The sequence below is a fragment of the Corythoichthys intestinalis genome, chromosome 22, assembly GCF_030265065.1.
Source record: "Corythoichthys intestinalis isolate RoL2023-P3 chromosome 22, ASM3026506v1, whole genome shotgun sequence".
Lineage (NCBI taxonomy): Eukaryota > Metazoa > Chordata > Actinopteri > Syngnathiformes > Syngnathidae > Corythoichthys > Corythoichthys intestinalis.
Window position 1 is genome coordinate 12138854 of NC_080416.1, and position 71530 is coordinate 12210383.

The 71530-nt window shown below is 39.0% G+C and overlaps 5 protein-coding genes and 1 long non-coding RNA gene across 9 annotated transcripts; 2 read left to right on the top strand and 4 right to left on the bottom strand.

The window, feature by feature from the left end:
• Positions 1-3460: 3460 nt before the first annotated feature.
• wipf3 (WAS/WASL interacting protein family member 3) lies at positions 3461-20492 on the top strand. Of its 4 annotated transcripts, none has more exons than XM_057828074.1 (8): positions 3461-3705; positions 4320-4397; positions 8982-9105; positions 12369-12530; positions 12749-13417; positions 13485-13622; positions 18324-18425; positions 18504-20492. In XM_057828074.1, the coding sequence occupies exons 2-8, from the start codon at positions 4323-4325 to the stop codon at positions 18542-18544; spliced, it is 1311 nt and encodes a 436-aa protein (XP_057684057.1). In that variant the 5' UTR covers positions 3461-3705; positions 4320-4322; the 3' UTR covers positions 18545-20492. The 4 variants fall into 4 exon arrangements, with proteins under 4 accessions (XP_057684057.1, XP_057684058.1, XP_057684059.1 ...); XM_057828076.1 differs by lacking the exons at positions 3461-3705; positions 4320-4397 and adding exons at positions 8508-8641; positions 8726-8833 and having other exon boundaries at positions 8982-9142; XM_057828075.1 differs by lacking the exon at positions 3461-3705 and having other exon boundaries at positions 8982-9142.
• A 1066-nt stretch (positions 20493-21558) lies between these two features.
• LOC130910654 (peptidyl-prolyl cis-trans isomerase FKBP14-like) lies at positions 21559-25559 on the bottom strand. The gene is made up of 4 exons (XM_057828130.1): positions 25281-25559; positions 25053-25213; positions 21880-22007; positions 21559-21811 (listed from the first exon to the last, which is right to left on the bottom strand). The coding sequence occupies exons 1-4, from the start codon at positions 25472-25474 to the stop codon at positions 21653-21655; spliced, it is 642 nt and encodes a 213-aa protein (XP_057684113.1). The 5' UTR covers positions 25475-25559; the 3' UTR covers positions 21559-21652.
• A 2055-nt stretch (positions 25560-27614) lies between these two features.
• Positions 27615-42279, bottom strand: wu:fc38h03 (acetylcholinesterase collagenic tail peptide). The gene is made up of 17 exons (XM_057827217.1): positions 42062-42279; positions 41693-41808; positions 41414-41625; positions 41298-41342; positions 41208-41234; positions 40719-40790; positions 38959-39021; positions 37501-37527; positions 37379-37423; positions 37262-37297; positions 37114-37194; positions 36940-37036; positions 35472-35611; positions 35264-35383; positions 29472-29601; positions 29087-29189; positions 27615-29016 (listed from the first exon to the last, which is right to left on the bottom strand). The coding sequence occupies exons 2-17, from the start codon at positions 41787-41789 to the stop codon at positions 28947-28949; spliced, it is 1365 nt and encodes a 454-aa protein (XP_057683200.1). The 5' UTR covers positions 41790-41808; positions 42062-42279; the 3' UTR covers positions 27615-28946.
• Positions 28750-41540, top strand: LOC130910189 (uncharacterized). Its single transcript, XR_009061830.1, has 5 exons — positions 28750-28865; positions 28951-29057; positions 34758-34819; positions 37134-37212; positions 41425-41540. It is a non-coding gene; the product is annotated as an uncharacterized LOC130910189 (long non-coding RNA).
• A 2327-nt stretch (positions 42280-44606) lies between the features above and the next one.
• LOC130910347 (cytochrome c iso-1/iso-2-like) lies at positions 44607-46245 on the bottom strand. Its single transcript, XM_057827555.1, has 3 exons — positions 46127-46245; positions 45721-45896; positions 44607-45462 (listed from the first exon to the last, which is right to left on the bottom strand). Exons 2-3 carry the CDS (start codon positions 45887-45889, stop codon positions 45311-45313), a joined length of 321 nt encoding a protein of 106 aa, XP_057683538.1. The 5' UTR covers positions 45890-45896; positions 46127-46245; the 3' UTR covers positions 44607-45310.
• A 3308-nt stretch (positions 46246-49553) lies between these two features.
• Positions 49554-50340, bottom strand: npvf (neuropeptide VF precursor; the record flags this gene model as incomplete). Its single annotated transcript, XM_057827556.1, has 2 exons — positions 50132-50340; positions 49554-49751 (listed from the first exon to the last, which is right to left on the bottom strand). Coding segments are annotated over exons 1-2 (360 nt in total), but the record flags the coding sequence as incomplete, so codon positions are not given.
• Positions 50341-71530: the final 21190 nt, after the last annotated feature.

Here is a 71530-nt window from a genome sequence, read left to right on the forward strand (position 1 = left end):
GGCTGTCGTTAGGCAACACAGACTTTCAACTCCCTCCACAGATTTTCTATGGGCTTGAGATCTGGAGACAGGCTAGGCCACTCCAGGACCTTAAAATGGTTCTTACGAAGCCACTCCTTTGTTGCCCTGGCTGTGTGTTTGGGATCATTGTCATGCTGAAAGACCCAGCCTTGTCTCATCTTCAATGCCCTTGCTGATGGAAGGATATTTTCACTCAAAATCTCTCAATACATGGCCCCATTCATTCTTTCCTTTACACAGATCAGTCCTCCTGGTCCACTTGCAGAAAAATAGCCCCAAAACATGATGTTTCCACCCCAATGCTTCACAGTGGGTATGGTGCAATTCAGTATTCTTTTTCCTCCAAACACGAGAACCTGTGTTTCTACCAAAAAGTTCAATTTTGGTTTCATCCGACCATAACACATTCTCCCAGTTCTCTTCTGGATCATCCAAATGCTCTCTAGCGAACCGCAGACGGGCCTGGACGTTTACTTTCTTCAGCAGGGGGACACGTCTGGCATTGCAGGATTTGAGTCCCTGGCAGCGCATTGTGTTACTGATAGTAGCCTCTGTTACTGTGGTCCCAGCTCTCTGGAGGTCATTCACTAGGTCCCCCTGTATGGTTCTGGGATTTTTGCTGCCCATTCTTGTTATCATTTTGACGCCACGGGGTGAGGAGGGAGTTGAAAGTCCGTGTTGCCCAATGACTGCCCCAAAACATCACTGCTCTAGAGGAGATCTGCATGGAGGAATGGGCCAAAATACCAGCAACAGTGTGTGAAAAGCTTGTGAAGAGTTACAGAAAACGTTTGGCCTCCGTTATTGCCAACAAAGGGTACATAACAAAGTATTGAGATGAACTATTGGTATTGACCAAATACGTATTTTTCACCGTGATTTGCAAATAAATTAGGGCTGTCAAAAGATTAAAAATTTTAATCGAGTTAATCACAGCTTAAAAATTAATTAATCGTAATTAATCGCAATTCAAACCATCTATAAAATATGCCATATTTTTCTGTAAATTATTGTTGGAATGGAAAGATAAGACAAGACGGATATATACATTCAACATACTGTACATACAGTAAGTACTGTATTTGTTTATTATAACAATAAATCAACAAGACGGCATAACATTATTAACATTCTGTTAAAGCGATCCATGGATAGAAAGACTTGTAGTTCTAGAAATTTTATATTATAACCCCTCTTAATGTTTTCGTTTTGATAAAGTCAATCAAAAAATAAACTAGTCGCTCGCCATTGTTGAATTCAATAATAATTATGGTGCTGAAGCGTAAAATCCATAAAATAAGTCGCACCCAAGCGCCAGCAGAGGGCGGAAAAACACCAAAAAACACAAGTAACAAGTGGAAATTACACTTTGCTGTCTTTTTAATCTGTTTGAGCAGGGCACGAGCGTTAAATGCGTCAAATATTTTAACGTGATTAATTTAAAAAATTAATTAACGCCCGTTAACGTGATAATTTGACAGCCCTAAAATATGTTCTTTAAAAATCAAGCAATGTGATTTTCTGTTTTTTTTTCCACATTCTGTCTCTCATGGTTGAGGTTTACCCATGTTGACAATTACAGGCCTCTCTAATATTTTGAAGTGGGAGAACTTGCACAATTGGCGGTTGACTAAATACTTATTTGCCCCACTGTATATGTTCCGCACGAATTGGGCGTAACTTAATGCTTAACTACACGGCGAAGACGTAAACAGTGAGAGAGCGGCGTCCAGTTGTTGTGTGCAGCTAACATGGCCGAATGTGTCTGAGGAGAACTTTTCTACATGTCCGTCCATGATCAAACGTAAGTAAATATTCCTTTATTTCAAGACAGTTTATAGGGTTTACTTAATGACCGCTGTTTTCGCGGCCGATTTCTGATGGGGTGCAAAATTTGATAGAACACCTGTTAACACTGGCGGGCGCGCTATATTCAATGGATGACTATCTTGGCGAAAATTTTAGCTGTCCTAAGCAGCCTGATTTAGAATTCCCCTCAAGAATGATGGGAAACAAAAAAACGCTCATTGTAATCTTATTATTATAAATATTCTTGTAAATTAATTTTATTGCTGACACTGTGTTTATGGATCATCAACATGTTGTGCCCCCCCTGCCCCAAAAGTTAAACTCCGCCTATGATCAGCTGAAGTAGTTGAAGATATTGGTTGTTCTTTGATTGCACCAGGTTATATGTTACAATATTACCAATAAATTCATATTATTTTAAAAATTGAGTTTTGTTTTTGTTTTATTGCACGCTATATACAGTACAACGTTGTAAGTAGGGTTGTTCCGATCATGTTTTTTTGCTCCTGATCCGATCCCGATACTTTTAGTTTGAGTATCTTCCGATCCCGATATTTCCCCATCCGATTGCTTTTTTTTTTGCTCCCGATTCAATTCCAATCATTCCCGATAATTTTTCCCGATCATATACATTTTGGCAATGCATTAAGAAAAAAATGAATAAAACTCGGACGAATATATTCATTCAACATACAGTACATAAGTACTGTATTTGTTTATTATGACAATAAATCCTCAAGATGGCATTTACATTATTTACATTCTTTCTGTGAGAGGGATCCACGGATAGAAAGATTCGTAATTCTTAAAGGATAAATATAACTTTGTATATTGTGACTAAATATTGCCATCTAGTGTATTTGTTGAACTTTCAGTAAATGATACTGTAGCCATTTAACTGTTCTGCCCAAATGCATGATGAGAAGTGCAACCATGACTGTGCGTAGTGGCACCAATTGATATATCTTCTCTGCTTGGGGAAGTAACATAGGGTGTTAAGGAAAAGATCAACCATTACCGTTCTTCCTCACATTGCTTCCCACGATATTTCTAATTGTTGAGAGAGGGATTTTAAGGCTTTAGCCAATTAAAAAGACGCTCCAAAGACTGCCAAAATTCTCTCTACTCCTTTTACGCTGCCTGTTAACTCTATATATAGATAAAACGGCGCCATTATAGATCGAACGCGACAATGCGTGAGTGGGTCGTGCAGCGCATGCGTTAATTGCATTAAATATTTTAACGTGATTAATTTAAAAGAAATTAATTACCGCCGTTTATGCGATAAATTTGATAGCCCTACTTTCAGCCAAAACTAAAGACTCTGGATGAATTTAAGACATTTAGTCTGTAACGTTAAATACAAGAAGAAAATTATTTAATTTAAAAAATATATATATATATTAAAAAAAGGCATGTCCGATATGTTTTTGCCGATTCCGATACTTTGAAAATGACGTGATGCTGATCGATCGGGACATCTTTAGTTGTAAGATTAGTCACCAATTTGTAAGGGCATACGTCACTATTTGTAAAATTGCCAACGGCCTCGGGTTGACAGGTATGCTAATATTCCCCCTCCCATCTTTCTTCCCAGTTGTGTAGCGTCCTGTCCTGCCCCCTTGTGCAATGTGTGCTATCGCACTGCTAGACTTCTGTCCAGCACGCACAGAGTAGCAAAACTCCTCAACTACCGCAGTCAGCAATCAATAGTCCACTGTTCAAGTGCACGGGGCAGCACCGTGAACAGAAAGAGGAAAAAAACTCTTTTTGCAACTTTTTTGAAGGTCATTTTGCTCCATGACGACAGCCTGTTTGGTTGAACATCAACTTGTGAGATCAGTTTGTTCAAACTGAAGACTGATTTTTTTGAAGGTAAGCCTGAATTCATTGTTTTTAACATACAATACATGTTTTCTGTGCCGTTGACAGTGATAGACATCTGATCCATTTGGATTGGGAGGGATGGCAGCGAATAATTCGCTGCCATCCCTCCCAATCCAAATGGATCAGACGTCTATAAGCGTCAATGGCATCGAGAAAAACTACTTATATGTAGTTAGACAACTCGGCCGGTTTAAAGGCGCATGCTAGCTGACACTTTTAGGACGATTATAAATAGTAACGGAGGGAACAGGACTAAATCGGGGTGCAGTATTTGTGCGAAAGTATTAGGACACGTTGACAGTGTGAGGATCTGACTCCAAATATTACAATTGTGTGACATTTAGCAGGTTTAGGATAGCACAAAACTGTGAATGCCTTTAAGGCACTGAAAGATGGGAGTCTATTACCTCTCACACAACACAGCATTGTTCCACTCCCCGAGTCCCTCTTGGGGCATTGTGGGAAGACAGAGTGAGGACGGCAAAGTTTCTGTTTCCTGTTTTGACCTGAAAGAGCTTCCTGTGCGGAGAATGGGGAGAGAGGTCAACATAAGTGTTTGGTGTGCACGGTAGCCGCTTCTGACTTTGTCTTCTTTAACCAAGGATATGCCGGTGCCCCCGCCACCCCCTCCCTTGGCGCCACCGCCACCTCCGCCGCCCCCCAGCACTGGACCTCCACTGGTAAGAAAATATCTCAACTTTTTCTGAAGGTAACTTAGTCATTCTCTTTTGGTTTAACACCTGCAGGTTGTTTGCATTATTGATAGAGGCCTCGTGTTATGTTTCCTGTACTGGTGCTCAGCATCCACATTTGTAAATGAGTAGTGAGGATCTGTAATAATTCAATGGAAGTAATATCTAACAATGTGAAAATACTGGATGTTTACTGCTATTTACAGGGGTATGAAAAAGTATCTGAACCTTTTGGAATTTGTCACATTTCTGCATAAAACCACCATCAAATATGAGTTGATCTTTGTCAAAATCACACAGATGTAAAAACTGTCTGCTTTAACGAAAACCACCCAAACATTTATAGGTTTTCATATTTTAATGACGATAGCATGAAAACAATGACAGAAGAGGGGAAATAAGTACAGTTGTGGTCAAAAGTTTACATACACTTGTGAAGAACATAATGTCATGGCTCTCTTGAGTTTCCAGTTATTTCTACAACTCTGATTTTTCTCCGATAGAGTGATTGGAACAGATACTTCTTTGTCACAAAAAACATTCATGAAGTTTGGTTCTTTTATGACTTTATTATGGGTGAACAGAAAAAAGTGATCAAATCTGCTGGGTCAAAAATATACATACAGCAGCACTAATATTTGGTAACATGTCCCTTGGCCATTTTCACTTCAATTAGGCGCTTTTGGTAGCCATCCACAAGGTTCTGGTTGAATCTTTGACCACTCCTCTTGACAGAATTGGTGCAGTTCAGTTAAATTTGATGGCTTTCTGACATGGACTTATTCCTTCAGCATTGTCCACAAGTTCTCAATGGGGTTTAAGTCAGGACTTTGGGAAGGCCTTTCGAAAACCTTAATTCTAGCCTGATTTAGCCATTCCATTCCCACTTTTGATGTGTGTTTGGGGTCATTGTCCTGTTGGAACACCCAACTGCGCCCAAGACCCAATCTTCGGGCTGATGACGTTAGGTTATCTTGAAGAATTTGAAGGTAATCCTCCTTCTTCATGATCCCATTTACTCTCTGTAAAGCACCAGTTCCAATGGCAGCAAAACAGCCCCACAGCATAATACTACCACCACCGTGCTTGACGATAGGCATGGTGTACTTGGGGTTAAAGGCCTTACCTTTTCTCCTCCAAACATATTGCTGGGCATTGTGGCCAAACAGCTCGATTTTTGTTTCGTCTGACCACAGAACTTTCCTCCAGAAGGTCTTATCTTTGTCCATGTGATCAGCAGCAAACTTCAGTCGAGCCTTAAGGTGCCGCTTTTGGAGCAAGGGCTTCCTTCTTGCACGGCAGCCTCTCAGTCCATGGAGATGCAAAACACGCTTGACTGTGGACACTGACACCTGTGTTCCAGCAGCTTCTAATTCTTGGCAGATCTGCTTTTTGGTGATTCTCGGTTGAATCTTCACCCTCCTGACCAATTTTCTCTCAGCAGCAGGTGATGGCTTGCGTTTTCTTCCTGATTGTGGCAGTGACAAAACAGTGCAATGCACTTTATACTTACAAACAATTGTTTGCACTGTTGCTCTTGGGACCTGCAGCTGCTTTGAAATGGCTCCAAGTGACTTTCCTGACTGGTTCAACTCAATGATTCGCTTTTTCAGATCCATGTATGTATATTTTTGACCCAGCAGATTTGATCACTTTTTCTGTTAACCCATGATAAAGTCATGAAAGAACCAAACTTCATGAATGTTTTTTGTGACAAAGAAGTATCTGTTCCAATCACTCTATCGGAGAAAAATCAGAGTTGTAGAAATAACTGGAAACTCAAGAGAGCATTAAACATTAAACAACATTCAACATTAAAAACAGCAAATATGGCAGAACGTCGGCTTTAATTTACTGTTTTTATAATATTTTTAATGTAAATATGTTGAATGTTTCCATTTTTGTGCCTTTTCGAACAAAAGAACATACCATTGCTTGGAGTGGGCGGGCAATCCGGGCATATTGTCTTCCGGGCTGAAGAGGTCAAAGTGCATCATTCGCTGACGCCTTGTAAATCTGCACTGCCCCCTAGGGCCTGGCATGAATACTACATCGTTTTCATGCGTAATTGCAACATTGTTCGAATGGAGATGAAACCATATAAATGCAAACATGACATTTTTCGTCTTCTCGGAGAGTCGCCATGTAAACGGCCCCTTAAAGAGTAATTGAAACCAATTTATACCAAACAATTCAGGTGTGTGCCCAATCACTGATGAGTGGTTTAAAGCTGCCCTGCCCACTATAAAACAAACACCTGGTAAGAATTGTCTTGATGAGAAGCATTGTCTGATGTGCATCATGGCTCGGTCAAAACAGCTGTCTGAAGACCTGCGATCAAGGATTGTTGATTTGTATAAAGTTGGGGAAGAATAAAAAAACATTTCTAAAAGTCGGGATGTTCATCAATCGACAGTCAGAGAAGTTGTCTACAAATGGAGAGAGTTTGGCACTGTTGCTTCTCTCCCAAGGAGTGGCTGCTGTTGGGAATCATTCATACCTTAAAATATTACGCAATAATTACCTGACTCCGTTTTAGTGTTATATAAGTTTTACCTTATCACCAAACACTCTTCCAACAATTACGCGTATTCGTTCTGAAAAGAAAGGCGTCAGGAAGCCGGCATTTTCACACACGAGTGGATTTATTCCTAACACGGAAATCTAATACAGCATTTTGGGGCACAGGTCCCTCTCAGGACAGTCTCGTACTCCCCTGTGTCTATCAGGAGAAGCACACACCCTGTGTTGCCCAAGAATGATTCAAACTACACAATATGCAAATACATGTTCCTAGCGACTATTGATTGGCTATGTGATACCTGCAGTTATTCTTAGCTTGCTCTGATTGGTTTAAATTCCCCTGCAGGATGGCGGGGTCTTCTCTCTTTATCTCCGGGGGTCCCTCTCAGTGGGGGTCAGCCGAGTTGTTTTCCCGCCTTTTTTGAGAAAAAAGGAGCGGCCGCCTTTTGAGACAAAAGGGAGCATCTGCCCCCCCTTACTGTGATTGACTGTGGGCTTATTCTACAAGTCTTGTAATTGTGCCTTCACACACATCTGTTATTTCCTGGAACTTGTATAAATACCTCTGCCATTACATTTGACTGTTGATTAAAGTTATGCATGGTAAAACACTGTTTTCTCTTGTTATGAAATTATTTTACCTTCACTGCCCACCAAAGATGATGTCAAGAGTTCAGCACAGAATAATCAGAGAGGTAAAAAACAACCCTAGAGTGTCTGCTAAAGACCTACAGAAATCACTGGCACAGTCCAATATCTCTGTGCACACATCAACTATATAGTAAATGGTGTGTAAAACTATGGCCAAGAATGGTGTTCATGGGAGGACTCCACGGAGGAAGCAACTGCTGTTTAAAAAATAATTTTTGCTCGTTTAATGTTCGCAAAAAGGCACTTGGACTCTCCACAGAAGTTTTGGCAAAATATTTTGTGGACTGACGAAACCAAAGTTGAATTGTATGGGAGTAACACAAAACGTCATGTGTGGAGGAAAAATGGAACTGCTGATCAACATTAACACCTCATCCCAATTCTGAAGCATGGTGGAAGGAGCATCATGATTTGGAGCTGTTTTGCTGCCTCAGGGCCTTGACAACGTGCATCATTAATGGAAGAATGAAAGTTTATAGGGATGTTTTGCAGGAAAACCTGAGTTGAAGATAAAAAAAGATAATGGATGCTGCAACAAGACAATGATCAAAAACACAGACGTAAATCAACTTCAGAATGGTTTCAGAAGAACAAAATACACATTCTGGAGTGGCCAAGTCAAAGTCCAGACTTGACCCCATTGAGATGCTGAGGCATGACCTAAAGATAGCGATTCATGCCAGACGTAATGTGATGGTTCACTTACTTATTTTTCCCCTTTCTGTCATTGTTTGCATACTATCCTCATTAAAACATGAAAACCTATAAATGTTTGGGTGGTGTTACAGTCTCTCATATTCTCATTTATTTTACTTGCACTTGCACCTTTCCGCCATCTGGTGGTGATTTGTGAATAGGAAGTTAATTAGAGAATAACTGTTCACTCGATGCTTTTTGGATGACGCAATCATTAAGCGAGGGAGAAGAAAAGGCGAGCAAGCGGTCGGACGGTAGCTAACTCCGTGCTGCTTTTTTGTTGTTGTTCAAACTCCTAAAAAGACTGCATTAAGAAGTTTGGAGAAGAACTTTTTAGCTCCTTGTGGATGTGAGCCCACGAGGTTTGTGCACTTTCTTTATTTAATTTGCAATTATCTCTGTATAGTTTCTTAATTGTATTTTTCATTGTGTATGTGTTTGACCAGTTCTCACGGGTTGCCAAGGCTTTTCAAGAGTTGTCAAGAGCGAATTAAACCCTGTTTTTTAATCAAACTTCGTGTCGTGCTCGTTGCAACATCCGGAGGGGGCTTCAGGTGGTTTTAGTAAACGCAGACACAGTTTTTTCATCTCTGTGATTTTGACAAAGATCAGACCACATTTGATGGTGATTTTATGCATAAATGTGAGAAATTCAAAAAGGATCAGATACTTTTTCATACCAATGTATTCCATGTTTTGCAGTTTGCAGTCGAGTCTCCTAAAAGTGGAGGAGGTGGAAGGAGTGCTCTGCTAGCCGAAATCCACAAGGGAGCCAAACTCAAAAAAGTCACACAAGTCAATGATCGGAGCGCTCCTGTTGTCGACAGTAAGAATAATAACCTCACACCTGATACAAGGTGGAGGTAATGTATTCGGTTCTGTATGTTTGTCCATAGACTTTACTATCAGTTGACGGGGCTCGGGACCGATCCGTAAGGGGCCTATTTTATAAAAGCCAAAATTCAAATATTTTCAAAACTAAAGCCACTAGCGACCTTAAACAGGCACCTACCTCCCTTAGGCATATATAAGTCTCCGTGAGCAGCGGCAACAAAAAATTCCAAGTCGTTCCATAATAAAATCCTGATTCATTATTTTTTTATATAAGTAGAACAAAACTTGGCTACAAAATTCTCAGATTTTAAGCCTGATCAAAAAAATCACTAAATGTAGAGATAATCACCTATATTTTTAGGATCAATAGCAATATTTAATATATCATATATTTTTTTGCCAGAAATGTGTACAGATAGAAAATCCAGCATGGCGGCCGTCACGAAACAAAGAGCTTTTTAAGTTGAAAATTCTTGGAAATAAATGCCTAAATCGTGGAATATCTACAGATATGAACGTAGACACTCTAGATTATTGACTAAAAGCTAAAAACACAACAGGCAGTTATCATTCATTTTACGTAAATATTTCAAGCAAAAGTTACGGTATTGTGTAATCCAGTATGGCGGCCGTCACGAAACAAAAAGCTTTTTAAGTTGAAAATTCTTGTAAATGAATGCTTAAATTAACAGAATTTGTACAGATATGAACGTAAAACAGTCTAGATTCTTGGTTAAAAGCAAAAAATGAGCAGTTATCATTCATTTTACGTAAATAACGGTCAGAAAGAGATACATATACCACATGTTTCTATTTTCCCCCTAAAGTATAATAAAAAAAGAGGGTATATTAATAAATGTTTTTAAGCACTTCAAACGTCATAATTATTATAAGTTTTAAACATGTAACTGTCCCACCGAATTAACAAGAATAAAGTAGTAAAGATGCTTGGCTTTATTAAATGCTTCATTGAGCGAGTCCACTCAGTCCACTCCACTGCTGACTTACACACAATGAGTTGCCACAGCAACTGTTTAACCCTTTAACACCGAACGTGTCGGTAGCGACGTGTTTGCGCATCTCGTCTTTGAAGCTTCGTCACGCTGTAATTACATCACCCACGTGCTGCTGGTTGGTCTCGTTTGAAAGCGCGGAAGTTGATGTCCTCACCAGTTTTTATTTGAAGTCAATCGGCCAAGAAAAACGGGAGATAATGTCATTTGAGTTTTATAGTTTTATTGCACTCATAAATATGCATTAAAACGCTGCATGGACCATGTATCCATCTCCATATTTCCATCATTTCTTGTCCTTTTTCAAAACCGAAAGCAGCACAAAAGACTACTTATCCCAAGAGTCGTTGTGATGTCAGGAAGGACGAACCGAATGTGATCATTTTTAATAAATTTCTGAGCGAGGCGCCAACTATTGAAAGGGAGGCATACGAAGCAAGCAGCGGCCGGTGTTGTGCCGAAAAATGCACAACACAGGTTGGTTTGAGCCAGCGACTTTCAAACGTGCAGAATGAATCTAAAACTACATTTAGCACAAGCTAATGCATTACTTCATTATCTCAAGGAAGAAGATGAGTCGTATTTGTCGTTGTTTTCCTCTGATGAATCGGCGTCTCGGCGAGTAGAAGTGACAGTGGAGCGCAAACGGCGAAAGAGTAGGCTGTGTGACGCTCTGTGTGATGCAGCTCCGTGACCTGTTCAAGAAGAAGCTTTATTGAGGGCGCAAAAAAAAAAAAAAACTTTATTGGGTCGCATGCCTGAAAATTTTGAATTGAACTACTTGTTAATATTTTTTCAAATACTTTTTTTTCAATGTTATATATATTTTTTCTTCACTATAATCTTTTCAATTTTAATGTAGATGTGTGTTCGAGAAGCTTGATTGCATGTACGTATATACTTTTGATAAGTTGATGGGTACAACACCTAACTTCACAAAGAGATATCTTCCAAACCCTTTTTGTGTTAGATGATATATATACATTTTTTTCTCACTATTTTGCACACTATATAACCTGTTTTGACCATAGCATGTGTAAAGGCCAAAAACGCCTATTACCCTACCTGCTGTTTGTGTTGAATTGTCAAACATAAAACTATTCAATCTTATTTTTTTCTATTGAATGTTTATCCTAACAAGTTTAATAAATATGATCAAGCTTCAAAACGGTTGGTCGAGCATGTTTGGCTGTCAATGGGACGTCAACATTACAAATTTTGAAAAAAGATTTTGGGATTTTTTTGTCTTTTTTGGTCCAAAATGTGGATTATAATTGGTCAGTGAAGAAAACAACAGTTTAGACATGAAGTTCAAGGTGTCCTGAAAAAAGGGACCCAATTTGGCCATTGTAAACAATTTTTTCTTTGAAATATAAAGGAAACATCAAATCCATGCAAATTCGGCCAAAATAGGCTTAGGTGTTAAAGGGTTAACAAGTTAAACCGTGATTGATGCATGCGGCGGTTTGATCTTGCCAGAGGAGCGAACTTCAAACATTAAACGTCTGTCAACATTGTCAACTTTATAAAGCAACTCCAGTGCACGGCCTGACGAACAAATAGCAGGGAGAGGGAGGTAAGGAGGGAGGGAGAGTGAGTTTTTGTTTTTTTTTTTAATTGGGGGGAAAAAAAAAAAAACAGGATGGACTGAGGGCGCAAAGTAGTGGAGGACCACTGTAATCTAATTGTAAAATGAATTTTGTTACATGTTTTGATGCTTTTTTATGCCTTATAAGATTTATGTGTGAAATTTGGGGTGCTTGGAACGGATTAGGGCATTTACTTGGAAAACACGTCTCTATTTATGGAATTTTAGGGTTACGATACTACTACCAGAACCAATTCATTTTGTAAGTAGAGGTACCACTGTATTTGTAATAGGAAAACGGAAGAGGCGATTACATTTGGGATAATGAGATCAAAGGTCACAGAGGTCAGGAAAGGAAACTTGCGATAAACTGATAATAGATTAGCCAATTTACCAGAACTCAATTATGCAGAGTAGGTGATATTGTCAGAAGACAGTGATGACAGACTGATGATGGAAGTTAAATGTGCCAATCAATATGCTATTATTTCAGTATTTACGTATTTATTTTGGAATGTCTACATTTGAATTTTATTAATTTATTTCAATGTACAGTATTTTGATACTTTCACGCCTGCCTCAAATCATAATGTTTGCTTTCGGTCAACAATTTTGTCACCATAAAATGTGTTTTGCATGTTTGTTTCCCTACAGAACCCAAGGTTACGAGTGGAGACGTGGCCAATAATCTTGGTGTCGCTCATGCTTCATTTGAAGGCACAGCACCGGTAGGACAATCCTTAGGCGGACTTTTTGCAGGGGGTTTCCCTACCCTGAGGCCAATAGGACAACGTGACCCGGCAGGCAAAACGCTAGGTTCGTAGTTGATTCATTCCATTATGTAGTTTAACTCACTGGCTGCCATTGACAGTGAGAGACGTCTAATCCATTTGAACAGAGAGGGCTGGATGTGATCATTCTCTGTCAGCCTCTCTCAATTCTAATGGCCTGGACATCTCTCAGCATCAATGGCAGCCAAATACAACATCTAAATGATGATCATTCATACATGATTCTGCACATCTGTGTTGAAGTGTCACGTTCGAGCTCTTCAGCCTCCCTCAAACCACTGTGGAACACACCCAATTTAGCTGACCTGATCGGCCCCCTCGGAGAAGTCGGTCCCCGCCCGCTCGTCTCATCCTCTGCCCCGCCCTCCCCAACTCACGCCAGCAAGCACCTCGCCCCCCTCTCTTTGGCCACTGCCACTACGTCTACACCGAGCGCCCCACCTTCTGCTCCTCCTCCGCCACCACCACCCCAAGCCTTCCAGGACCGCTCCTCCAACAAGCCACCGCCTCTGCCTTCCTGCCCACCTCCTCCACCTCCATCTCAGGTTACTACAAAGCCCACCTGGCTCCCCATCCAACACAACCAACCCTCGACGCCTCCCCCTCCATCTTACAACCCTCCTTCTCTCCCTAGAGAGCGCTCTTCATGGTCCTTCTACCCTCCGCCGCCCCCTGTTGTCCACTCTGAAATTGCCCGGTTTCCTATTTTACGGGACTATTCCCCTCTCGGACCACCTCCCCCACCGCCACCCCCCCCTCTGCCGACCTCTTACACCCCAAGCACACTAACCACCTTCCCGCCACCTCCACCCAAAATCCCTGCAGTTGCCTCACCAAGCCTACGTTTTCTCCCACCGTCATACCCTTGCAACGCTCCGACTCGACGACCGCCTGCGGTTCCTAAAAGTGCAGGTTGGTCTATATCCAATTTGAATGCATTTTTCATGCGCAAGATCACGTTTCTCCGTTTTCTGAGCAGGTGTCAGTCGTCTGGCTCCTCCTCCGGCTCCTCCGGCACGTTCACCCTCCACTGAGCTGTCCAGCCGCATTCCTCCCCCTCCGCCACCGCCTCCTCTGCCCCCCTCCAGCGTCAGGAATGGACACTTGCACAGTCTAGGTGAGTGAATGACGAGAAACAATCGCTCCCTGTTAATTACAATGGCCCTAAATAAGATCTTAATTTACTGGTTACTATTGACGGCGATAGACGTCCACCCCATTTTGGCTGGTATTCATCTATTGGAAAAACACTGGTAGTTGTAGATAAGTTGTTACTATTTTGTAATGCTACTTATAGTCATGTAGCATATAAAAGAACATTTTGAAATATTAAGGATGGTAAGGTTAACTCAGAGTTAGCAGATTAATTAACACAATTATTTCAACGGTGGATAATGTAATTAATTAATATTTCATTAAAATGATAGTACGTTTAAAATAAATATCGGAATTATGGCCAAAAACTGGACTGTAATTTTCGGACTATAAGCCGCTTTTTTCCCTTCATTTTGAATCCTGCGGCTTATAGTCCGTGTGGCTTATTTGTTGATTTATTTGGGTTAATAGGTAACACTTTATTTGACAGCAGTGTCATAAGACTGCCATAAGACTATCATAATTATGACATGACACTATCATTGGGCATTGATGAATGCTTATTACGGTTGGCATTTAGTGTCATCTGACAAATTTTGTCACTAACTCCATTTATGTCCAGCTGGGATCTTTACCATCCATTCAAAAGTGGGATAATTTGTCAGATGGCACAAAATGACATCTTTCTTAAGCATTCATTAATGCTCATGGCAGTGTCATGTCATAGTTATGAGGGTCTTATGAAAGTCTTATGGCGCCACAGTCAATATAAAGTGTTATCAAATACCATAACAAGCAATTAATGAAACAACTACAACAGTAACTGAAGACATAATTAGCACAGAACATGCATTTTAATAGTAATTTACATCTGTAATGCTGCAATGCATGCGAGGAAGCATGTTGGACGACATCTGTGTTGACGGCAGGTGGCAGCAGAGGTTGACTTGAAGCAATGAAGCTTTGCAGCCAGTTGGTTTAAAGCTTCATTGGGTTCATTTGGACTTATGACAGTCTTATGATCTCGCTGTCAAAGTGTTACTCGTTAATATCTTTTGGTGTAAATATCCCATGATACAGTGAGGACAGCTGCGGCTTATAGTCCATTGCGGCTTATCGATGAACCAATGCAGTCTTCGTGTCAATTTTGGGAGGTAGCGACTTATAGTCAGGTGCGCCTTATAATCCGAAAATTACGGTACTCAAATCCTTAAAAGTTGAATTTTCTGGGTTCATAACCTCATTTCGGTTCGGTATGTTTGGCGTAAAAGCAACACAGCTCATCACCCTGAACACACCATCCCCACTGTCAAACATGGTGGTGGCAGCATCATGGTTTGGGCCTGCTTTTCCTCAGAAGGGACAGGGAAGATGGTTAAAATTGACGGGAAGATGGATGCAGCCAAATACAGGAACATTCTGGAAGAAAACCTATTGGTATCTGCACAAGACCTGAGACTGGGACGGAGATTTATCTTCCAACAGGTCAATGATCCAAAACATAAAGCCAAATCTACAATGGAATGGTTCAAAAATAAACGTATCCAGGTGTTAGAATGGCCAAGTCAAAGTCCAGACCTGAATCCAATCGAGAATCTGTGGAAAGAGCTGAAGACTGCTGTTCACAAACACTCTCCATCCAACCTCACTGAACTCGAGCTGTTTTGCAAGGAAGAATGGGCAAGAATGTCAATCTCTCGATGTGCAAAACTGATAGAAACATACTCCAAGCGACTTGCAGCTGTAATTGGAGCAAAAGGTGGCGCTACAAAGTATTAACGCAAGGGGGCCGAATAATATTGCACGCCCCACTTTTCAGTTTTTTATTTGTTAAAAATGTTTAAATTATCCAATAAATTTTATTCCACTTCACGATTGTGTCCCACTTGTTGTTGATTCTTGACAAAAAATTAAAATTTTATATCTTTATGTTTGAAGCCTGAAATGTGGCGAAAGGTTGCAAGGTTCAAGGGGGCCGAATACTTTTGCAAGGCACTGTAATTAAATTACACAAAATATTAGTATTGTATTTTAGTAACAAATCGTGGACTGGGCCACATAACCATCTTTGAACAGAAATGTATTAGTCTAGACCAGGGATGTCCAAACTTTTTGCAAAGGGGGCCAGATTTGGTGTGGTAAAAATGACCGACCTTGGGTGACGTCCTTTACGTAGAACAGTGTATTCAAGCAAATTTTAGCAAGCCATTCAGTGTGTCACATTTGCTTAATTATTTTTTTCTCTTTCGACTCTCGGGCTTTTGCGAAATACTGCTGCTGTGACATTAAACTAGCTTCAAGTTGCTTCAATATCTCGCTGCGTATCTTCCCTGTAATCTTGTCGTACATGTCAGCGTGTCCTGTTTGGTATTATCGCCTCACATTGAAATCTTTAAAAACAGCGACGTCTCTTTGCAAATGAGGCAGACACAGTTTTTGCGTATTTTAATGAAGAAATGGTCTAATTTCCACCTATCCTTGAAGCGTCGGCCGTCACAGTCAACTTTCTTTTTTTTGTTGATTGTCACCATTTTAGAAAATGGAAGTAATGGGTCACACGGAGTAATGTTGCTTAGCCCTTAAATACCTCCAACATGAAGCAATTATAAGAGAATCCCTAAATTTGAAAAATAAGGTCCTAATGAAACCTTTTTTTTCAAATTTGTAAAAAGAAAAGTCAAAATGAATATGTGTAATAAGTGCTGTATATCTATAACCCATGCTAAATCATGTGTTTTTTTTCTAATGGAACCTGCAGATGCATGTGTTCACTTTTTTTTCAAAAAGAAATGTCAAAATTCTAAATTAGACTCAAAATCATGAAATTTTAGTTGTATCAAATGTGATACATTTGGCAATAAAGGGTTAAAGTGCTGCTGCCTTTTTGTGGGTAAATGAGGGGCAGCATTTTGTGTGTAAGCTATTTCATATGCTGTTTGCAGTACTGCTGACCAATTCATTAAGTCTGTGTTCGAGCCAGACGTTATTGATTTTATGACAGAGGCTGGGGGCCGGATGATATTTGACCACGGGCCGCATTTGGCCCCCGGGCCGGACTTTGGACATGTCTGGTCTAGACTCTACAGGTTTTTACGACCATATCCCAATGACTATCACACAGGTATGACATGTATTAGTTCAAGCAGAGTAAAATAATACATATTCACGGTACAAGAAAGTCATTTCCGTGTGGGCGCTCCCGTCAGGGGGGGCATTTCACACAGGGCGACTATTTTTCGGCACAACACCTGTTGTTGCACTCACCTTGGCAACCGTGGCAACGAGCTTACTAGTCTCCGTCTGATGATGTCTGCGATCGTGTTGGCATCATATTGATGTTTTCGCCGCTGTCTAACAGCTGTCGACACAAATACATCGTGGACCGAGATAAACAAACCGTGCTGCTTTAGAGATTTGCCCTTTCAACAATGGGCACACAGCAATTACTAAAATGACCGCTTATCTTCTCTGTTACTGCAACCAACCGCCACACATGCCTTTACCATTTTGATTAATCACTGTTAACGATTGTCAGGAAGGTTTTTGGATTCGTTTACTAGGCGGTGATTCCTTAGACAAGCAGAAAAACACGCAGTAATCGGAGGAATGTACGTAGCAGTAATATGTAAACACGATGAGCTGACGGACAATATGGCGGCGCCAGTCAGGGGGGCGGAGTTGTGACGTCACGTGATTGGGGTCTATTGGCCAAAATATAAGACGGTATTTTTTTGCATTGAAATAAGATTGAAAAAGAGGGGGTCGTTTTATATTCACGGTCTAGACTTTATACCCATTTACGACGCTAGATGGCGCTTGATATCATTGAAGCGATGTTCTGTCACGACAGATCTCAGCTACTCTCAAGTTTTACCAGTTTGCATGATTTTATTGCATTGTTTTTCCTTATTCAGATTTGTTTCAAGACTACAGTTACAGTTAGACTTCACTTTGATGGTTAATGCAGTTATTGCAATTTTGTTGTTTTATCACAAAAGATCGGTTTATTTACATTTCAAAAACCAGAAGCCATTCATTTACGAATGTCATTGCACTTTAGTTTACATATCTAAATGTTCAGATATTAAGATTTGAATGAGGCAAAATAACATGCTTTTTCTCTCAAATTTATTGTTATAATCATTTGTTTCGGATGTACTGTAATTATTTTCTGTATAAAAATTAATTTGGTGTTCAAAAAGTCTTTTTTTTTCAAACTTGAGTCTTGAAAAAGAGGGGGTCGTCTTATAATCAGGGCCGTCTTATATTCGGGCCAATATTCAGGCCCGTGATTAGACAACATAAGTCAAAATACATCATATCATGAAGTGTGGGTGGCCAGGCTGCGCTTTTACCAATTAAATGTTACATTGTACCTTTTGAAGAACAGCTTAACTATTAAGAGCGCCTGCCTGCCCTTCCTCGCCTCAGGATGTAGACAGCTGTGCTCTGTATTATGAATTTTAGATAACACTTGTACAATAATAAAGCTTAAGCTATATAACATCTGAGAAGCATATATTGAAAAGTAATTCCTTGAAAACCTGTCATTTGAAAAGGGGTGTGTAGATTTTTTAAATCCCTTTTACCCACCAAAACATTCTCACGCATCCATGCTAACAGAATAAATCTCCACCAATGTATCTATCATCATCTAAAATGTAAATGTACATTGAACCAAAACATGAAATTGAAATCACAATTGCTTCTTCACTCCATCCAGATGACTTTGAGTCCAAATTCCAGTTCCACCCTGTTGAAGATTTACCTCCTCCAGATGAATTTAAGCCTTTCCCTCGCATCTACCCAAGTAAAGAAAACAAAGGTACTGCCACACACACCCACAAAATTCCCAATTCTTAACTTCCTCTCCCACATTCATCCTGTTTTTTCCTTTTCACAGTAAACCCTGCCCCCCATGGAATCAGATCACACCTCAGATGAGTTTCATCCCACACAATTCCTGGATACAAACTAGGAAAACCGATAAAAACAACACATGGCTTTCACTTTGGAGGCAGGCATCGTGTTTGTGTGTTAGATGCGTCTCATACTACAGTATGTGGCCTTTGACCTTTCCTAGAGTGGAATGTTTTGAATGTGAGTGAGAGGAGGGCTCTCCCTACACATCTTCATGAGCACACACACAAATGCTCTCTGGTGACTGTTTCCAGGACAGAAATAGATTGAGGGTGTTATTATTTGGACAGGAAATAAGTGAGAGTGCATCTAAAGTGTAACTAAATCATTCTAAGATTTATCTTTAATTTTAAGACTAACAAGTGATTTTTAGCTGAATTGTTATATAGCAGGGTAATCAAACATCTAAAATACTTGTTTATGCTATAGAAGTGTCGTTGACCTGACATCGACTCTATATGAATGAATGCACTTTTGTATAGAGCCTACCCACGTACCACGTGCTCGCTGTATGGTTCCGCCCACTTGTCCGTCAAAACATAGTGTTAACCTGTTACGGCTACGTACATTTCTCCTATTTACGGCGTGTTTTTCTGCTCCTTAACATTAATAATCAAAATGGTGAAGGCGTGTGTGGCTGTTGGTTGCACTAACAGAGAAGATGGAAGGAGAGACTTGAAGTTTTACCGTATTCCGAGGGATCCAAAGAGGAGAGCGAAATGGACGGCTGCAATTCGACGTGAAAACTGGACACCAAAAAATCACCACAGACTATTTAGTAGTCATTTTATGTCCGGTAAGATGCATTTAATATATATTTAGAGGGTTTTGGCCTGACAACCACAATTAAGATCATTGCTAGGCTAATCGCCGACAACATACGACGTAGTACGACATAGTTTCAAATTCAAGATGTTTGTGACTTCCCTTTCTTCCACCATCGTTATTTTTTGAATAATATTTAGCTGGTGCCAAGTGAAAGAAACTGGCCTCGTCTACGGGGCTGACAAATAACCACAATTAAGATCATTGCGAGGCTAATCGCCGACAACATACGACGTAGTACGACATAGTTTCAAATTCAAGATGTTTGTGACTTCCCTTTCTTCCACCATCGTTATTTTTTGAATAATATTTAGCTGGTACCAAGTGAAAGAAACTGGCCTCGTCTACGGGGCTGACAAATAACCACAATTAAGATCATTGCTAGGCTAATCGCCGACAACATACACGTATGTATGTCGTGAGAGTGCTATCGCTAAACCATATAAACATTAAAAGCCTTAACTCCATTGACAAACGACATGAAATACATTAGACTTGACAGTGGATGTTAGCAATAACAAAAGATTTTGAATTGAAAATTTCGTAACTCACCTTTCCAAGCACAAGATAGATTCCTGCCGAACGAGGACCTGTTTCACCCAACCAGCAACGAAGTATTATAAGCCTCCAAGCTCTTGAAGTTTTTCAAATTTTCGTGGGAATAGGCTGATTTTGTGTGGACAAGATAATTGTAAATATCAGCGTAGCAGATGTCAGGCAGACAGGGCGAAGACAGTGGGTCGAAAAACATCGATTTGGGCATCAAATATGGATCTGGCGACTGTATAGAACGAAGCTTTTCCTCATAACGCCTTTTATGCAACAGATCCAGTGAGTTTGCGGCATCAGAAAGCACCGGGTCTTCCATGAAATGCATTTTAAATTCCGCCATCAATTGAAAACAATGCTAATACAGAGTCAAAATGACGGACAAGTGGGCGGAACCATACAGCGAGCACGTGGTACGTGGGTAGGCTCTATAGACCCTACTCACCTACGTCACAAAATGGGCGTGTCGCGGTTTCCGGCCGCCATATTGTACCTCTTTTTCAGACCTATTCTCATTGTTTTCAATTAGTCGAGCAAGTTATAGAGCAATTCATGGAAGCCCCGGTGTTATCTGACGCTGTAAACTCATTGGATCCGTTGCATAAAAGGCGTTACGTGGAAAAGCTTCAGTTTATCCATTCGCCAGATCCGTATTTGATGCCTAAATCGATGTTTTTCGACCCGCTGCCTTCGCCGTCTCTGCCTGACCCTGATATTTACAACTATCTTGTCCACACAAAATCAGCCTATTCTCACGAAAGTTTGAAAAACTTTGAGCTTGGAGGCTTATAAATGCTACGTTGCTGGTTGGGTGAAACACGTCCTCGTACACGAAAATTCGGCAGGAATCTTGTGCTCGGAAGGTGAGTTACGAAATTTTCAATTCAAAATCTTTTGTTCTTGCTAACATCCACTGTCAAGTCTAATGTATTTCATGTCATTTGTCAATGGAGCTAGGGCTTTTAATGTTTATATGGTTTAGCGATAGCACTCACTACATACATACGTGTATGTTGTCGGCGATTAGCCTAGCAATGATCTTAATTGTGGTTGTCAGCCCAAAACCCTCGAAATATATATTAAATGCATCTTACCAGATATAAAATGACTACTACATAATCTGTGGTAGTCGTTTGGAGCCCAGTTTTCTCGTCGAATTGCAGCAGTCAATCGCGGTCTCCTCTTCGGGTCTCTCGGAATGCGGTAAAAATTCAAGTCTCTCCGTCTATCTTCTCTGTTTTTGCAACCGACCGCCACACACGACTTCACCATTTTGATTGTTTAATGTTAACGAGCAGAAAAACACGCCATAATAGGAGGAATTTACGAAGCGCTAATGCATTAACATGACTAGTATCCGGACAACATGGCACGGGGGCGTGGCTGTGACGTCATGTGAGTAGGGTCTATAGCCATCCAAATGTACTTGTGACAACACTGCCACCTGCTGGCCAAATATGTGAAACGTAATGAAATAACTTATTAAAGTCACTTTAGAAGTTTAGATGACGATGATTCAAATAGCAAATATTAAGTGACCGTTCAACAGATTACAATATTGCTTGATGTAAAATAAAGATGTAACTTTAAACAAAATCCCATTTAATATGCTACACTTAAACAATTAAATGACAACTACATTTTTTTTTTTTATTATGAAGTTTGACAACAATACAAAACTTTTGGGGGTTCATGTGGGCAAAGTGATACATCAGTGAAAGCTCACTATAACATTTCATATTCATGTTCACAAAAAATTCAAAGTTCATCATGTTTGTAAGTAAATTCCCTGGAGGATATCAATCCATCTTTATTCTTGTCTTCTCTTTCAAAAATGTCTTTGACCATGTTCTCGTGCAAGGTGTCATTGGGAGGGTACCCGTGATTCTGAAACTCCTTCTTCAAGTATTGGCTTACCTGAAAATTAATAGTTGAGTACATTCAAATTATGAACAAATATGAATTCAAAAGTTGAAAATCTTCACCTCAGATTTGGAAAGCATCCAGTCGTCATTGAGGTCCATTTCCTGGAAGGACTCGTGCGACCTCGGACCATTTCTGATCTCAAGCAGCTCGATGATGAACGTCAAGGTGCTCTCGGGAGGAATTTTACCTAACCGCCAATGAAGTCAAATAGTTCAAACAACAAGCTGGATACTACGGTTAATTCTGTGTTAGTTTGAACATAGACTTCATTACATATTGACATGACACTTTGTCATTCTTTGCGTCACGCCTTACCATAAGGGGCTGAGCTGCCGAGCTTCATTTAGTAATAGTCAGCCGAAGACTGCACACTCTCTTTCCAAGCCAGATTTAAGCTTGGATTTTTGGAAGAACTATGAAAGCTGTACCCCATACAATCAGGAATGATTGTCTCAGGAGTGATTTGTTCGAGGATTCAAGGTAAATATTTTATTTTTTGAACCATGCATGCATGCATTTTGAAACTTTGTAAAAAAAAAAATTAAAAAAAAATCAATGGGAGAATGGGAATTCCTACAGCATTGACAGTTTTACGTCCATATCTATAAAGAATTCAGTGATTTAAGCATTTATTCATAAGAATTTTGAACAGAAAAAGCCATTGTGGCAGCCTTATCATAACAAAGCGCTAACAGACTAGCATAATTCTTCGACAGATTTAAGTAAATTCAAACTGCCCATTTTTTTGCTTTTTTTTTTTGCTTTTAACCAAGAATCGAAACTGTTTTACATCCATATCGATAAAGAATTCAGGGATTAAAGCATTTATTCCCCAAAATTTCTACATAAAACGCTCTTTGCTGTGGAGATGTGGTAAGGCGGTGCCACAGTGGCTTAAAGACGAGCCGCACATTTGCCATATTTATGTAAAATAAATTCTACCTGCCCGGTTTCTTTTGCTTTTAACCAAGAAACAAGACTGTTTTACGTCCATATCTATAAAGAATTCAGGGATTTAAGCATTTATTCACAAGAATTTCTACGTAAAACGCTCTTTGCTGTTGAGATGTGTTAAGGTGGTGCCACAGTGGCTTAAAGACGAGCCGCACATTTGCAATATTTATGTAAAATAAATTCTACCTGCCCGGTTTCTTTTGCTTTTAACCAAGAATCAAGACTGTTTTACGTCCATATCTATAAACAATTCAGGGATTTAAGCATTTATTCACAAGAATTTCAACACTCCAATGCTCTAAGGCATAGTCCAATATTCATTTATATGCACTATTCTATGTGCAATATTTACTCACCTGCAATATTCAAAGCCTTAACTGTCAAACTGCTGCTACTTCGATTATTTGCACTGCCTGAACATAGGGCTATCACACACATTTTATATTTGTTTAGATTTTATACTTGCAAGTCACTTTTGAGATTTTAACTAATCATGCACTAGAAATGGAAATGCTCCACAATTTTATTGTACGACATTGAATTCTATTCTATAAAAAGTTGTGATTGTATTTAGAATTTATTGGTAATCCATTTATATATTATAATTGATTCTGCATACTTTCCTCAAATATTACGTTTCTGATGTGAAAATTGAGTAACTTAATTGAGCAGCTGTTGAAAACATGCAGTAAATAAAGAAAAATAAGTTGGTATTTTGGGCAAAAATGTATATATGTTAAATATTGCTATTGATCCTGAAAATATAGGTGGTTATCTCTGCATTTGGTGATTTTTGTGCATCTGGTGTAAAATATGAGAATTTTATAGCCATTTTAAGTTTTGTTATACTTACATAAATAATAATTAATTGGGATTTTATTAAGGAACGACTTTGAATTTTTGATGCCGCTGCTCATGGAGACTCATATATGGCTAAGGTAGATGCCTGTTTTGGTTTTAGGTCAGTAGCAGCTTTGGTTTTGAAAATATTTGAAGTTTTTGAAAATAGGTCCCCTAGGGATCGGCCTCGTTTCCCGTGTCATGTCCAGTGTTGGGCACGTTACTTTAAAAACGTAACTAGTTACATTACTCACTACTTCTTCCAAAAAGTAACAGTTAGTAACTGAATTACTCTATAGTAAAAGTAACTAGTTACCAGGGAAAGTAACTATTTCCGTTACTTTAAAAAGAACTTGTATGTCAAAGAATTTTAAATTTTCTGAGCAGTATTCGAGTCAGTGGAATAGAGAAGAACAGACCGGTAGTTAACTTGTTAGGTGCTTCAGCAGATTTGAATTGCTTACCACAGATGTCGACAAAAGCTTTGCCCCGGGACATAAATTACACATTACATGCAGGTTCTTTCCTTTAATTTCGACAAACTTGAAATAGTGTCTATATCTCCACCTCTTAAAGGACAATTTTTCTTCTGACTGCTCTGCCATCCCGAACCTGTGCATCTGTTTTGCGTGTGTGTGTTTGCCGCACGCGGTGTTCCGGTTTGCTTGTGAAATCATCGGCTCTGATTGGCTTACCACGACACATGACTCTAACCCTCAGCCAATCACAATCACTTCCATCGCATCTCTCGAGGGGCTGCATTCAGGTAGGCTAGTTTCCCGACAATTCACGTCACCTTCAAAGCGTCTGCCGTCCTCAAAATGGAAGCAGAATTATTGCTGGCTGACAGTGGGAGATGGGAACGAGGCTAGCATCAGGTGTAGCAAACACAGAAACGTTACAGAACTTTTGAAAGCATTGTCTAATTGAATGAGCAGGGACAAACAGCTTGGAGTCAGAAGTACGTGCGCTATTCTCGAACCTGAACGCACCCCAAGTCTTGGAGGACAAATCAACAGAGCAGAGAGTCGACTCGACATGGCTGGTCGTTTCTTCAATTTATTCAGAGTAAGTAACGCACCGCTTTTGACCGTCAGTAACAGTAACGGCGGAAAAAGTAATTAGTTAGATAACCCCGTTACTGAAAAAAATAACGCCGTTACGTAACGGCGGTATTTATAACGGCGTTACTCCCAACACTGGTCATGTCAAAAGGTTATGAAGTCTATGGTTTGAAGAAAAGTGGCAGTCCTTTGAAGCATTTTGTTAATCTGAAAATGTTGTGATCTTACCGAAACATTTTTTTCATATGCTCCAAGGTAAGAAAGAAAGTGCAGCCTTCAATCAGTATGAGAGTCCTAAAGAGCCATTCAAAACACGACAGGTTTACATGCAAGAACTAAACATGCAAAAGCACTTGCAAGAATTCATGTCGTACCACTGCCTTCTTTTCCAAAGGCTAAAGCTGGAGGTATAACCAATCTCCTCTTCTCTCCTGCACACATGTCCTGAAGGCCTTTATCCCAGCCTTTGATGACCTCCATGATGCCCAAAGTGAACCACATTGCCAGTTTGTCACCATCAGCGGGATTCCCACGACTGCACGTACAGAAAAAGCAAGAGTTGAATTAGTTTGAATTTACAGTATAGAAATTAGAATAACTACCTGTCGTGGAACTTTGTCCCATTCTCGAAGTAGCCTTTATGGTGCACCAGCAGCATGTCTCCATACTTGGTCTTGCGATGACACAGGAAAGGTTTGTGCAGAACTTTGATTTTGACCTCCGCCTCCGGCAGAGCTCCGCCGCAGACCGCGACTAGCAGGGCGGAGTACAGCCAGCTCAGCACCGGCAGCAGCATGGAACTCTTGACGGGGGAGAAGATGAAGGTATTCGGTGTAAGCAGAGCGGTGAGAGGCGAACACTTCTACGTGGCAGTGACGTTGGATGGTAGACGCTGTTGCCGGAAATCCTAATCTGATTGGTTGGTTTCAACTTTCAAGCCCCGCCCATACAAGTAAACCCGGAAAAATGAAGGCAAGTTTTTCTTAACCCGAAAAGACCATCATGTAACACAAATTTTGTTCCCAGGTTCTAACAAAGTGGTATTTCCTAGTTTGTTCCGTCGCGCTGACATATAAAAACACTTGTTTGCCAAAAAGTTTGAGTTTGTGGTCACGACTTTGGAATTCTATTTTCCACTTTTCTTTACTGTCGTACTTTATAATGCTTACCTGTCAACCCGAGGTCGTTGCCAATCTTACAAATAGGGACGTATGCCGTTACAAATTGGTGACTAATCTTACAACGTTGAAAAATAAAACTCAATTTTTAAAATAAGAATTTATTAGTAATATTTAACATATAACCTGGTGTAATAAACGAACAATATCTCCAGCCACATCAGGATTATTAAAATTTAACAGTGACTTTTGTTATAATTGTATGTAACACTTTTGGCAATTTCTATCATGTCTTTTGATGGCTGCACTTCAGCTCGCAATTCAGTTTGACTTGAAGGTAGTTCGTTAGTGTCCAATTATAAGTTAAAAAGGTCAATTGATAAAATGAATTTACCGATGCAATCTTTGAGTTAGGGAACATTTCTTTTGCTAATTCTGAGAAGTGATCAGCAATAGTTGCGGGCAAATTGTGTTAGGCAACAAATTGGCAGAATAAATTCTCCGCTTTTGTCACTTTTCATTCTGCAGACTTCATCTTTATGACCAGGGCTATTAATCTTACTTTTAAAAAGTAATTAATTACAGTTACAAAGTACTTCTCCCTAAAAGTAATTGAGTTAGTAACTCAGTTACCTGAATGTAAGAGTAATTAGTTACTTGGCAAAGTAACTGGTGTTACCTTTCATGTTTTCTTTTTTTTTCATTAAAAAAAACAAAACAAAAAAACATAGTAACCTTTGCTAAGTTTTGTAAGTCATTTAATGTGAATCAACTGTTAAAGTTGTTAAAATTGCTCCCGTTTTAGATAGATTCAAGTCAAGATTTTACCGATTTAGGACTGTTTTAGATAAAAAGTTACCTAGGTTCGCTAGTAAGGTTCACTACAACAGAGCCTTTCTGAGAAGTCTACTGCTTTAAAATGGCGGCTGTTTACTAACGCCGCCGAGTCTGTCATTTCGCATGTAGTTCTACATGCATGTGATATCTAGGCGTAGACTGTAAGCTGTCGGCTACAGTCAGGAAATATTGGAGCTACCTAACCTAGCATTGCGTTTGCTACAGCGTCACAACAAACACTCTTCTCTCTCCTTGTCTCTGACTTTTCTCGCATCATTCAACCAACGTAGTAACGCATAGTAACACACATTGTCTCGTTGCCGAAACGGTGACACAATCCGAACGGAGAAAAAAAAATCTTGAACGTACGGCGTACACATTTAAAAATCAGTGCTCACTTGTTCAAATTACGCTAAAACTGTACAACTTGACAGGTACAGTGGGGAGAACAAGTATTTGATACACTGCCAATGGGAAAACCCATTGGCAGTGTATCAAATACTTGTTCTCCCCACTGTATGTATACAGTAGATATGTACATTTTCTTCCTTAATTAGTTTGACCTGAATCACGAAGAAATGAAATTTAACAAATATTTTTTGCATAACTTGGACGCAAAATCGGAAATTTTGAATATAGCCTCTTATTTTAGCTAAACCAAACTTTTGCCTTTTTATTAGGGCTGTCAAACGATTAAAATTTTTAATCGCGTTAATTACAGCTTAAAAATTAATTAAACATAATTCATTGCAATTAATCGCAATTCAAACCATCTATAAAATATGCCATATTTTTCTGTAAATTATATATATTCTGTAAAATAAATTGTTGGAATGGAAAGATAAGACACAAGACGGATATATACATTCAACATACGGTACATAAGGACTGTATTTGTTTATTATAACAATAAATCAACAAGATGGCATTAACATTATTAACATTCTATTAAAGCGATCCATGGATAGAAAGACTTGTAGTTCTTAAAAGATAAATGTTAGTACAAGTTAGAGAAATTTTATATTAAAACCCCTCTTAATGTTTTCGTTTTAATAAAATTTGTAAAATTTTCAATCAAAAAAATAAACTAGTAGCCCGCCATTGTTGATGTCAATAATTACTTACACAATGCTCATGGGTGCTGAAGCCTATAAAATCAGTCGCACCCAAGCGCCAGCCGAGGGCGGCAAAACTCCACAAAACACAATTAACAAGTGGGCATTTCACTTTACTGTCATTTAAATCTGTCTGAGCGGGACATGTGCGTTAATTGCGTCAAATATTTTAACGTGATTAATTTAAAAAATTAATTACCGCCCGTTAACGCGATAATTTTGACAGCCCTACTTTATATTTTAGTGGTGCATTTTCATTTCGTTTGGACTTAAGCAACATGCATAGAATGATTACAAGCCAGGAACAAAGTGGAATTTTTTTCTGTAACATGGCGTAATTTCTGTTTATTAATTTATTAACTATTTTAACCCTTTCAGGGACAGTGATCACAACAGTGGCCAGCTATTCAAAAGTTAGCACTTATTTATCCTTACTGTATTCGATGATTATGACTAAATATGAATTAATGCAATGTTTTGAAACTACAAATAACATGAATAAAAACTAAAATACACTACACACTGGTTTTGGTTCCAAGTAACACTCAAAAGTTGACATCCTGCCCCGAAAAGTTATTAACGTCTAGTGTCGTCAATGGCACCCAATGTGTGCCCTGTAAGGGTTAAAAAAATAAAATAAAATCACAATTCGTGCATGAATGGATTAACATATTTCATGCCATTTCTTTACATTTGAAAGACTCCAAAGTTACTCTTTAAACACTTGATTTATTTTGACAATAATGCAGATATTCACATGAAAAATGAAAAGTCTCGCCATGCTACTTATTGCTCTAAAACGTTCTCATCATATATTTAGACATTCATTTTAAAATGTTAACACTTTGTACAGCTCTGGTTAAGCACAAATCCATGCATTTATACTGCATTTCATCTTATAAATATACGATTTCTAACATGTTCTGCATACTGTCGTTGTAAAAGAGGCTCAGTTTATATCTGTAATAACAGTCAGCATGTCATTAAGTGTTCCTCGTCATAGCTCCCTGAGGCCAGCTGATCCAAAAGCTGACTCTCATCCTTCATCTCATGGCACAGACCAGAAACTTCCTGTTAGAACTGTCTCAGTCCATCAAATCATTTTCAGGAACGTGAGGTGAGACTTCAATTGAAATCCGAAGAGGAATCCCTCTTATAAGGTGAAGACAAGTTGCAAACTTTGCACTATGCGTTCTGTTCAGGTGAAGTACTTGCAGCCAGTAGAGTCGATGATGCAGGAATCAGTGCATCTGAGATGACCGAAGGATCTGTGAAGGACACAAATGTTGTGAACGAGCGCAACTTACTGGTAAGTGTATTCAAATTCAGCAATCTTACCCAGGAAGATACGATTTGCATGTCTGATAGCCAAAGTCTTTCCCATCACACTCCTCCATGCCTTCATGTCGATAACCGTCTCCACAATAGGCCCATTTGCAGTCTGGAATCAGGAAACGAAAGAGCAAAATGGCACGCAGCCAAGAGGGAGGGGAGAAAGTGTCAGTGCCAGTACAGCATTTTGCAGCTAATTCAATTAAAGAGGGATAGTAGAGAAAGCATGCTTGGGAGATGAATATCAAGGGTGCTTTTTATGCTTACGCTGCCATTGACGGTGATAGACGATCAATCTTTCGCTGCCTGCCTCTCCCAGTCAAAAAAGATTGAACGTCTATCACCGTCAATGGCCAAAAAAAAAATGATCTCAAACGTTTTCTAAACTCACTCAGACAAGAATCAGTGACAATTTGGTTTCCATCATCGCATTCCTCGCCATCCTGGGCCTGCACTTTACCATCTCCGCACACACCCACTCTGTCTGGTACTTTCTCGGTAGACTGGAATTGCTGAAAGGGCTGGAAGACAGCAAGGGCGTAGGTTTGCATAAGGACGGTACGGTAGGGACATAACACGACCAACTTTTCAGGATGCTCAAATTGTCCCCCCAAACTTTTAAGCAATCTTACAGTGGGGAGAACAAGTATTTGATACACTGCCGATTTTGCTGGTTTTCCCACTTGCAAGCCATGTAGAGGTCTGTAATTTGTATCATAAGTTGTCTTCAACTGTGAGGGACGGAATCTAATACAAAAATCCAGAAAATCACATTGTATAATTTTTAAATAATACATTTGTATTTAACTGCATGAAATACGTATTTGATACATTACCAACCAGTAAATATTTCGGCTCTTAGTTCATTTTTAAGAACCCCTCCTGTTCTCCACTCATTACCGGAAGTAACTGCACCTGTTTGAACTTGTTACCTGTATAAAAGACACCTGTTCACATGCTCAAAAACAAATTCCAACCTCTCCACAATGGCCAAGACCAAAGAGCTGTGTAAGGACATCAGGGATAAAATAATAGACCTGCACAAGGCTGGGATGGGCTACAGGAAAATAAGCAAGCTGCTTGGTGAGAAGGTAACAACTGTTGGGACGATCATTAGAAAATGGAAGAAGTTCAAGTTGATGGTCAATCTGCCTCGTTCTGGGGCTCCATGCAAGATCTCACCTCGTGGGGCATCACTGATCATGAGGAAGGTGAGGGATCAGCCCAGAACTACACGGCAGGACCTGGTCAATGACCTGAAGAGAGGTGGAACCACAGTCTCGAAGAAAACCATCAAAAACACATTACGCCGTCATGGATTAAAATCCTACAGCGCACACAAGGTCCACTGCTGAAGCCAGTGCATGTCCAGACATGTCTGAAGTTTGCCAGTGACCATCTGGATGATCCAGAGGAGCAATGGAAGAAGGTCATATGGTCGGATGAGACCAAAATTGAACTTTTTGGTCTAAACTCGGCTCGCCGTGTTTGGAGGAAAAAGAAGGATGAGTACAACCCCAAGAACACCATCCCAACTGTGAAACATGGAGGAGGAAACATCATTTTTTGGGGCTGCTTCTCTGCCAAGGGTACAGGACGACTGCGCCGTATTGAGGGGAGGATGGTTGGGGCTATGTATCGCCAGATCTTGGCTGACAACCTCCTTCCCTCAGTGAGAGCCCTGAAGATGGGTCGTGGCTGGGTCTTCCAGCATGACAACGACCCAAAGCACACAGCCAAGGCAACTAAAGAGTGGCTCTGTAAGGAGCATCTTAAGGTCCTGGAGTGGCCTAGCCAGTCACCAGATCTGAACCCAATAGAAAATCTATGGAGGGAGCTGAAAGTCCGTGTGGCCCTGCAGAAGCCCCGAAACCTGAAGGCTCTGGAGAAGATCTGCATGGAGGAGTGGGCCAAAATCCCTGCTGCAGTGTGTGCAAACCTTGTCAAGGACTACAGGAAACGTTTGGTATCTGTAATAGCAAACAAAGGTTTCTGTACCAAATATTAAGTTCGATTTTTGTGATGTATCAAATACTTATTTCATGCAATTAAATGCAAATTTATTATTTAAAAATCATACAACGTGATTTTCTGGATTTTTGTATTAGATTCCGTCCCTCACAGTTGAAAAGAACTTATGATACAAATTACAGACCTCTACATGCTTTGCAAGTGGGAAAACCAGCAAAATCAGCAGTGTATCAAATACTTGTTCTCCCCACTGTATATCCATGATATAATGTGTCTTGCCATAAGATGTGAGGATAGAACTGACCCTACCATTTCCCCCCACCCCCGACACACACACACGCACGCTCACACTTACTCAGCCCCGACAGAAATCTGTGTCGACAACATGCCGCTTGCTCCGCCCCTTTCGAAGAGGATAGATACTAACAGTTTTTTTTCGGCCGGCAGCAGCCACTGTAAGTAATTTAAAAAGACTCCAATGTTGTGGAGGTTGGAAAAACACCACAAATTTTGCTACTGAAACTCCATCCTGCATCAGAGACAGCATAACATTAAACTGTGTGAACTTGCTAACCTGCAAAAATTGAGTAGGAAGCTGCTTAGAGAGAACTGTCCTTCTGTTTCTGTTTTTCTACTGTTAACGTTAATTAAACTGTGACAAATGTAGTGAACTCTGCTGGAAACAATAGAACTAGAAAAATGTAAGTAAGTGAACCATCACATTTAAAGGGATCCTCTGTTTTTAAGACAAGTAATTCTTAAAAGATACATGTTAGTATGAGTTATAATAATTTGATATTAAAAACCCTCTTAAAGTTTTTCTTTTAATAAAGTTTGTAAAATTATTTTAAGTGATTGGTCGCCATTCTTGTTACGTCGCGGTGCGTGACGTCACTGGTCCCGTTGCGGAAATCCCAGCGCGTCACTCGTTAGCGTTCCCAACATATCGTCAGTTCTACCCCTCCTATTTGAACCAGATCTGAAAAGTGAAGAGCAGGACAGCACTGTCGGTCGTTCACAAGACGAGCTTCAGGGGAAAATGCGTGCAGCAAATACCTGATAAGACAAAAGTTGGGCAAAACTGGTGATGCGAGAGAGTCCTGTTGGGAAGTCCGGTTGGGAGCGAGAGTGTAAGCTGTCCGGTTTTATTAGCAGATATTCAAGGTAAGCATATTGCGTTTTCAAACTTATCCCAATATAATTATGTAGATTGTTAGCATCCAGAGCCGTTGTGTGCTTACAGTACAGGCCAAAGAGGACACCTTGTGTAATCCATGTCTTGTACATTGTAACGCGTGGTAGCTAGGATACGTGTATAAAAGTACCAAAAAGGGGAGAAGCTTCCACTTATGCACATTTATTCACCAAAAATAATATTTCCACCTTGACCACTTTTCACACGGGAGCTCAGCAGTACGCAAACACGCGTTCCCTGACGAGCTCCCAACATTGTTGTAAGGTCCACGTCAGAGTCACTGTTGTCACTGTAGCGTGCCATAGTGCTTTAATTATTTAGTATGATTTGTGGAAAACTCCCACGAAGAATAGTAAACAAAAAAGATAGCAATAGTAATCTAAATCAGCGCTTTTTACTCACTCCAAGATCCAGGAATTAGACCGATACCATGGCAATGTTGCAGCCGCGATTAGGCCGTCGATTCCACAAAATAGACTGATCCGAAAAGCCGCTGTGGGACCGACGAATCCAAAAAATGGACAGATCCAAAACCAATATTGCAGACGCAGTGGGACCGTCGGATCCAGAAAATAGACAGATCCCTTACTTGACTGAGGATCCAGGAAAAATGTTCGGGCGCTAGTTGTAACGCGTGGTGGGTAGGATGCGTGTATAAAAGTACCAAAAAGGGGAGAAGCTTCCACTTATGCACATTTATTCACAAAAAATAATATTTCCACCTTGACCACTTTTCACACGGGAGCTCAGCAGTACGCAAACACGCGTTCCCTGACGAGCTCCCAACATTGTTGTAAGGTCCACGTCAGAGTCACTGTTGTCACTGTAGCGTGCCATAGTGCTTTAATTATTTAGTATGATTTGGGGAAAACTCCCACGAAGAATAGTAAGCAAAAAAGATAGCAATAGTAATCTAAATCAGCGCTTTTTACTCACGCCAAGATCCAGGAATTAGACCGATACCATGGCAATGTTGCAGCCGCGATTAGGCCGTCGATTCCACTAAATAGACTGATCCGAAAAGCCGCTGTGGGACCGATGAATCAAAACAATGGACAGATCCAAAACCAATATTGCAGACGCAGTGGGACCGTCGGATCCAGAAAATAGACAGATCCCTTACTTGACTGAGGATCCAGGAAAAATGTTCGGGCGCTAGATGTAACGCGTGGTGGGTAGGATGCGTGCATACAGGGACCAAAAAGGGGGAGAAGCTTCCACTTGTGCACATTTATTCAGTAAAAATAATAATTCCACCTTGACCACTCCACTCCCCTTGTTTCCATTTGACTGGAAATTGCATCCAAAAGCAGCACATCGTGGCATTTTACTTCGCGAGTTTAGGCAGCAATAAGCAATTGTTGAACACGCAAGATACCAATGACGTCATCACTGCGAGCCCGCAAACCATGGCGCCAACTAACGGTCAAAATATGTAGTAAATATTATAAAATATTGCCATTGATTTAACATTTTATGTGTTTCTAACAACATATTTTAGTACAAGAGAACAATTGTGGTTTATTAGAGCCTACATGTATTTAAGTTAGAGGATCACTTTAATATTTTGTGGCCCCCCGTTGGCAGCAATAACTTCAACCAGACACTTCCTGTAGCTGCAGATCAGTCTGGCACATCAATCAGGACTAATCTTGGCCTATTCTTCCCTACAAAACTGCTATAGTTCAGTCAGATTCCTGGGATGTCTGGCATTAATCACTATCTGTAGGTCATGCCACAGCATCTCAAAGGGGATCAAGTCTGGACTTTGACTTGGCCACTCCAGAACATGTATTTTGTTCTTCTGAAACCATTCTGAAGTTGATTTACTTCTGTGTTTTGGATAATTGTCTTGTTGCAGAATCCATCCTTGTTTTAGCTTCAAGTGTCTGACAGACGGCCTAAGGTTTTCCTGCAAAACATACTAATAAACTTTTGAATTCATTCTTCCATTAATGATTGCAAGTTGTCCAGGTCCTGAGGTAGCAAAACAGCTCCAAATCATGATGCTCCCTCCACCATGCTTTACGGTGGGGATGAGGTGTTGTTGTTGGTGAGCTGTTCTATTTTTCTTGTTGTGTGTTACTCCCAAACGATTTAACTTTGGTTTCTACAGCCCACAAAATATTTTGCAGAAACTCCTGTGGCGTGTCCAACCGCCTTTTTCTAGAACATTAAACGAGTAACAATGTTTTTTTTAGACAGCAGTGGCTTCGTCTGTGGAGTCCTCCCATAAACACCATTCTTGGCCTTGGTTTTACATATAGTTGATGTGTGCACAGAGATACTGGACCGTGCCAGTGATTTCCGCAAGTCTTTAGCAAACACTCTAGGGTGAACTCTTGGCTTCATCTTTGGTGGACGGCCACTTCTTGGGAGAGAAGCAAAAGTGCCAAACTCTCTAAATTTGTAGAAAACTTCTCTGACTGTCGATTGATGAACATCGAGACTTTTAGAGATGGTTTTGTATCCTTTCCCAGCTTTATACAAATCAACAATCTTTGATTGCAGGTCTTTTGACCGAGCCATGATGCACATCCGACAATGCTTCTCATCAAGACAATTCTTACCAGGTGTGTGTTTTATAGTAGGCAGGGCAGCTTTAAACCACTCATCAGTGATTGGGCACAAACCTGACTTAAATTGTTTGGTAAAAATTGGTTTCAATTTCTCTTTAAGTTTCCTTAGGCAGAGGGTTCACTTACTTTTTTTCCCCCCTTCTGTCATTGTGTGCATGTTATCCTTATTAAAATATGAAAACCTATAAATAGTGGTGGTGGTTTTCGTTATAGTAGACACTGTTTTTACATCTGTGTGATTTTGACAAATATCAAATCATATTTGATGGTGGTTTTATGCAGGAATGTGAGAAATTCCAAAAGGTTCAGATACTTTTTCCTACAACTGTACATGTAGGTTTTGCTGTTATATCGTCCCTACCAATGTTGAGACCAAACCTACGCCCTTTGAAGACAGATAAAAGAAGTCAGATTTTCAGATATGTATTCACGCCTCACCTGAATGGGCTTCCATCCGTCCTTATCCCGAAAGTAGAGCGCCTTCTGATCCTTCCTGAAGGCGATGGCGTGATCTAGACGTAGACGGCCCAGTTCGTCTTCGTTGCTCACTACGAATATCTACACACGTTTGAATAGGTAAATAATGAAAGTTGATGAGTTCCAGTGTAATTACAAGTATTACGTTTAATGAAAACTGTAGTATTACGGCAGGGACTTGATTGGGGATCTCCTCATGCGTGTAGCTTCCCGAAGGAGCTTTGTTGGCGATGAGAAGAGTGTCACAGTCACAGTGACCGGGTGGGCCGGGAAGACCCTTCTCACCCTTTTCCCCGGCAAGATAGAGACCTGAAAGACCCACAATGGAGTTTTAACACAACAATTCTCATCATAAATTCCACCTAAAAAATACAATGCTAGCTTCTACTAAATTAGTATTTGTTGCAAAAATGCCATGTATTTGGCGAAAATAAAGATGTCCCGATCGATCGGTCACGTCATTTTCAAAGTATCGGAATCGGCAAAAAAATATCCAACATGCCTTTTTTTAATATATATGTATATATATTTTTTAATTAAATCTTTTTCTAATTGTATTTAACGTTACAGACAGTGTCTTTAGTTATGGCTTAAAGTAGGGCTATCAAATTTATCGCGTAAACGGCGGTAATTATTATTTTTTAAAAAATTAATCACGTTAAAATATGCGCTGCACGACCCACTTACGCATTGTCGCGTTCAATCTATAATGGCGCCCTTTTACCTATATATAGAGTTAACAGGCAGCGTAAAATGCGTAGAGAGAATTTTGGCAGTCTTTGGAGCCTCTTTTTAATTGGCTAAAGCCTTAAAATCCCTCTCTCAACAATTAGAAATATCGTGGGAAGCAATGTGGGGAAGAACGGTAATGGTTGATCTTTTCCTTAACACCCTATGTAACTTCCCAACGCAGAGGAGATATATCAGTTGGTGCCACTACGCACAGTCATGGTTGCACTTCCCATCATGCATTTGGGCAGAACAGTTAAATGGATACAGTATCATTTACTGAAAGCCCAACAAATACACTAGATGGCAATATTTAGTCACAATATACAAAGTCACATTTATCCTTTAAGAATTACAAGTCTTTCTATCCGTGGATCCCTCTCACAGAAAGAATGTTAATAATGTAAATGCCATCTTGAGGATTTATTGTCATAATAAACAAATACAGTATTTATGTACTGTATGTTGAATGTATATTTTCGTCCGAGTTTTATTCTTTTTTTTTTCCTAATGCATTGCCAAAATATATATGATCGGGAAAAATTATCGGGAATGATTGGAATTGAATCGGGAGAAAAAAAAAAAAAAGCAATTGGATCGGGAAATATCAGGATCGGCAGATACTCAAACTAAAACGATCGGGATCGGATCGGGAGCAAAAAAATCATGATCGGAACAACCCTAGTAGAAAATGTAACGTGTAGTTGTAGAAAAAGTCCATATTTGCAAGTTATAGTTTCTACAAAAAAAATTACATAGATTTGCACTTAGACCTTAAAAAATGTAAAGGATTAAAGTTTATCCAGAATGTATGCTGTTTGTCCTGTATTTCATGTCTTAAATGTGATCAGTTTGATTTGTATTTAATTCTCTGACACCACCTATGTTACATTAAGTGTGAAAGTTACCGGAGCCTGGTTGACCAGGTGGACCAGGAGGCCCGATTGGCCCTGGTGGCCCAGGTTTGCCCATAAGTCCAAAGGCTCCAATTTCTCCCTTTTCTCCCTAAGCAAAACGAATGAAATGCCAAACTTTAAAATATATATTTGCCGTTTTTTATTTAAATATTTTGTATGTTTCACCTGTTTGCCTCTCTTTCCAGGGCGCCCGGTGGGTCCTCTTTTGCCTGGGATGCCTGGTTCTCCTTTTGGGCCTTGTTCACCCTTTGTGAAGAAATAATGGTGAATATTAAGTGAAATCCACTGCTTTATTAGCTTTTTTGTCCTTTACCTTCTGACCTAGCATTCCAGGCAAACCGGTAGTGCCCTAAATAAGGAGAGAACATCGAATAGTTATTCCCTTAACAAAAAACAAACTGAAAGTGCAAGATAAAAAGACTTCTCTTACTTTTTCACCTTTTAATCCCGGCATTCCTGGGTTTCCATTGTCGCCCTTTTCATAATACAAAATCGGGCAGTTGTCAAATATGGTGTGATATATTCATTGCAGTATGAAAATTACAATCCTACCTTCTCTCCTCTGTAACCAGGCATACCCTATGATATGAAAACAAGAAATGTAACAATATGAACAATGACGTTTGTATTTGTAGGAAAAAAAACTGTTATTGTTGTAACTGTTTACAACGACAAGTAACATTTGCTGTGGTTGTAGTAAAACCAGAGGCGGAACTTAGGGGGTTCCTGGGAATGCGACCGCACCCGGGGCCAGGCCTCTAAGACTATGTTCATACCACAGGTCTTTATGCACAATTCCGATTTTTTATGATGTCTGTTTTTTTGGCGTGCTCATTCAGACTCCCTTTGTCCATTGAGCCCATTTGAGTACTAAGCATTTGCACTAAACCGCAGTCCGACACGCGCTGAGCAAACTGACCCGCATGCGCAGAAGCATCAAAACAAATGACTGCACATGCTGGCTTTACGTCATTTTAGGGTTATCATATTTTGATCTCCAAAAAGAGGACACAAATAACAGACATAAATAATCCGCGTTTAGTCTTATATTCAAAGTTTGTATGGATTGATAGAATGCATGCACGTACTGTATGTCAGTTTGCCCTGACTTGGCCATGTAAGCAAGACTGAAATATTGCTCATTTGGCGCACAGAAATAAAACCGAGCATGTTCAGGCTTATCCTTTTCTTTCGCCTCCTGCGTAAAAGCCGAGTTCAAGGTAGGCGCTAATGCAATCCATCCAATGCATTCCATCGCTGCCGTCCTGCCTGCTGCTTTCGCGCTTTGCTGACATGAATTCCAATTTGGGAGACTTTGCAGTTCAGACCGCAGCCACATTCTGGAAAAATGTGGCCCAGATCGGATTTTAACCATATATGAAAGTGACCTAGATCGGATTTAAAATGGTCCACCTTTCCCGTTCAGACTGTCAAGTTAATGCCTCGAGTCGGAAAAACACAAAAAAATCGGATTTGTGTATTAAGACCTGTGGTATGAACCTAGCCCAAGGGACCTGGTGTGCGGGCGTGTTTGGGCGAGGGGAGTATCAAACACCAACGTAAGGTGATGTTAAAATATTTTTGCCAGCCACTTGGTTGGTTGCCTGGAGGGGCCCGCAAAAACATTTCCTCTTCCACCCAACACACACACACCCCTAAGCACTGACACACTGGATGATCATCTTGAGGGGCCCGCGAATAATTGTACTCCAGCACCACCCTGTCCCCCCCAACTTGAACAGTCCACTCAAGGGTTCTCGTTTATGCTCATCAAACCCGGGCCCTGTTCACATTTGTTCCGCCACTGGCAAAACCAATTTTTAATTGTAGAAAACGTCTACAAATACAAGGTACATTAGTTCTCATTTGGACAACAACAAGTTGTTCTTACGCCAACTACATTTCATTTTTTACAACTACAAGCTGTTTTTGCACTGAATTTGCTTTTACAATTAAGTTAGTTTTTATTTCTATCGGTAGAAAAATCCACAAACGTGCTTTGACGCTCACCTTCATTCCTGGGGGTCCCCTCAATCCTGGTAGTCCCATGAGTCCAGGGTCTCCTTTCTCACCCTAAAATGGCAGTTTTCTCCTGTAATACTCTTATTTTATTAACTACCCTAACACATGCTCATATTCAAATACTGTAAATAGGTCTATATTTGTCAATGGCACTGAAACAATCATTAGTGCTGTACCGATTAATCGATTAACTCGAGTAATTCGATTAGAAAAAAGCTTTGAACGAAATTTTGCAGCTTCAAAGATTCGTTTAATTAGAGTGGCTTGTAATGGTTTGTTTTGAAAGTGTTTGCATTTAGTTTGATTGATTTGAGAGATACACTGAACAGTGACGAACAACAACAACAGTGAATATGACGACTCATTTAACATGACTGAATCCAGCTGCTTCCTGTTAAGACCAACATAAGGCAAGTTTTTGTTTGAGCTAATATTTTTTTTATGCAATAGTAATTTAGTGTATAGCTATATTTAGCAGTTTTTTGTGGGAATAGTTATTTGAACGATTTGTTCAAAAAGTTAGCATTTTATAGCATTTAAACTAGTGAACTTTTGCTATGCATCTTAGGCAATTGTTCTTCTGTTATACTTATATCCTCATTTATTTATTTATTATTTTACTCTTTGAAGCTAAGCGCAAGTATTTTAATTTATTTTTAAATGAAAGTGCAATTCTGCATAGCTTGAAGAAACACTCGGGAATTTTATTTTGTATTCACATTTAATGCTCTTTCGAAAGTGCAATCTTAGCAAGTCTTTGTTTTACGTCTCCTAATATTTATTCTGCAATGCATTAAATGTTACTAATCCGATTATTTGAATTAACTAGTTGATAGATGAATCGATTACTAGAATAATCAATTACTGCAGCCCTAATAATCATACACGACAATAGGACTGCAGCTATCGATTGTTTTAGTTGTCAATTAATCGATGAACTTGTTAGTTCAAATAATCGAGTAATCGGATAAGGAACAACAAAAAATTAAAATAGCTGAGCTGAGCCTCAAACAGTATAAAAAAAAATAAATTAGGATCTAAGTACAACAAAAGAACAATTGGCTAACTTACATAGCAAAGATCCGCTAGCTTAAATGCTATAAAATGCTAACTTAATTTTTTTTTTAACAATGATCCTAACAAATGGTTCAAACACGTATTCCAACAAACTCCTAAATATACCTATAAACTAAATTAAGAACGCATTAAGAAAACATCCATCCATCCATCCATTATCTTCCGCTTATTCCGGGGTCGGGTCGCGGGGGCAGCAGCTTCAGCAGGGAAGCCCAAACTTCCCTCTCCCCAGCCACTTCAGCCAGCTCCTCCGGCGGGATTCCAAGACGTTCCCAGGCCAGCCGAGCGACATAGTCTCTCCAGCGTGTCCTGGGTCGACCCCGGGGCCTCCCGCCGGTGGGACATGCCCGGAACACCTCTCCAGGGAGGCGTCCAGGAGTCATCCGAACCAGATGCCCGATTCAGAAAACAATACCTCCCAAAAAAAAAGGTTATGTTGGTTTTAACAGGAGGCACCTGGATTCAGCCATATGACATGAGTTACGTCATATTCACTGTCGCCAATAGAGGGCAGTGTATCCACTAAATGCAAACACTTTAAAAACAAACCATTACAACGCCACTTTAATTAAACGAATACTCGAAGCAGCAAAATTTAATTCAAAGCTATTTTTCTAATCAAATTATTCGAGTTAATCGATTAATCGTTGCAGCACTACACGACAACATACCACGGGTCCCGGTGGACCAGGCCATCCTGGAAGTCCTTGTTTCCCTGGAAGCCCCGGCGCTCCTGTACGCCCCTAAAAAAAAAAAGGCAGATGATGCTATTGTCTTTATAAACACTTTGAATTAACAGTCTGACCTTCCCCAATTTCTTAATCAGATATAACAGATGAGCATTCCGGCTCAAAATACACCCGCGAGATTTGCGGACGACTATTGGGGGTCCCTCATTAAACGAAATGCAGCCTGTTGGGACACAATGGACCTTCTGCTCCTGCTGCTGCGTGGCGTGATTTATCATCGGGTGAGAGTAAAAAGCACTTAGGGAGATTAAGCGGCAGAAGTGGATTGCTCAGCAGGACTGAAGTCCAGCGGAACCAAGACGATAGTAAAATGGACGCCGGCCAGAAAACAGAAGAAAGAGGTCGAGAGGAAAATTTATCGAGTTGTGTAGACGCAGTTTGAGGGGACAACATAGAAGGAGACAAGCTCACCTTTGACCCTGGGCGTCCAATTTCTCCCTGGGAAAGACAAATAAGTGATTTAGGGCTCAATGGTGAAACTAAAAATACACTAAAAAGTACCTTTTCCCCTTTTGGTCCTCTTATGCCAGGAAATCCATTCTCACCCTAAAAAAATGATAATTACACATTTACGTTGCAAATTTTACATCCGTCCCCTTGATTCTGAGTCTTCTCACTTCTGGACCAGGTGGTCCTGGAGGTCCCGGAGGTCCAGGTGGGCAGCCGGGTACCCGCGGATGCTCGTTTTGCTGCTCCTCTCCTCTAAACACGGCCGGCGGCGACACCCCGGGGGGTGATGGGAAGTGATGAGGTGGTGGTGGTGGGAAGAGTGGAGGAGGTGGAGGGGACATCAGACAACAGTGTTCAAGCTTCACCGGCAACTTGAAGACTGAGAAGAAATATGAAAACGAGCTTAAAAGATCTTCCGGTGGTCAGGAGAAGAACTTCAAACAAACCTGAGTGGGATGTCAATCTGTCCATGAAGGAGTGATAGGACATGGCCCATGTAGGACTCACAAGGATGTTGAAAGATAAAAATGTCAGCAAATCCATCTTTTTATGTGAATTCCACCTTTAAGAAGATGACAAAATGTTTCCAAATAAGTTTAGCGCTATTAGACGTCCAATCCATTTGAACCTGGGAGGGTTGGCAGCGAATGAACGAATGTTCATTCGCTGCCAACCTCCCAGTTCAAATGAATTGGACGTCTAGCACCGTCAATCGCACTGAAACATAATCATTAACCAGTCACATCATGCATCAATGCAGATGATTGGAGAATATTACATAATATCTGCAACAGTAATCGACATGCATCTCTTACCGTCCTCTGCAAACTGCAGTTGGCTAGCGTCTACTCCACTGCAAAGCAAGCAGTCTTGATGCAGCTAATTTGCTTCTTGCATCACGCAAACCAGGATTTTGTATTCTAGAATTAATGAGTCCTAAAGAGAACTGAGTGCAGCGAAGTAGAGCTCAATCCAAGTGGTTCTGCAAACCAGATTGAAGTGACACGTAAAGGATGCGACTGGCACTGGTGTCCATTTGCGATGCGGCTGGTGGGTTTAGATGGGAAATGGCGCTATCTGCTGGATGTTTGGGTCCTTACAAGTCTTATATACTGTACAGTGGTATGAAAAAGTACCTGAACGTTTTGGAATTTCTCACATTTCTGCATAAAATCCCCATCAAATGTGATCTGATCTTCGTCAAAATCACACAGATGAAGAAACAGTGTCTGCTTTAACTAAAACCACCCAAATATTTATAGGTTTTCATATTGTAAAACCCCTTCTAGCCTAGTGTATCACATTTGATACACTCAGAATTTCATTATTTTGAGACTAATTTGGAATTTTGAAATTAGACACAAAAAAAAAGATCGATGCAAGTCAAAACATGCATCTGCAGGTTCCATGACGGAAAAAAAATCTGGATTTAGCAAGGGTTATAGATATTAGAGCGCTTATTACACATGTTCATTTTGATTTTTCTTTTACTACACTTGTGAAAAAAGTACCATTAGGACCTTATTTTTTAAGTTTTGGGATTCTCTGACAATTGCGTCATGTTGCAGGCATTAAGGGGTTAATAGTATGCAAACAATAACAGAAGGTGGAAAAATAAGTAAGTGAACCATCACATTTAATATTTTGTGGTCCCACCTTTGGCAGCAATAACTTCAACAAGACACTTCCTATAGCTGCAGATTAGTCTGGCACATCGATCAGGACTAATCTTGGCCCATTCTTCTCTACAAAACTGCTGTAGTTCAGACAGATTCCTGGGATGTCTGGCATGCCACAGCATCTCAATGGGGTTCAAGTCTGGGCGTTGGCTTGGCCACTCCAGAATGTGTGTTTTGTTCTTCTGAAACCATTCTGAAGTTGATTTACATATGTATTTTGGATCATTGTCTTGTTGCAGCATCCATCCTCTTTTTAGCTTTAACTGTCTGACAAACGGCCTCAGGTTTTCCTGAAAAACATCCTGGAAAACCTTTGAATTCATTCTTCCATAAATGATTGCAAGCCGTCCAGGCCCTGAGGCAGAAAAACAGCCCCAAATCATGATGCTCCCTTCACCATGCTTCACAGTGGGGATGAGGTGCTGATGTTGGTGAGCTGTTTTTCCTCCACACATGACGTTGTGTGTTTAACTTCAGTTTTATCAGTCCACAAAATAGTTTGCCAAAACTTCTGTGGAGTGTACAAATGCCTTTTTGCGAACTTTAAACGAGCAGCAATATTTTTTTTAGACAGCAGTGGCTTCCTCCGTGGAGTTCTCCCATGACACCAGTCTTGCCAATATTTTTACATATAGTTGATGTTTGCACAGAGATATTGGGCTGTGCCAGCGATTTCTGTAAGTCTTTAGCAGACACTCTCGGGTTCTTTTTTACCTCTCTAAGTATTCTGCGCTGAACTCTCAGCTTCATCTTTGGTGGATGGCCACTCCTTAAAAGAGAAGCAACAGTGCCGTAGACAACTTCTCTGACTGTCGATTGATGAACATCCAGATTTTTAGAGATGGTTTTGTATCCTTTGCCAGCTTTATACAAATCAAAAATCCTTGATCGCAGGTCTTCAGACAGCTCTTTTGACCGAGCCATGATGCACATCAGACAATGCTTCTCATCAAGACAATTCTTACCAGGTGTGTGTTTTATAGTGGGCAGGGCAGCTTTAAAGCACTCATCAGTGATTGGGCACAAACCTGACTTAAATTGTTTGGTAAAAATTGGTTTCAATTTCTCTTTAAGTCTCCTTAGGCAGAGGGTTCACTTACTGATTTCCCCCCCTTCTGTCATTGTGTGCATGTTATCCTTATTAAAATATGAAAACCTATAAATAGTGGTGGTGGTTTTCGTTATAGCAGACACTGTTTTTACATCTGTGTGATTTTGACAAATATCAAATCATATTTGATGGTGGTTTTATGCAGAAATGTGAGAAATTCCAAAAGGTTCAGATACCTATTTTCCCCCTTCTGTCATTGTTTGCATACTATCCTTATTAAGACATGAAAACCTATAAATGTTTGGGTGGTTTTAGTTAGTGCAGACATTGTTTTTACATCTGTGTGATTTTGACAAAGACCAGATCACATTTGATGGTGATTTTATGCAGAAATGGGACAATTCCAAAAGGTTCAGATACTTTTTCATACCACTGTCGATGTTTTGCTATTTATTATTATTATTACTATTAGTATTTGTACTATTAGTATAATTACTATCACTATTTAAATTCTATGTTCATATATTAAAATAGTTCAATTCAAAACGTGAACTCATTTTATTGATTAAAAACGGGAACATACTACAATAAATGAGAAAGAATGAGTCTAATTGGGGGGAAAAAATTAAATTTTATTACATTGCTTGTTATTTTTGGCACATTTGAATAAGACATTAACTTCTTGATGCCTGAATTTACTTTTAACAAAAATACATCAAAATACATAAGTAAATAAAAATAATTTAACTCTTTCATTTTTAAACTATATATATTTTATTTTTGATATTAGCTATTATTTGAAATATTTTTTAATTTCATGATTTTCAATTTTTTTGTGGCATTTTAAAATTTAATTTTCTGTATTTACCTTTTTTTTTTTTTTTTTTTTTTAATGAATAATTTTAGGGTCTTATGTATTCCCACTTTATGCATATTTGTTAAATGTAAATTCAGGCATGAGGAAGTTATACTGGTCATTCGTTTTATACGTGTAGCAATTTCAGTTTAAAGAATTTAACATTTTTATATCAAGTTGTTTAACACAATTAGTTGATTTAACACAACCAAATTATTGCAATCCCCCTCTAATTTTTTTCATCTTGAACAAACAAACCACAAGTGTGGAACTGCTTAAAATAAAAATATTGATCAAAGTTGTTTTCAAGTTCCTGTGTGTAAAAAAATGACTGAATACAAATAAATTAAACAATCAGGAAGTGTAGCATCAAAAAGTGCAACAAAGAAGTACAAAACAAGACTTTAAGCAATAAAACAATAAAAATAAACGTGCTTAAGTAGCTATTAATCGTAAAACACACACAACTTTTGCGTGTCTATTTGGGTGAGGTGGCCTCCTTTAAATATGCTATGATATCCAGCCGCTCTCTCTTCTTTCTCAGACCGGCAAAGATCATCTTGGTTCCGGGAATATACTTCTTTGGGTTTTCAAGGTAGACCATCAAAGTCTCTTCACTCCAAATAATCCCTAGAAAAACAATGACAAGCTTTACTTTACTCATAAATAAAAGCATGCAACCATCTGCATTATTTGCGAACAGAGTCGTTCTGCCTGTTCAGACATGTGACTCAGTCTCACAAAAACAAAAAAACAATGACTACTTCCCACTATTACAAAAGCTTTACATTGAACTATCAGGACATGTTTAAAAGTGTTTTTCCATATCTGTTTGTCACTTAACAATCACAGGATGAGTATAAAAATCTTGAAAGAACAACTACCTACCTTTGTCGATATTTGCTTGTGTGTAAGAATAGCCCGGCGCCTGTCCTGTCTTCCTGCCAAACAGACCCCACAGGTTTGGACCCACTTTGTGTTTTCCACCTTCGTCCACAGTGTGACACTGGGCACATTTTAATACAAACACCTTTTTCCCTTTGGCCACGTCCCCCATTGCCACACTAAAAAACAAACGGAGTGACAATACTGGTAAATTTTGAGATGCCGCAATAATCCTTATTTGTCCAGTACATGCATTGATTAACATAGGAACCAATACGCCTATGGTACTATACGTTTTATATATGTATCTAGATCTTCTACTACAGTTACTATCAAGACATAAGGCACATAAAACAGACATTAAATGTGAAAAAACTTTGATTTTGTAAACAAGAGTAAAAATCCTTACCTTTCGATTCCTTAAGGTATGTAGCCTGAACTTCTTGAGATACGAGGCACCACCCTTCTCAAGTATCAAGGTGTTTCCTTTTTTTTTCCTGTCTGGCAGAGGTTACCCAACCAAGAGGGTGTGTCTCAGGTAAGTATGTTGTATGGTTGAGGGAAAAAAAAGGAATACAGTGATCCCTCGCTACTTCGCACTTCAATCTTCGCGCCCTCAGTCAATTGCTGATTTTTTTCTATTGAAAAATATGTATATACAGATGCAATAATACAGATGAGCTGTCCCGAGCCGGTTGCGAAGTCTCACCCTCTCCCTCCCATTCTCCCTGCTGCGGCAATGCACTGGATTTGCTTGTTAAAGTTAACGATGTTGACAGATGGTTGTGTTTGATCTTGCCAGAAAAGCAGACTTCAAACGCACCGCATGCGTCAGTCATCATTTAACTTGTTAAACAGTTGCTGTGACAACTCATTGTGTGTAATTGAGAGGGTTTGAGTAGATTATGAAGTGTTGCGAGTGCTGCCTTGAAACACTATTTGTACGTATGCGGATAAGGAAGCGCGCGCTGGAATGAATGTGTGTGTGGCGACGTTCGAGGCAGCCAGACGTGTTGTGTTCGCGGCAATAAACGCGACATGTTAAAAGTGATCCTGAGCAGTTTGTAATTTCCACATGTCACTCCAAGAGTCACAGCCAAGGCTGTTTGAAAATAATTCGGTGGGACTGTAACGTGTTTAAAACTTATCATAACTATTACATTTGAAGTGCTTAAAAAACATATGTATATTAAATTGTACCATGGGAAAAAAGTGAAAAAAATGTTTGTTTATCAGAATAAATGTCCGCATTTACATGCAAAAACATACAAACTTATGTATTATATTCATACAGGTAGTCCCGGGGTTACGACATACCTGACCTATGTGATTTCGACTTTACCAATGCCGGAGTCTTGTCCGCCATTTTGTCTCCAGTTTTTTTTTTTTTTTTTGTCGCATATCAGTGTACACAGTTTGTTTAAGCTCTGTATTTTTCTTAACTTCACAGATTTCTAGTTCCCCCGTTAAAATATTTGTTTCGCCAATGAGGGAAGCTGTTGTCTCACTAAGGTAGATTGCAAAGGTGGGTAGAGTAGCCCAAAATTTTACTCAAGTAAGAGTTTCGTTACTTCAAAATAATATTACTCAAGTAAAAGTGAAAGTAGTTGTCCAAAAAAATGTACTCAAGTACAAGTAAAAAAGCATTTGGTGAAAAGAATACTCAAGTAATGAGGAACATTGCGATTAACTGCTTATATTTTTGTTGGATTTTTCCTTTTTTTTAAACAATGGTATTTTTTTTCTGAGCACAAAATCATCAATATGGACTGTTGTTATAATGATACTGTACAACAACCCATTACATAACCACATTAAACCAAGAAACACACACACAAAAAAAATAAATAAATAATTGAATTCCGACAAGAGGTGAAAAAATACATAAATGAAGCATTATTCGTCCAAAGAGCATGACTGCCCTCTGGTGGAGAAAATAGTTCCGAGTTTGAATAGTGAAAAGGTCCTTCATAATTACTATTTTGAAATTAAAATGATCATATCTCCTTTTTTTCGTGGTCAATCGGTGCCATATGAAAACTTGGAGAGAGGTAAAAATCCACGCTTTTGATTCATTTTTTACGGTGCTTTAAAGATACCACATGATTGAACAGGCTGGCGTGAAGTTAGAACGGCAAGCTTGCGTTTTATTGGTATAATGGAGTCATTTGTTTATTGTTGCGACATCTTAATGGTGAAATTTGTAGAGCTACCCCGGTAATACACCAGACACATCTCTACTCTTAGCATCGCTGGCTAAAAAAAGCGCACACCCAATCAGGTCGTTTTCTGCTTTGTACTAAGCGAGTATAGTGCGATGCAGCAAGCACCGTTGTAGCATAAGCAGCTCGACCTCATCCAAGTTGCTGAAATCAAGCTCTAAATAAATTTCATAAGTGGCATTGACTTACCTGTTTGTTCACTAGCAAGCCAAAGGTTTCTACGGTGTTTCTATGGTTTAAAAGTAAAACTACAGTAAACATCAGTGAAACAAGAACTTGTGAACAAGCTGGCATACTCAGTGTAGCTGTTTTACCATCCACCAGCATTGATGATGAGTACAGTATTTTGTTTTTAAACTTTATTTTATTAATATTACGTATAATACATGTTTTTGGACAGTTATTTTGAGGATGAGGGGGTGATCCAGGGTACTTAGAGGATTAATTCCGATTAACCGGAAATTTGGGTTACGTCGCCAGCATAGGAATTGAACTCGTTCGTGACCCGGGGACTACCTGTATTATATATTTGTATTTTATTGTATTTTTAAATTTGATACAAAAATAATTACAGGACTAATATTACATTTGACTAATTACTTAGTACTAAATTGCGTTTTCAAAAACCGAAGCACTTCCGCATTTTGACGTCACTACACCTGGCCCTCTTCTCAACGTGCTAGCTGGCCGAAAGCAACATACTATTTTGCCAGATTTAAGACTGTTTTTTTGTACAATTGAATTAATTTTGGAGTGACAATAACCTGCTTAAAATGTTCGAGTGTTGAGCGTTCAAGAAGAATTTTGCTTTCACACGATGACATCAAACAGGTGATTTTATCAAACGCACAAACATAAAACTAGCTTAACATAAGGCTTAGAAGTTATTTAGCGTGGTTAGCCTGATATTAATGTTTACAGTTCTGTGTTTGTATCCCCAAAATTGCGTAAAATTAATGTAACGATGACTAAAAGTTAATACGCTAATAAAAAAAAGTACGCTAATAATTTTTTGACCAGCAGAGGGCAGCAAAAAAGTCATTAAAAAAAAAAAGTTCATACTCCCTGTATTTAATAGACTTTTATTCATCCTACATCAGACTTTATTTCCATCCAAATGACTTAACTTCAAGCAGAGAGTCCTAATTTAATTTATTAATTTCATAAATATGAGTTTACAAAAATGTACATAATTTCATAGAATGTCTATTTGTGTCTTCATTTCTTCAAAGTTGATGTTGAAATCCTCAAACCTTTTGGGGGAAAAAAATAACAACATTGAATACCAAAGTGTTTCAATGTAACCTTGAACTGATTTGTGTACTTTATATTCAATGACATTAGAAATCATTAAGAAATTTTTAAAAAAATATGAGAACAACTACAGTCTATTTAGTAATTTTTTGCCTCTATAACTTTTTTAGTGTTTCAGGAAGTTATTTTTTCTATTTTGACAGAAAATATGAGAGATAGTCATCCGAGTTGCCTACCCGTGTAGTTCTATTTCCACAACTTGGCTCGGGCTAGCGTTCTAAGAAGCATCCAGCACAGAATGTTCCTCCGTTGTTTTCTGGATAAATCTAGGTTCTGAAACTCTGGGATCTCCGGGGATCTTCCGAACCTTTGGGGCTTGTTTGGAGCATTATCACCATCCCTTCCAAAGCGCAGGGGCATGTTTGCCATCCGGTGGGGGGATAAGGTAGAAGGCAGTTGGAGCTTGACCATGGATGGAAAGCTTATTTTGCTTGTTGTTGGGATTGCATGTATTTTGAAGTTATCCAGGTCCAAACTCCTATGCATTTCAATTTTTGTCTGTGAAGATTTTTCGAAGGAAAAAATAAATAGATGAAGGATAGGGTGGGCTGCATTGATCAAACTATTCCAAAATGTTTCGTCTTATCGCTTAAATTAGAATTATAATTCCTCAAGGATGTAAAAATACAAGAAAACATCATGTGCTACTCTGTAGTACTGTAGTAAAGTTTGTTTTTTAATTGTTCAAATCGTGGAACTTGTATAAAGATTTTTTAATTTTTTTTTTGCAATTAGAGAAACCAACTAACCCAATCAACTTGTGATTATAAAAGTCTACACACCCCTGTTAAAATGTTAAACTTTTCTAAACAAACAAACAAAAAGGTCTCACTAAAAGTAAAAAGAAGCCAAATATATGACACAAGTGTGATCCCAACCTGATGTTGTGTCTGCTTCCTTCCAATATGCCATCCTCGATCGCAGGTCTGCGCATCTTTCCCACAGTGGATCAACTTCCCCCTAACCTTTGGGTCAGATAAGGTGGCAACGTCGAGACCTCCCATCATCACAAGAACCGACAGTAAGATTTTTTTCATCATGTTTAAAGACCGACGCGTCGTTACAATTAACCGTTGACTGCACTGACCTCAGTTAATAAAGCCCACGGACTAAACACGACACCTGTTGCGTGGTGTGTTGTTTGAGTTGAATACATTCCTGGATAAATACTCATCAACAGGGACAATATCAATGTGGGGTAAATGAATGTCCTAATTAGGGGTTAGGAATGAAGTCATTGGCTTTTGAAGAGGAGAGAAATCACGACAGAGGTAATGATTATAGTGAGTCTTAGTGTTCAAATTAACTGACTGCCATTGACGTCTCCCAGTTCAAATCGATTGGACGCCTACCACTGTCAATGGTAGCCACTGAAACCAATTAAAGGGGAAAAATGTCATGTTTTTTCACAATAATATTAGTCAATCTTTACAGAAGATAAAGAATATATGCATGTGAGTGTTAAATAGGACTGCAGCTATCGATTATTTTGGTAGTCGATTAATTGATGAACTAGTTAGTTCGAATTATCGAGTTATCGGATAAGCAACATGAAAAATTAAAATACCTTAGCTGAGCCTCGAACGGTATTTAAAAAAAAAAAAAAAGAAGATCAATGTACAACAAAAGAACAATTGCCCAACTTACATGGCAAAAGTCCGCTAGCTTAAATGTTTAAAAATGCTAACGTTTTTTTTTTGTTTTTTTTTTAATACAATGCTCTTAAAGAGCATGCGACAGGAGAAAAAAAGTCCTAAATAGCATTATTATGTCAATTAGAATCATATCATATTGAGACAATTCGACTATATACAATACAACAATTTAGCAAAGCGCAGATGACGAGAAATTAGTCTTTTAATCTGCCGGTTAGCCACGCCTACCATTATAGGGCTCTAGCGTCCCCAACAGGTGGATGACGTCAGCGGGAGACTGGGCTCATCGGTTTTACTATTCAGCCCATTGAGGGGGAATTATTCAGAACGAGGAAAACGCGACGAAGGGACCCGCAAAAATTCATTGTTTCAGTCTCTCTACTCCAATATTTTTACAGGATATTCTTTTAATCCAAGTATTTTTTTCCCACATAGCTAAATAAATGGCTTGAGAAGGACCAGTCAGCCCGTCGAGGGGGAACTATTCACAACGAGGAAAACGCGACGAAGAGAGCTGCAAAATGTAATTGTTTCAGTTTCTTTACTTCAATATTTTTACAGGATATTCTTTTTATCCAAGTATTTTCCCCAATTGCTAAATAAATGGCATGGTCATGACAAATAATAGTCTTGTGCTAAATGGAATATGAAATAATAAAAATGCACTTATTCAGGACGACATGGCAAAATTACTCCATAATAGTAAAAACTGTCGACTTCACCTTTACTGTCGCACCTCCCGAACGATATTTTATGACACCTAAATCGGACATATGTCATTTCCCTTCCCCGGCTTCACAGAATGTAAACAAACCAAGAGGCGTGACAGCTAGCCGACATGCTAACCCGAACCGAGTGATGTTTCAAAGTCTTCGAAGTGGAAAATCACACATAACTAGCTCGGATGTTTTGACATGACGACTGGGTTGTTGATAGTCTTTGCCAGAGAGCAATTTACAGCTTGTTCCCCAGAGGAGGGCGGCTGCAGTTGTTGTGCAGCTAACGTGCAGCTAATGTGCATGAGGAGAGCTTTTTACATGCCTATCAATGATCAAACGTAAGTAGTCCTTAATTTAAAGAAAGTTTGTAGTGTTTACTTTGTAATCGCTGTATTCGCGGCTATTTTTAACTCAAAGTTGCAATTTCTGATCGGTCGGAAAATTTGACAGAACACCGGGCACATGAGCACAATAAGCCGAATACAGTGCTCTCCCGGCGGATGGATGTGCAACAAGCCGCTGGTGTTGTGCCGAAAAATAGCCGCCCCGCATGCATGTCAGCCACAAAATGCAAGCCACCTACATAATAAAATGATCCCAGTATTTGACATAATACAAAACACAATGTTTACTCACTTTCTCTTAAGTCCAATGGTCCCACAGTAGTAGGGCTTGTTTTGGCCAATATCCACGGTGAATGGGAACCTTTTGAAACTCCAAAAAGGCGCACACGCCTCTCCCTTAGACAGCAAGATTTTTCTGCAACCGTTTGGCTGGCGTGATGCGAAAAATAAACGTATTAATCCGCAAAATCAGCTGAATCCTTAATTCTCATACACCACAGTACGGCTGTATAGCAAAGAGGACGCCTTCACCCATACACGTCACAGCGCCCTCCTCCTCAATGCAAGACCGAAGCAGGAAGTCACTCATTTTCATGGCGCGGGATTCAAAAAACTAAATAAATATAGCGATCGCTTCCACACACATCCAAGCGGTCCATATCATTCAGGAGCATAAAATACCGCGTGAATTATGAAATAAACATGGTTTTTTGTGTCACATGCACTTTAAGAAAAGGTTCAAACACATATTCCCACAAAAATGGCTAAATACTTTATATCTATAAACGAAATTACGAATGCATTACAAAACATTAGCTCAAACAAAAACTTATGTTGGTCTTAACTAGGAGTGGGAACCTCTTGGTGCCTCACGATACGATACGATTTGCGATACAAAACTCATGATAACGATGATCTGACGATATGGCGATACAACAATTATCAATACATTGGTATGGAAATCATTTTAGGATATTTCACAAACAACTAATAAACAGAAAAAACAAGCTTCTGCTGTGAATTGGAATGACATTATCACTAGTAGACGTTCAATCCATTTGAAGTGGGAGGGATGGCAGCGAATGAACAAATGTTCATTCGCTGCCATCCCTCCCACTTCAAACGGATTGAACGTATATGACCGTCAGTGGCAGCCAATGCCAGGCAATGAGGTAATTTTGGGCCATTTAGGATCATTTACCTGTTGATTTTCAGTTACTTCCTGTAGATTTTGTGGTATTTTATGGGTCACTTCCTGTTTATTTTGAGTTACAGAACAGGGAGTGACCTGGGAATCACCTAAATGAATAGGCAGTGACTCAAACTCAACAGGAAATGACCTGTAAATGCCCTAAAATGAACAGCAAGTGACCTGTAAATGCCCCGAAAATCGGACCGAATGACTGTGAATGCTCTGATTTTGAATGAATGAACGTTCCCGGCCCAAATGGATTGGACGTCGAGCACCGTCAATGGCAGCCTTAGAGTGAACTGAGACACTATTATGGTGGAAGATTTCGGTAGCAGCTTGTTGGTTCCTTTTTTTTTTTTTTTTTAACATTGACACCTTTTTAAAACGATATCTCGATTCTTGGTGGGAGCATATCGATAACCTTTTGAGATAAAAAGTATCACGATATATCACTATTTCGATATTTTGTCACACCCCTAGTCTTAACAGGGAGCAGTTGGATTCAGCCATGTGAAATGAGGCAGACCAAAGGGTAGTGTATCCACCCTAATCAATAAAACTAAATTCAAATACTTTCAAAATAAATTATTACAACGCCACTTTAATTAAACGAATCCTCGAAGCAATAAAATTTAATTCGAATATTTTTTTCTAATCAAATACTCGATTTAAACGATTAATCGTTGCGGCACTAGTGTTAAACGACTGAAAACTTTTTGACTGTCATCTTTGACATAATGTGGGAAGAAGCCATAGCATTCCTCAAATAGAATCTAACAAGAAGACAGATGTAGCAATGATGATGTCACCCCCGGATTCCTGCTTAACGATTTGAATACGTTGAATGAGCTGTATTCTAAAGGAGGAAGAATGTGAGGACACAGGTTAATTGAGAATATTTCATTCGGTGACGTTGCCATGACGAGCTCCCCCCTCAATTCTTGGCGACGTTATGTCCAGAGTCCATTTTTCTATTTTTGAACACAGTCTCTTCAACAAATTTACAATGCTGTCTGTTAGTTTTTTTTTTTGTCCAAATAGAGCTTCAGCTCTTCCTTTGTTCTCTCCGAGCACCCCCCCCATAGACCTTTTGCACTGCCATTGTCATCTCCTCCTCCTCCTAATGTTTTTAATGTACATGCCTCGCCATCCTCCCAAGTGACCTTTTCATTTTGCCATTTACTTGATTTTCTCTTCTCTCCCATACTTTTTGATTGAAGCACAACCTTTAATTGTTTATAAAGCCTCTCATTTGTTAGACTGTGAATCTTTTTTAGTTTAATTTTTATTAAAAAATGTATATTAATAATTCATACTGTGCATTTTCAGCATATTTCCAAATAGGGCTGACAAATAAATGGAGATTGCAATTTTGTAAAATGCTATTTTCAAATTGCTCTAAAAACTCAAAAATTATATTTGCTTGGTTGATTGGCTGCTGTGTGGCTACATAGTTCCCTCCGTCAATTGGTAAAACCCATGGGAGGCAGCGGTTCTTTAGTATACTAGCTTGTGCTGGGTTGTTGGGGCCAAGGTTTGTTAAATCAACACATAAAAAAACCTCGAAATCAGGACTTTGCTTTGATTTTTTTTTTTGGTATGTACTGGACTGTCTCAGAAAATTAGAATACACAATATTCTAATTTTTTGAGACAGTCCTGTGTATATATACAGGACTGTCTCAGGAAATTAGAATACACAATATTCTAATTTCCTGACTGTCTCAGGAAATTAGAATATTGTGTATTCTAATTTCCTGAGACAGTCCTGTATATATACACAGGACTGTCTCAAAAAATTAGAATACACAATATTCTAATTTCCTGAGACAGTCCAGTATTCTGGATGGATTTATCGAGCAATATGTCCAGGCTTTGCTCAAGTGAAAAAGCGAAAATTAGTATTTTCTACGCTAATTTTTGGAGTTTCTAATGAATTTTCCACACTAAATGGAGGCCTACAGAGATCAAATTAATACTTAAATAATTAATTGATTAACTCAAGTAATTCAATTTTGCTGCTTCGAGTATTCGTTTAATTCAAGTGGCGTTGGAATGGTTTGTTTTGAAAGTGTTTGCATTAAGTTTAATTGATTTGGGTGGATACACTGCCCTCTAGTGGCAACAGTGAATATGACATAACTCATTTCACATGGCTGAATCCAGCTGCTCCATGTTAAGACCAACATAAGGTTTTGTTTGAGCTAATGTTTTTTTTTGTGCAATAGTAATTTAGTTTATAGCTATATTTAGCAGGTTTTTGTGGGAATATGTGTTTGAACAATTTGTTTAAAAAGGTTTTTTTTGAGCTAATGTTTTTGTTTTTTTAATGCAATCATAATTTAATTCATAGGTATAGTTAGCAGTTTTTTGTGGGAATATGTGTTTGAACTATTAAGAACTTTGTAAAAAAAAAAAAAAAAAAAAAAAATTAGCATTTTATAGCATTTAAGCTAGCGGACTTTTTCTATGTAAGTTAGCCAATTGTTCTTTTGTTGTACTTAGATTCTCATTAATGAATTTTATATTATTTGAGGCTCAGCTCCGGTATTTTAATTTTTTATGTTCCTTATCTGATTACCGATTATTTGAACAAATTAGTTCGTCAAATAATCGACTACTAAAATAATCGACAGGTTTGATCTATGGCCGCAGCTAAGAACACTCTCAGACACATAAAGTACGACTGTGTAATATTTCGTCGAAATATGCCCTTCCATTTCAGCGTCCATAAAATACGAACACACTGACAGACAAACTCCCTTTTATAGAGATTAAGACATCCAGCCGAAATGAATCCCTTATTAATATTCTGGAAAATTGTACTTAAAAAAAAAAAAAAATCCAGCATCTTGTTGTGAATTACTCAAAGCCACAACGTATCATTACAGCACATTTAAATTTGTACATGAAACGGTAAAGTTTGAAAGCCAACTGCAACATTGCAATGGCAAGGGATGTGTCTATTGCCCAAAAGATGGCGCTTTCGCCTCCCTCCGCAGGTCGCATTTTCTATGCCAATTTTTGGAGTTTCGAATGCATTTTCCTCACTAAATGAAGGCCTAGGTCTGGATCAAACCCATCTTAGAACGCTCCCGGAAACAAAGTACAACTGTGTACAATTTTGTCAAAATCTGCCAGCCATTTCAGAGTCCATAGGGACCAGACACACACACACGCAGACCAAGTTTAATTCATATATAAGTAAATGTATACTGTAGATTCAGTTACTTATATTGGTCTGGCTGTATGCATGTTTTTTGTTCATGATAACTAACTCAAGAATGTATTAAGGGATTATTATCAAACTTGCAGGATATTTTTGTTATATGAAACAGAAAAGGTATTTAAATTTTGGCGTGATAAGGTCAAAGGTCAAATGTCACAGAGGTCAGAAATGAATTTTGCAATAATTTGATAATAGATTTGCTTATTTTACTCAAATTTGCAAGGTAGGGGATAAGCTGAGACGAGAAAGGGACAAAGGTCACAGGGTTAAAAAATATGGTGGTTTGTCTGCTTAGGTGGAAGTCTGCTCGATGCAGTTAGTGCTTGAGAGTCAGTGTTTCATAAAACATGAAAAGTTGATAATCATTATTGTTGCAATCCAATCTTTGACTTATTTTATGTTTATGTCACACTTCTTTGGCAGAATTTGGTGAAATTGTTATATTCAAAGTGTCTTTCTTATTGATTTGTGATTAGATAACATTTATTTAAGCACAGAAATATTAATGTGTATTGTAATACAGGTGAATTTGTGTTTGTGTGTTTATTAAAAAAATACACGAGACCTTGAAAAAATATTAAGGGGGAAAAAAAAGATCATGTTTCCATGCCACTGGCGGCGATAAATTTAGGATTGGACGTCTATCTCCGTCAATGGCAGAAAACGAATTCATCATGAAATCATCAGAGTTGGGTAGTAACGCGTTACATGTACTCTCTTACATTTACTCGGGTAAATTTTTGAGAAAAATGAATTTCTAAGAGTAGTTTTACGAAGCCATACATTTTACTTGAGTAAATTTGGAAAGAAAAAACGCTACTCTTGCTGCACTATTTTCGGCTACAAAAGAGTCGTGACGTTTTTCCGCTTTATTGTACATATCAGATTTACTATATTTTTTTTTTGCCATTGATGCCAAGGAGAGCTCTACAAATTTCACCAATGAGACATTGCAACAATAATCACATGACTCCATTACACCACTCGGATGCAAGCTTTCCGTTCTGTGATCACGCTATCATGTTCAATCACGTGATGTCTTTAAAGCACCGTTAAAAAAGGAAGTATTTGACATAAAGCGCTGCCCTCAACATGGCTTGAAAGCGCGGATTTAAACCTCTGTTCTGTTAAACCTCTGTTAAACCTCTAGTTCTAGTTCTATTTGGCACTGATTGACCACGGAAAACCGGAGATATGATCCTTTTAATTTCACAATAGTAACCATGAAGGAAAGATTCACTATTCAAACTAGGAACTATTTTCTCCACTAGAGGGCACTCATGCTCTTTGACAAATAATGACACAGTTCTGTCTTTTTTTTTTTCTCTTGCTGGAATTCAATTCATTTTTTAAAAATTTTATTTCTTTGGCTTCTTGTGATTATGTCATGGGTTATTGTACAGTATCCTTATAACAACAGTTCATAAAGAATATAGTTTGTGCTGGAAGAGTAAAAAAATACCAAAAATCAAACAAAAATGTAAGCAGTTACTCACAATGTTACTCACTGCTTGAGTATTCTTTTCACTGGATACTTTTTTACCTGTACTTGAATTTTGGATGACTACTTTTACTTGAGTAATATTATTCCGAAGTAATGGTACTCTTACTTGAGTAAAATATTTGGCTGCTCTACCCACCTCTGTTAATAATCCAGCTGTAATTCATAGTACGATATAGAAAAACTTGGCTGTACAAACGCAAGATCCTAGATGAAGTGTTAGTCACCTTCGTCTATTTACTTGTCGGAAATCTTGTCGGAGTTCCCAGAATTCCTCTCCCGAAGAGGGACAACCACGGATTCGTGGGCTGATTTGTGGGAATGTGCGCTTATCTTCCCTTTTGAGATGATTTATTTCCAGGTTTATCCTCCCCTTCACTTTAGACATGGGTCGGGTCACCGCCATAACACTTTACATGCCCGCACATACAGCGCAAAGATGCATTCAATCACATCCTTTTGGCAGCTTATAGTTTTATCAATGATCACATCCATTTCTGTGTTGTGATATATGGGAAGGTGCCTCCATGCTGTCAAAGGTTTGCAGTATTTGTCGGTGCTGGATGGAAGCTTTAAATATTTAACTGCTTAAAATGTGCAAAATCAATGACAAACATTTATGAGAAAATGATTTTCCTTTGGCTGATCCAGTTATATTCACGCAAATTCGTCATTTTGATAAATATATATTTTTTAAATAATTATTTAGCACATTTAGTTAATTTTGTGACGTTTGTAACATTATGCAAAACATGGCGGCTGTGAGCCAGCAGGTGTCGCACTTTTGCTGTGTAAACTTTGAAGGACCGCCTTGAAAAGGGGCGGAGGTTAAAAGTAGGACGTCCTTAAAAAATAGGAGGTGACTGGCTAAAGGAGGAGCTGTTGAGAGTTTAAGCCAATCAGCACGCGGAAAATAATGAACCAATCAGAGAGGAGAAGCCAGATGAGGCGGGCAGGAAGTTGAGCAAATGACCCTTGATTAGAGAGAGGAGGTGGAGGATGGGATGAATGATTGAAGGGAGAAAAAGGGGGCCTCACTTTGACTGTGAGCGTAAAAACACAAGAAATATTAGAGCCATACTATATATTTCGGTTTACGGCACTAAATAGTAAATGCAAAAAGTCCTAACCAAACATATGCCACTCAGAGCAAAACCCCTTCTATTTGAATGATTTAATCTCATTAACAGGAATAGAAAACACAGACTTTCTGTGATTGTTATGTGGGAAAAAAATGACGGAATAAGAGGTAAAAATGTCCATATTCAGATGGTAATCCATTGACGGGAGTCTCATAGTCTTCGGGCCCTGGAAACCTTTCACGTCTGTGTTTGGTATATATATTCTCAAGACATTGGTGTCAATTAGAATTAAAGCGTCTTTTGATTCCGTTTTATTGCTATAAGAATTATGTGTGCAAGAACAATAATGGGAGGGTAGATATAGAAGAAAAAACACGCATGGAGAAAAGAAGCACAAATTGGCAGCGAGTCGCTGAAGAGGTTGAGAAAATGCTCTTTCCCTCGGCGGACCCCTATGACCTTTGGGCCCTCGATCTGGCTGCTGTTCAGCGGGTCAGAGGGAGTCAAAGGGCGCCTCAACACCCACACAGAGCGCCGCGGTGTGACCTACGACCCCTTCCCGGCGCGCAGCTGAACTCTGCACAGCGCCTAAAGCAAAGCAGTCAAAGAGGAAGCGTAGGCAGGCGAAAACAGGAGGAACAGAGATTTTTTAAAATTTTGTTGCTGGAAGAGAAAAGATTGAACATGTTAATGCGTTGTCTACCATTGATGGTGATTGGTCCAATTCATTTGAATTGGGAGGAATAATCGCTACCAGGCTCTCACAATTCAAACGGCTTGTCCGTCCATCTTTTCAATTGGATTTGTAGTTTTTACGAACTTTATTTATTTATTTATTTTCAATTTACAGTATTTTTCATACTATTAGTCGCACCTGAGTATAAGTAGCAACAGCCAAAAATGTGGACTAAACAGGAAAAAACATACGAGTCACAAGTCTCATTTTTGGGGAAAATTTATTTGATAAAATCCAACACCAATAACAAGTAACCGCCGCATTTCATCAGTCCTGTACAAGTTCCTCACTAACTCCTCTTCCTGCTCCTCAATGACAGTTTCCGGCTGCATGTTTCATTATTTTCAGCTTGTAATCCGCAAAATAGGATTTTCTTTTCGGTGCCATTTTATTCAGCCTTTCTCTGTTGTTTTTATTTGTTTTTAGAAGTTACTGCAAATATTGAAACATAGGCCTTGGGTGCCCTATTGCGATTTAAACGTAATAATAATTTCACACATACTGTAAGTCGTTCAAGATTATGAGTCGCACCCCAGGCCAAACTATGAAAGAAAAACTACGACTTTCCTTTTTTTTTTTTTTATTGCACAAACAGTACCTAATTGTACCTCACAGTATCTTATTTTTTACTTTACTCTTTTAACATGACTTGTTCTGTCCTCACTAAACGTGAAGTTGTTCAGTTTGACAGACAGCAAACAACTTTTTGAAGGTTTTTACTTCCTTTACTTTTGACAATTTGTAAAGCTGTAAACACACATGTACTCGTCTGTTCAAAACGACACGCATTTTAACAATAAAACACTCGACACGAAAGGATTGGTGTTCAGATGTCCAACTAGTCTGATCAATATGTAAATTTAATAGATTAAATTAGCCTAATTTACATCACAACAGTCCGCTAGCTTAAATGCTACGAATGCTAATGTATTTACTATTCTCATAGCAAAGTGCTCACACTTAACTCCACAAACTGTAGCTTTAAACGTAAAGGAAACCACAGATAGAAGGACATGTAGTTCTTAAAAGCTAAATCTTAGTACGAGTTGTAATATTTTGATATTAAAAACCGTCTTAATGTTTTCGTTTCAATAAAATTTCCCAAATTATTTTAACTAGTAGGTCGCCGTTGTTGACGTTGGAGGACGGTGGCGTCCCATGGCCACGCTGCCGGAATTCTACGTGTGACTCTTTAAAAGAAAAAAACATACAAAAAAACCCCCAAAACGTGTCATTCTTCAATTATGTAAGGCAGTGATTTAAATACGCTACAAGGTGTCAATGACGCGTTTTAAATTAATTATGGATCAAGCCAATGAGTGCTTTTTGTTTTTTGTAGTTTTCCTTTAATCCACAGTGGGGTGTAAGGCAGAGAGAGAGAGGAGAGTGAGTATCATATAGTGAAAATACAACAAAAAATAATGTTCACAAAAAGAAAAGTGCTTCAATCTGTATAAATGAGGCCCTATTCCCACACAGTTAAACAACAATGCAAAGAGAACTGGCATTTACAAATTCACAATCAAAATAGATATGCAAAACACACATAAAACTTACTAAGACTTTGGTCAAACACTATTTAAATAGTTTAACAACTAGTTTAGCTCAACAAATACACTGGATGGCAATATTTAGTCACAATATACAAACTATGATGCTGGGAGCAATTGTCAATTATTTGTTGTGAAGACAACACTCAAATGAACGTAAATCACAGTGGACCCGCACTAAACAGGAAACTACGGCGTCAGTCAAAGGACAAAACGCACTTATTGGCTTGATCTTTTATTGATTTAAAACTCGCAATTGACACCTTGTGGTGTATTTCAATTACTACCTTACATAGTTAAAGAGGAACACAGTGAAGTACGGCCGCGTTGCCATGTGACGTCACTGCCCTGCGACGTCAACAACAGTGGCGAGTGTTAGTTTGTTTTTTTTAATTTAAAATTTTACAAATTTTATTAAAACGGAAACATTAAGAGGGGTTTTAATACAAAATTATGATAAGTCGTACTATCATTTATCTTTTAAGAACTACATGTGTTTCTGTCCGTGGTACCCTTTAATTACAAATGCATGCACAAACGCATATTAGCTGAAGCAACTTATAGCCTTATGTGGGCCAAACCAAAGCTCAGCTATCCTTTATCCATGTGAAACATCTGAGTGCTCCTGTATGAAAGCATTATTGAACGACAGTCCAGCCAGACCCAACGCTGCCACCAGAGGGTAATGTATCCTCCACCATAAAACAAAAAATAAAAAACAATACTTTTGGACTTTTGGATAGTTATTTTGAATTACTAAAGGAGTAATTCCAATTTATGTGCAAATTTGGGTTACGTCGCCAGCGTAGGAACGGAACTTGTTCGTAACCCGGGGACTACCTGTATATTTTTCATAGGGCTGTCAAACGATTCAAATTCTTAATTGAGTTAATTGCAGTTTAATAATTAATTAATCGCAATTCAAACCATCAATAAAATTAAATATGCACTATTTTTCTTAAAATTATTGTTGGAATGGAACGATAAGACACAAAACGGATATATACATTCAACATATGGTACATAAGTACAAAAGATCCGATCGATCGGGTCTGATCACGTCATTTTCAAAGTATCGGAATCGGCAAAAAAATATCGGACATGCCTTTTTTAATATATATATATTTTTTAATTAAATCGTTTTCTAATTGTATTCAACGTTACAGACAAAATGTCTTACACTCATCCAGAGTCTTTAGTTTTGGTGTAAAGTAGGGCTATCAAATTTATTGCGTTAACGGCAGTAATTAATTAAAAAAAAAAAAAATCTCGTTAAAATATTTAACGCAATTAACACATGCGCTGCACGACCCACTCACGCATTGTCACGTTCAATCTATAATGGCGCCGTTTTACCTATATATATAGAGCTAATAGGCAGCGCAAAATGAGTAGAGGGAATTTTGACAGTCTTTGGAGCCTTTTTTTAATTGGCTAACGCCTTAAAATCCCTCTCTCAACAATTAGAAGTATCGTGGGAAGCAATGTGGGGAAGAAAGGTAGTAGTTGATCTTTTTCTTAACACCATATATTATTTCCCAACGCAGAGAAGATATATCAATTGGTGCCACTACGCACAGTCATGGTTGCACTTCCCATCATGCATTTGGGCAGAACAGTTAAATGGCTACAGTATAATTTACTGAAAGCTCAACAGATACACTAGATGTCGATATTTAGTCACAATTTACAAAGTCACATTTGTCCTTTAAGAATTACAAGTCTTTCTATCCGTGGATCCCTCTCACAGAAAGAATGTTAAAAATGTAAATGCCATCTTGAGGATTTATTGTCATAATAAACAAATACAGTACTTATGTACTATATGTTGAATGTATATATTCGTCCAAGTTTTATTCATTTTTTTCTTAATGCATTGCCAAAATGTATATGATCGGGAAAAATTATCGGGAATGATTGGAATTGAATCGGGAGCAAAAAAAAAAAGCAATCGGATCGGGAAATATCGGGATCGGCAGATACTCAAACTAAAACGATCGGGATCGGATCGGGAGCAAAAAACATGATCGGAACAACCCTAAGTGCTAACCCATAATATCAGTTGGACCCAAGCGCCAGCAGAGGGCGCCAAACACCACAAAACAAGTAACAAGTTGACATTACACTATACTGTAATTTAAATCTGTTTGAGCGGGGCATGTGCACTAATTGCGTCAAATATTTTAACATGATTATTAAAAAAAAAAAATTACCGCCTGTTAACGCGATATTTTTGACAGCCCTAGTTTTTAAACGCTAATTTCCAGTAAACTTGACATCCTTTCTCTTGAGATAATATTGTAAACAATTATTGTTTTTTAAATTTAGTTAATTTTTTAAGTAACTGCACCACTCTCGAAGCTGCATACAATTACATATCCAGGAAGCTTTTGACCTCTGAAAGCTAACATCAATAACTCAACACTGTAGTTATATGTTAGGTGCTGTTATGTGTTATTACTGCATTAAGCACTTTATATCTTCACTTAGCGACTTTTAATAGTTCCCAATTGGATTATTACAGCATTCTTTAAAAGCGGTTGTTGAAAAATTAGCCCCTTTGATTGCGTTGCAAGTTATGTGTGTCCTCTTTGAAAAGGGGAACGAACATCCGTTTGAATAGTAAATACTCGTTAAAACAATACAGCAAAGGTCAAGGCTAAGAAAACGTACCACTAATGATTAACCACTAAACTAGTTTCATCCATTGTCTGACAGCTGATAATAAAGTCATAAAGGTTGTAGTGACATGCCATAGTCCAACTTAGAAAACAAAACAAAGCATTATTTCAAAGAAGAACAGGTCATTACTGTATCGGTTATACTAAAAGAGCTTTTGAATAAATCCTAATGTCTTTGGAGTAAGAAGAATGCAACGTTGACAATTATTATCAAGGTGACGACCATGTCGGCAATTACCGCCGCTGCGGTCACGGTCAATAAAGAATGAATAGAGAGATCATTTGATTCTTGTATATTGGTTCGTAAAAATAGACCAGCTTCAGGGATTGAAAGTGTTCAATTAAAAAGACATAAAAGTCAGTCAAGTGAGCCTCATCAGTGTTTAAAGCGTTAGATATGCATGAGTGATTTGGAAATATTTGCATAATTGGTATTGAATGCTGTGCATATTAATTGTATTTTTGTCGAAAAGTCGAAATTTTGAGATGCCAAAATAATTTTAACACTTTGTCTTAGGGCTGAATAATATTGGAAAAAACTGACATTGCGGCTTTTGAGGGTTTGCAATTTATTGCGATATTGAAAATAGAAGAATTTTCACCAGATGACTTAAATACAGCAGCTCTGGTTGGGAATACTTTGATGTATCACTATGACCACATTGTATTCATTGGAGATGTCCCGATTCGATCAGATGATCGGAAATTGGGCTGATCGGGCCATTTTGTAGAGGATCGGAATCGGGTGGAAAGGCTATCTATTTTTGTTTTTCGGCTTCATGCACGTACAGCCTCTCGCCTTCCTTCCTGCTATGCAGTGTGACCAAACTGTTTTTCTTGATCACCAGTGCAGCCGGCGTTTGGTACTTAGAAGTTAACAATTATTTACAGGTTTGTAGCTTTGATCTGGCCAGAGACGCCTTGGTAGTGCTATGATCAAAGGCACAAATGTGTTTATCATTGTTGAAATGAATGTGACAGGATAAAAAAAGTCTTAAATAGCATAATTATGTGAATTAAAATCATATTTTGAGACGATTCGACCATATATAACAATTTGGCAAAGCGCAGATTATGAGAAATTCGTCTCTTAATCTGCCGTTTAGCCCCGCCTGTCATTATAGCGCTCTAGCGTCCCCAGGTGGATCATGACGTCGACAGAGTCACGATTTCAGCTGATTTAGAACTCCGCCCATTGACGGGGAAGTTTCAGAACGAGGAAAATTGCGACAGAGAGTAGCAAAATATCATTTTTTCTATCTTTCTACTCCAAAATTTTTATAGGATATTCTTTTTATCTAAGTATTTTTCCCAAGTACTAAATAAATGGTATGGTCATGACAAATAACAGTCTTGTGCTAAATGGAATATGAAATAATAAAAATGCATTTATTCAGTAGGACAGCAATAAATTACTTCATAATGGTCAAAACTGCGACTTCTTGCACCTCTCGAACGGTATTTTTTGGCACCGTTAGCCACAGTTAGTCTTCACCGATCGGCCAGCCCACGGCAGCTGGCAGGCAGTGCTCGTCGCCGGGGAGAGAAGGGGAAACACCAAAAATGTAAACAAAACAGGAGTAGTATTATCACCCACAAAACGCAAGCCACCTCCTTATTAAAATGTTTGCCCAATCCCAGTATTTGACATAATATAAAACACAAAGCTCACTCACTTCCTTGTCCGTCCAAATGGTTCCTCGGTTGTCGAACTTGTTTTGAACAGTGTGGTGAACAAGGATCTTTTGGAAATACAAAAAGCCTCACACCACTCTCCCTGGTGAGCATCAAAAGCCTGCAGCACATTGGGCTAGTGTGACGCAAAACATAAACGAATTAATCCGCAAAATCAGATGAATCCGCAGTCCTTCTGCATGCTATATGGCAATGGCTGTCTTGTGAAGTCAATCTCTACTGCTGACGTCACATTCGCCTTCTTCCCCAACCCGAAACTGGAGCCCGAAGTCACTTATTTTAATGGCACGGGATTAAAAAAATTGAATAAATATACCGATCGCTTCTACACGCATCCAAGTGGTCCATTTCATTCGGGAGCATAAAATACCGTGTGTAATATGAAATAAGCATTCTTTTTTGTGTCACAGTCACTTAAGCTTAGTACACAGTCTGAAGTGTGCTGTGGCAACTCATTCATTATGTAGGTGAGAGGCTATTCTTGGCAGCGTGAACGTCAAAGCAAAAACAAAAAAACATTTCGGTATCAGGTTGGGACTCTGTATTGGCATTCTCAAAATCAGGCACAGTGGGGCAAATAAGTATTTAGTCAACCACTAATTATGCAAGTTTAAAATATTAGAGAGGCCTGTAATTGTCAGCATGGGTAAACCTCAACCATGAGAGACAAAATGTGGGAAAAAAAACAGAAAATCACATTGTTTGATTTTTAAAGAATTTATTTGCAAATCATTGTGGAAAATAAGTATTTGGTCGATACCAAAAGTTCATCTCAATACTTTGTTATGTACCCTTTGTTGGCAATAAGGAGGCCAAACGTTTTCAGTAACTCTTCACAAGCTTTTCATACACTGTTTCTGGTATTTTGGCCCATTCCTCCGTGCAGATCTCCTCTAGAGCAGTGATGTTTTGGGGCTGTCGTTGGGCAACACGGACTTTCAACTCCCTCCACAGATTTTCTATGGGGTTGAGATCTGGAGACTGGCTAGGCCACTCCAGGACCTCGAAATGCTTCTTACGAAGCCACTCCTTTGTTGCCCTGGCTGTGTTTTTGGGATCATTGTCATGCTGAAAGATCCAGCCAGGTCTCATCTTCAATGCTCTTGCTAATGGAAGGAGATTTTCACTCAAAATCATCTGACCATAACACATTCTCCCAGTCATCTCCTGGATCATCCAAATGCTCTCTAGCAAACCGCAGACGGGCCTGGACGTGTACTGGCTTCAGCAGGGGGACATGTCTGGCAGTGCAGGATTGGGGTCCCTGGCGGCGCATTGTGTTACTGATAGTAGCCTTTATTACTGTGGTCCCAGCTCTGTGTAGTTCATTCACTAGGTCCCCCTGTGTGGTTCTGGGATTTTTGCTCACCGTTCTTGTTATCATTTTGACGCCACGGGGTGAGATCTTTCATGGAGCCCCAGATCGAGGGAGATTATCAGTGGTCTTGTATGTCTTCCATTCTCTAATAATTGCTCCCACAGTTGATTTCTTTACACCAAGCGTTTTACCTATTGCAGATTGTCTTCCCAGTCTGGTGCAGGTCTACAATTTTGTCTCTGGTGTCCTTTGACGGCTCTTTGGTCTTGGCCATAGTGGAGTTTGGAGTGTGACTGACTGAGGTTATGGACAAGTGTCTTTTATACCGATAATGAGTTAAAACAAGTGCCATTAATACAGGTAACGAGTGGAGCCTCGTTATACCTCGTTAGAAGAAGTTAGACCTCTTTGACAGCCAGAAATCTTGCTTGTTTGTAGGTGACCAATTACTTATTTCCACTCTAATTTGGAAATAAATTCTTTAAAAATCAAACAATGTGATTTTCTGTTTTTTTTCTTTTTTTCCACATTCTGTCTCTCATGGTTAAGGTTTACCCATGTTGATAATTACAGGCCTCTCTAATCTTTTCAACTAGGAGAACTTGCAAAATTGGTGTTTGACTAAATACTTATTTGCCCCACTGTAACTCTGGCTCGGGTGCAAGAATATGCGATCGGGACATCCATATTATTCATATGATAGGGATCCAGGAAGTGATGTTTCTGCACAATTGCTGCTTTTATGAAGAAAAAGCTTACATTAAAATAAAAAAACAAAAACAATTGCACGTTCTTGCGATGGCGATGTTCAAACGATATACTCTGCAGGCCTACTTTGTCTGCCGTTAATGGCCATTGACGTCCAATCCATTTGAACTTGGAGGGTTCGCAACGATCATTCACTCAACTCAAATTTGCAGGGTAGGTGATATGATGAAAATAGAAAGGTTAAATGGTCACAGGGGCCAGAAATATGGCGAATTTGGCATGCTTAGGCAGAGGTTTGTTGCCAGAGGCCTCCTCTAGTTTTTTGTGTGAATCTCATTCTTCTAAAATTATTTTTAAAATACAGGTAGCCCCCAGTTTACGACATATACGACTCTGTCCGCCATTTTGTCTCCAGTCATTATTTTTTGTTGCATAACATTGTCTTGTCCGCCATTTCCTACTTATTTGTTTCTTAATTTTATTACTATGACGTATGATACATGTTTTTGGGTATTCATTTTGAGATTTAGGGGGTCTTGAGGGCTACTCAAAGTAGGGTTGTTCTGATCATGTTTTTTTGCTCCCGAGCCGATCCCGATCGTTTTAGTTTTAGTATCTGCCGATCCCGATATTTCCCTATCCGATTGCTTTTTTTTTTTTTTTTAGCTCCCGATTCAATTCCAATCATCCCGATAATTTTTCCTGATCATATACATTTTGGCAATGCATTAAGAAAAAAATGAATAAAAGTCGGACAAATATATACATTCAACATACAGTTCATAAGTACTGTATTTGTTTATTATGACAATAAATCCTCAAGATGGCATTTACATTATTAACATTCTTTCTGTGAGAGGGATCCACCGATAGAAAGACTTGTAATTCTTAAAGGATAAATGTGACTTTGTATATTCTGACTATATATTGCCATCTTGTGTCTTTGTTGAGCGTTCAGTAAATGATACTGCAACCATTTAACTTCTGCCCAAATGCATGATGGGAAGTGCAACCATGACTGTGCGTAGGCCTACCAATTGATATATCTTCTCTGCGTTGGGAAAGAACCTAGGGTGTTAAGAAAATTATCAACTACTACCTTCTTCTCCACAATCTCACGCTATATTTTATTGCTGAGAGAGTTATTGTAAGGCTTTAGCCACATCAAAAATTGCTCCAAAGGCTGCCAAAATTCTCTCCACTCATTATACGCTGCCTTTTAGCGCTATCTATAGGTAAAGCGGCGTCTTTATAGGTTGAACGCGACAATGCGTAAGTGGGTCGTGCAGCGCATGCGTTAATTACTTAACGTGATTAATTAAAAAAAAAAAAAAAAAAAACCGCTGTTAACATAATAAATTTGATAGCCCTACTTTAAGCCAAAACTACTCTGGATGAGTGTAAGACATTTTGTCTGTAACGTTAAATACAATTAGAAAACGATTTAAATAAAAAATATACAGTATATATATTAAAAAAATGCATGTCCGTTATTTTTTGGCCGATTCCGATACTTTGAAAACGACATGATCGGACCCGATCGATCGGGACATCTTTAACTCAAAGGTTTAATTCCGATTTAAGTGGAAATTCGGGTTACGTCGCCAGAGTAGGAATGGACCTCGTTCGTAACCCGGGGACTACCTGCACTGAATTTTTTGCCCTATTTTTTTTGTAGCCCAAATATACTTTAGCAATATTGCAGTCTTTCTGATTTCCACTTTTCTGCGTGCGTGTGGTCGCTTTTGCGTGCTTCAAACTTTTTTTCCTCCCTAATGATGTATGTATGTGTGTCACAGCCCTACTGTAAAATCATCCCCACTTTTTCCCCACTTCCCCCTCCCCTCCTTTTCCCACCCTCTCCACATGCCGTTCCCGGCAGCTCACTTAGCCATGCGCGGCTTTTTTGCGTGTCTGTGTCTGTGCTTGTTTGTACCTTATTCAAGGCAACTTGATCTGGATCAGAGCTTTCAACGCGGCCTGTCGGTTCCCCAGAGTTTTGAGGGAAAGTCGGGGATAAGTCCAATTTGACCTCACTAGCATTATTTACACTCATAGAAACACACACACACTGTGCCTCGCTGAGGGGTAGAGACAGCTGTGGGATGGTGACCTCATCTTTAGTTGCATTTGATCTGAGTTGAGAGGAAAAAATTGCACTCTGGATTCACAGAAAATCCTTGTGTGTGTCCTTGTGTGCACACCTTTTAGTAGGTATGTGTGAAGGTTTACAGATAGTAATAAAAGCACCACAACATTGCACCATAACAGCCTCTCCTCTACCCATGCGCCTGCCCGCTGATTGATGCGTTGTATATATCCCACGCGGTAATCGGATCCCTCTCTTCCAGAGGTTGTTGTAAATACAGGCTGTTGAAGTACCAGGCTGCCAGGCTGCCTGTCTCTGGCGGGGATTTAGACACGCTCTGAAGCCTGCCACAGTACCGCCGAGGGCCCCTCTTAACCAATAGGAACACGTGATCGCCCCCGCCGAGCGTGACGAGATCAAGCGATGATAACATTCGGGTGTGTGGGCATATTTGCGAGGGAGGTCATCCAAGGTCTGCGTTCGCAGGCATGTGCGGCTTCATTAGACGTCTGACTTGATTTGAGGCGTAAATTAGTTGTTAGCGGCGCCATGACGTGACTTTTGGCGGTTAGTTGAAGATGACAACACTAAGAGGGAGCTAATATACACACTCACACAAACAAACACTTGTCATGTAGTTTGAGTGGCATCATCCGGGCTCACCACTCAGCCGTTCAGCGGGGGTTACAGATACCTTCGTGGGGGTCAGACTTGAATTTCAGAAATCTTGGGGCGAAGTTTCCATGGGAGTGAGCAGGAAAAGATTGAAATCTACAGGAAAATGTGTTGAATTTCAGGTACAGTATGTATGTAGGAGTGGAGTTGAAAAAATATCCATCCATCTTCCGTACAGCTTGTCGCAATTAGTTTTACGGGTAACTGGAGAGTTGGGGTACAACGGGAAAACTGGGGAAAACAAAATCACATTGAGCAATTTCAATGCAAAACTTCCTGATTGATAGGCAGAAAAATATTGACTCAAAAAAGGTGATTGTTTACAAAAATGAACAAAAATAACTATAGCTAAGATAAAAAAAAAACAACAACTAAACTCAAAGTAGATTTTCCATTTACAAAACTAACTAAAATTGACTAAAATCATAAGCGGAGTTTAAGGTGAGGGGCAGGGGGACCAGACCCCTCCTGGTGGCCGAACAGTGTCATTGCATGTAATTGACTTTCCTATATGTAAAGCAAGAAAACAAACAACACGAATGAAATGAACAAAAAAAGATATTTTTATAATGGGTCAAAATTATTGTTCGAACAGATCATGTGACTAGCATCTTAGATGGTTATTTGCTTTGCATATCATTTTCAAAAAATAAAAATAAAAAATGGGGAGGGCAATTTTATTTTTTATGAATGATTTTTTTTCGTTGATTGAAAATATTTTTTTATGATTGAAGCAACGTTTTTGGGAATTGAATGATTTAGACACAAATTCCCTACCCATAATATGGCCCAAATACAAAAAGGATTGCTAAAATCAAAGAAAATTTTTTTAAATGAAAAATTAAGTTGTCAAATGCAAATTTTTGAGTCTCAATTATTTTTTTGCATTCAAAAACTTTTTTTCTATGATTAAAATTCTTTTTTTGATTGAAGTGAGTTTTCTTTTAAAAATATTTTTTTGAATGAAACAACTTATTCTTTGATTGATTAATAATGACACAGAGGTCTTAGCCAAAATGTGGCCCAAACACAAAACAACATTACTTCAATCAAAGAAGTTGCTTCAATCAAAAAAACTGACTTCAATCAAAAAAAAAAGAAAAT

Bases quoted from the DNA above. Each gene is read 5' to 3' on its own strand.
- LOC130910347 (XM_057827555.1), bottom strand. From the start codon at position 45,889: ATGGGGGACGTGGCCAAAGGGAAAAAGGTGTTTGTATTAAAATGTGCC. The intron at 45,463-45,720 runs GTAGGTAGTTGT...TTGTTTTTCTAG, and splicing joins ACAAGCAAATATCGACAAAG to GGATTATTTGGAGTGAAGAG.
- LOC130910654 (XM_057828130.1), bottom strand. From the start codon at position 25,474: ATGCTGCTGCCGGTGCTGAGCTGGCTGTACTCCGCCCTGCTAGTCGCG. The intron at 25,214-25,280 runs GTAGTTATTCTA...CTGTACGTGCAG, and splicing joins GGGACAAAGTTCCACGACAG to TCGTGGGAATCCCGCTGATG. The intron at 22,008-25,052 runs GTACGACATGAA...ATTGGCGGTTAG, and splicing joins CTTTGGAAAAGAAGGCAGTG to GTAAAATTCCTCCCGAGAGC.
- wipf3 (XM_057828074.1), top strand. From the start codon at position 4,323: ATGCCGGTGCCCCCGCCACCCCCTCCCTTGGCGCCACCGCCACCTCCG. The intron at 12,531-12,748 runs GTTCGTAGTTGA...TCTGTGTTGAAG, and splicing joins CCCGGCAGGCAAAACGCTAG to TGTCACGTTCGAGCTCTTCA. The intron at 18,426-18,503 runs GTACTGCCACAC...TCCTTTTCACAG, and splicing joins CCCAAGTAAAGAAAACAAAG to TAAACCCTGCCCCCCATGGA.
- wu:fc38h03 (XM_057827217.1), bottom strand. From the start codon at position 41,789: ATGGATTTGCTGACATTTTTATCTTTCAACATCCTTGTGAGTCCTACA. The intron at 41,343-41,413 runs GTGAGAAGACTC...TCATTTTTTTAG, and splicing joins CAGGACCACCTGGTCCAGAA to GGTGAGAATGGATTTCCTGG. The intron at 37,195-37,261 runs GTAAAGGACAAA...TTCTTCACAAAG, and splicing joins CTGGAATGCTAGGTCAGAAG to GGTGAACAAGGCCCAAAAGG.